General features: G+C 31.7%; 1 protein-coding gene across 1 annotated transcript; it reads left to right on the top strand.

The window, feature by feature from the left end:
- Positions 1–22,677: 22,677 nt before the first annotated feature.
- LOC148275985 (synaptotagmin-6-like) lies at positions 22,678–64,007 on the top strand. The gene is made up of 4 exons (XM_088234933.1): positions 22,678–22,698; positions 27,903–28,023; positions 59,158–59,329; positions 63,806–64,007. The coding sequence occupies exons 1-4, from the start codon at positions 22,678–22,680 to the stop codon at positions 64,005–64,007; spliced, it is 516 nt and encodes a 171-aa protein (XP_088091059.1).
- Positions 64,008–72,089: the final 8,082 nt, after the last annotated feature.

Genomic DNA, 72,089 nt, shown 5'->3' with positions numbered 1-72,089 from the left:
AAATAAAATGAAGTATTTACGTATACATTGAGTACCTATCACCTCTTAATTAAGGTGTATTAATTCCAAAATATTCCTGGTATTTACGATCTAGTATTCTCATTGAATAAATTTGAATAGGTAGATAGAGATACCTTCGCTTTTTGGTTTACAAAATTGAATTAAAACACTCGCCTAACTCCAGACAGTAATTTCATTATTAATTATTCTCTCAACTTCTTTAAATTTCAAATATCTCCTAATGGGGGATGATAACTTCTTAATATTTATATATATTACTTTATCGGAATTTTAACTAGGCATTTAAGGGTTGAATGTTCAGTGTAATAGTTTAATTTATTCTTTTAAAAGGTCATTGACTTTAAGGTATCACTTATTTTTTTCTTTCTTCTTTGTTTTAAATATAAGTGTCATTTTTGGTTAAACTTACGCTCAGTATTTAAAATTACACGCACTTTGGTGGGCTTCTTGCTAAAAACAATATCTTCTAACTAGCCAAAAAACAGACTAGGGTTGTTGTGAAGTCTATTTCTTGCAGTTATGATAATCTTTATGTTTATAATTCTTCTGTACGTGTGATATCACTGAGCTCCTCCTAAGTGGCTCAACCGATTTACGTGCGGTTTTCATCGAAATGTAGATCTTTGCCCTACGCGTGCTTGTAGATATTCTAATGTTCATTTAAATCTGTCGAATAAGGGTAGAAGCATAAATATTTTTTTCATCGACCTGCCAGGGTTGCATTTGACGAGAATGCATGTACAAAAAAATTGGATGGATGTTGTTTTTTTGTGTTTAAAAAAGTTTGTTTTTGAATGTTTACAAACAACATTCGCTTTTATGGATCCCAATCAGATTACTTCCTTACATTCCTTATAATTTCTTCCCATTTACTCCATATTACTCCTTTTTACTGGATTTTCGGTGATACTAAAATATTATTAACTGACTTCATTAATAAAATGCACCCCTGTTGGTGAGAAGAGCGGAGTTTAATATTTTCGAAAAGAATTCTTTATTTAAGAAAGAATTATTTTATGTTTTGGAATTCAACCTTAAACAAGTACCTAGGTACTTAATTAATTTAATATTCGAATATTAATAATTTTTAGTTTTGGAATTTAATCATTTACAAGCACCTAGGTACCTACTTATCTATTTTTTTTTAATCCAAGCTAATATCAGGCAATCCAACGTTTAGGCAGGATAACGTCTGTCGAATCCACTAGTTGTATATAATTATTTTTTTACCAATATTTTGTTGCAAGGTGCCGTGTATAAAATAAAAGATTTCAACTTACTTAAATTGTATGGAGTTTTATTAACAACTTAATCGACATAAAATAAATAAAATACAACGAATGAATATCGAACAACACTGTTTGAACTTAACCGCGGTTATGGGAACAATTGATCAGTAAGAATGTCGCTTTTGAAGGCAATCGGAATCAATGGAGGTCAGAGAGTGTCTGGTTTGAGTTTCCGGTCGTTAGCGCCGTGTTGCGTCTTTGTGTTGACAGGCTTGTCACTTGGAATTTGATGTGCCTAGTGTTGCAAGTACCCATATAGTAATTGAACATGCTTTAGTAATTGGACACTAAATCTAATGGTCAAAAATAAGTAAACGTATAACATATCTCCACTCTAAAATACAAACTTGTGTTTTATTTTAAAATGAGCGCATAACATTAACTTTTTTTACCGTTGGTTTAAGAATGCCCAATAATTGAACGTAGTTATACAGAAAGCAGCCAGCCATAGAAAAGTGAAACTGAGATAATTGCCATTTTGTGAAAAGAGTGAATTATAAAATCTACACAATAGTTGGAATGTTTTTGGCTTTAACAAACGATAAACAATGAATACATAAGTTTTTTTTTAATATTACAAACAAAATTTTATTATGTATTTAAACAATTTAAAAGATTTTTAAAGTACCACAAGATTTTTCTAGTTTTGTGTGTGTTTTCTGCGAATTGAGAAATATCGTTTTTGTGATCGACAACTTTTTCCGAATGGGATTAATACAGTTTTTTGTATGAAAGCGGTCTGGCTGTTTTTAGCAGAACATAGAATCGACCTTACTGCACCCAATAACATCAATATCTCATTTTTCTAAAATTGTGGACTGGCTGCTTTCTGCATAACTACGTTCAATTGTACATGTCCAATTACTATAACACCCCCCCCCCCCCCACCCTAGTTACAAGGAAAATTGGTCAAAACTAGTGGGTATTCGTTTTTTTGCTTAAAAAAAAAGGCTATTAATATTGTTGATTTTTTAAATTTTTTATTAATAAATTTCATAAAAAGTAAATGTTTTTTTTAAATTCTATACATATTTACTTTTATACATCTAGTAAATTTTATCACTGTAACCCTCAAAAAAAAAAACTCTTGTGCTTGGAGGGTGACTTACACTGTTGTTATTGTTTATTATAAGAGTTTATATAATTTTAAATACGAGTACATGAGAAAAAAAAACATAGGATATATAAAGCAAAAACATAAAACAATAATACATTCATACTAATTGAAATTTAATGAAGTTTTTACACGTGTTCATAAAAATTATTTACTTTAAATTTATTTATTGGTATTTTATTTTAATAGTTTTTAGTTCATTGGGAAGATTATTATAATTTTTTACACCTTTGAAGATAAAGCAATTTTGACCATGACTTGTGTGGAATTTAGAAATTTTAATATTATGTTGGTATCTGAGTGACTTATTCATCTCAAATTCTTTTATTTTTTCTTTTTTATATATTTGTATAATATAAGTTATTTTATAAAGAGTGTCTACTGTATGAACCTTGATTAGATCAACTTGTCTAAGAAGAAGCACAAAAACTCAAAAATATTAATTTTTTTTTAAATATTTTACAGTGCTCATTTACTGCACAAAAATCAAAAAATTAATGAGTTTAGGAAATATGGATGTTCAAATACATGCCTAGTAATGAATGTTTCATATGATCGCTTAAACCAGTCAATGACAGGTTAAGAGCCTAGACTTCCGTATCTTCTCAAGAATGTTTTTCCTCTGAAAAGTAGGGAATAACTTATAAAATCCAAAAAACGAAACTGTTGTAACCGTGTACCACGCAAGACTAACAAAAGGATCTTTTTTATTACATTTTAAAATAAACATAGTGATTGAAAAGTATTTTAAAACTATTTTAATGATCCAACAATATGTAATAAGAGACCTAGAAATATATATGAATATTCTGTACAAAACGGTGGTCTCCGTGGTGTAGTGCTTAAGACACTTGACTAATGCATGATAGATTTCTGGTTTGATTTCCAGTAAGAACACAGAAATGAAATGTGGTTTTTCTCAAGCATGAATGTTAGGTGCTGTAATTGGGTCTTCTGGCCTGTTATGATGCAAAAGAAAAACAAAAATCATCTAAAAAGAAATAACAAAACAACAAAACAACAAAAAAAAAATTGGTTCAGAAAGAAAAATATGTTATTCTGAGTGTATTTTTTTTCCTGAATTACAATATAATATCGGTTTTTCCTTAAAACACAAGATTTACAAGAAACAGGCATTTATAATTTCTATAATTGTATTACTTTTTGCATTCTTAACTGCTTGATATTCAAACATTCTGACTTACCTAGAAACCGTGAGAAACATTTTCTAATGCTTGCCAAGCTGTATTCTCCAGCGGGTTCAATAGTTTCTCAAACTTTTCATCATGCAGTAGTGATAGTATTTGTGGACCCAAAAATATTCCCTCTTTATTTTTTTTATTACTAATTTTAGGAAACTTCTTGTTGAGGTACATAAAACCAGGAGTATATTTCATGACTTTGACGAAATGTTGTTGATAATGGAGAAATCGCGAATACAGATTTGAAAACAGGATAAAAAACTGCATTAAGTGCACCTATTTGGTACTAGTGAGACGAAAATCGTGTTAACCAGTGTTATTATTTCCTAATTTTGCTAAATAAGCTCGAATGTAAATTTTAATGGAAAAACTAAATTATTATTATTTTGTATTAGTAAACATGGCATCTGTATCATGTTAAATCTCAAGGTTTTTCTGATATTAAGAAATATCTTATGTTTTTGATTAATGACCTTTTACTTTTCTTCCAATGAACTAAATTAATTTGCTCTACGGAAGAAAATATTTAGCGAAAATAATGTGAATTCTATGTAAACTTTTCATTTTTACGCGTTCCTCGATTAAATATGCTAAGCGTGATTGAATTATTTAAAAGCTTCAAAGTATTCACATCTTTTTTAATTTCGGTATTAGATTAAAGTCTTTATGGTAAAACTTTGGAATATTTTTAATAAATTTTCCTACCATTTTCCTTGTGATTTATGTTCATATACTAAATATACTGTGACTACGTTATACTGTTGTTTCCATTTTCGTTGGTTTGTTTTTGTCATAAAACACTGAGTTCTGAATAATTTTAAATATTAAATCTTATGTTACTTTTTTGTGTAGAGTTCTTATCAAAAAATAGTATAGTGTGAATTTTTCCCTCTTTATAGTATAGTGTGATGTATTCCCTCTCTTCATAGTATAGTGTGAATATTTCCCTCTCTCCATAGTATAGTGTGAATTTTCCCCTCTCTTCATGGTATAGTGCGATTTTTTTTTTAGTTAATTTTAGATAAAATTTTAAGATTCAGTATGTAACTTATGGTATTATGTCAAAACATGCTAACTGAAATTTTGTCGATTTTATGTTAATTTGAATTTTTACCTATTTTATTCCGAATATATTTATTTGAAAAATATTTTTTTTCATAGCAACAAAGTTTTGATCAAAGCCTGTTAACTTTGTTGTATGAAAAAAAATATTTTTCAAATAAATATATTGGAATAAAATAGGTAAAATTCACACATAACATGAAATCGCCAAAATTACAGTTGACATCTTTTGACCTAATACCATCGACTTGTTTATGCAGCAATCCATGGGGGTTTATTTAATAACCTGCAGATTGGTTTTAAAAAAAATGATTGTTTTTAATGTAGCCAAGGGTAATGTCGGCTAGCAACCAGCAGCCAACCATGCTCCAGAGATAGCCAAGAGAAAATATACGCCACTTTTAACATACATAAAAACAGTGCTGCACTGATCCAACCTCAGTCTAATTAAAAAATGGCAATTTTGACTTAACAAATGTGTTTTTTATTTTGGGTTCTTAATGTTGCCTACGCTTGCACTTACATTGTAAAATTGAACCTTTTTTTTTTTTTTTTATTTTTTTTTTTTATAGTCTTTATTCAATAAAATATACATATTATTACAATATTAATACATTATAAAGAAAACAAAGTATTAAGATATATTTTGTCCCGATAAACTATTCAATAATAGTTTGTCATCGGGTGCTCAGACATTAGTTTTAATTAATAATCAAATAAGAAGAGTACAGACATAATACTGTAAACGTATAAAATAATAAACATAAAAATAGTTTAAAGATATTTTTTTAAAGTAAGAAAATAGAGTAAAATAATACAATTAAAATTAAAGAATAGTAATTTACTTAAATATATTTTAAATATAAGAAAAAAAATAAAATAATAGACACATATATAAATAGTGTGTGCTCATAAATGTAATCAAAACAAGATAAAAAAATAAATTAAACAAAGTAAAGTAAATCGAGAATTTCAATTCATATCTACAGAAAAAAAAAATAGTAAGAAAATTAAAAGTACATATTAAGATTAAGATCTAAAAAATGTAAATGAAATATGAAAGTAAGAAAGTAATAAAAGAAAAGAAAAGGTTAACCCAAGAAAATAACAAAAATGTATTCAATGAGGGATAAAAAAATAAAAATAATAAAATTTAAAAAATATATATATATAAATGTAAAAAAATAATAATAAATAAAAAAATATAAGAAATGTATTCCATAAATATTACATAAATAATAAATCAATAAAGGAACGTTTTATCTACTAACCACTTGCGTAATAGAAACTTAATTTTATTTTTACAATGACATGTTTTCATGTCAAGTGGCAACAAATTAAATTTTCATTATTATACAATATTATATAATATGATTTTGTCATCGTTATATTGTTTTAATAAGTAAGTAACGCGTTCTCTACCTCCTATAGAGAGTTTGAAATCGTACTGCTGGTCACGAAATTTCAATGCTAGTATGTTGAGAGTCTCGATATTTAAAATTCGTCGAGACGCAAAATTTCTAGTCTGGAGTCACGAATAATTGCCCTAACTGGCACCTAAATTAACATAATACACAAAAACACCATGAATATGTGTACCAATAATTTTATAAAGGTAAAAAACAATCATTTGAAAACAAATTTAATTAAAAAATATTAATAGAAACATGAATCCGAATGAACCATGTATTTAATTTATAAAAGCAGCCAAGAAGACACGGTAAAACAATATTCGTCTCTCCTGTAAAGATTGATAAAGATATATTTGACATAAAACTTATACCAATTACAACGACGTTATTTTCTGTTCCAAACTTTTAGATATTCTATACAATTACATAAATAACAAGTTCTCTTCTTTATATTTTTATTTGCTTTGTGATAGATTTAAGGGTCCTTAAAAATGTTCGTATTTTAAAAATGAATTTGCGAAACTGGAGTTGCATAAGGTTTATTAATATCATTCCCCGTTAGCTTATTTGGAAAATCGCATTAATCGCTGGAGGCAAAATGGAGTTTCCGTATATTTTACCTCATTTTGATAAAATAGAGAAAATAAACATTTAGATGGGAGTATAATTTTAATGGTATTGGTTTATCAAACATTGGATCAGCAATTTAAAAAAATACATTGTTTTTAATAACTTTATTTACCCTATTATTCAAATATTTATTCCTAATGGATACTGATTTCAAATTAAATCACTTCGTTTGGTTGCATAATCGTTCTGATTAAATTTAATTAAAAAAAGCATTAGAATTTACTAAAATTTGTTTTTAACAAAAGTATGCGCGGTATGAATTTTCTTCACGCAAACTTTTTTTCGTATTTTCCCCCTGGATTATGGCACTAGAGCGATGATTTTTTACACACTTTAGATATTCACCATTAGCGTGTCCCTATCGTCTGTTTATTTTTTTATGAATTAATTTTTATAGTAGCTGGCCATCCAAAAACCCTTAAATGCGCCTAGTTTTATCTGCCGTCTTCGGACGTACGGTTTACAAATATGGTAACCTTTTTGTAAAAAATAAAACTGCCAACACATAAAATTTGTTTCTGATACTCTTTTAAAGAAATCTATATCGCTTCTGTTATAGGTGCGAAAAACGGGAATACGAAACCTCGATTTTGTCCATATTGGTGTGGCATAATCAGTCCCACGTGCTGTTTTTTTTTTGTCTTTTTCACACAGTATTTGGGAAGGCATTTGCGAAAGAGTGGCATAAAAACTACTCTAATAACCTACCTTTTCATCAAACTGCTCTTCGCAGCATATCCTCTTAATATTGTATCTTAGGGGATCAATTTGTTAAGGGCTGTAGTCCTGTGTACTCTCGTACGAGATTGGCCCCCTGCGCTGCCACAACTTGATTATTTTTTGGATTATTTTTTATTTGAAAATTTATTTATTAATTTTTCTGATACTAAATTATTCAATCGTTTTTTAAGAGTTGCTAGTACTTAAAAATAAACAATACGTCTTTACAGTGTTAAAAAATACCCAGGCAATATACTGTTTTAATGTTTATATTTTTTGGGTAAAGAATCTAAAAAAAAAATTTTAGGCAGAAAAGTTTTTATTTCGGGTATTTTCTTTCAAAATAACTTAATAAATTCATTAGTTATACTCTAAATTGAAATAATAATGTAAATATCATTATGACTTTGATGGATTACTAAAATGTTTTCAAACAGTCCCGAAATTGAGAAAACTTAATTACGCAATTTCTTTGCATTGGATTTTATAATAAAAATTTACGAAATTCAAAAAATCTTTTCTGTGTTCGCAAAATACTCGTAATAGTTAAAATATATTTACAAATATATTTCGTCGTGATCGTAGGACAGCGACTGATCTGCGAAAAATGGGGCGTTGAATATCTTATTTGATCTAGAAAAGATTTAAGGTGATTTTGAACGAAAATATGAAACTAATTATTTATAGATGACTCTTTTATCATTTTATATTAAAAAATGACAGTTGTACGTTTATTTTCAATAAAAATTTTACAGAACTTGGTTTGCGAAAACTTTACACTATATTAACTGTAACAAATCCGCAAACCAAGTTTTGTAGAATTTCCATTGAAAATAAACGTAAAAATGGCATTTTTCAATAAAAAATTATAAAAGCGCCATGTATGAATAATTAATTACATATTTTTGTTTAGAATCACTTTAAATACTGTATATTTCAGGTTTATAAATAATGTATAATACATAACTAACCCAAGTATCAAATGATATACTTTTGTACTTATCTAGTTGAGATATAAAGTGTCAAAAAAATAATTTAACCGCTACCATGGTTGAAGAAAATCACATGTGTCGTTGTTTTACGATCATGAAGATTTGTTTTCAAATTAGTAAGGCATCCAAAATAAAACACTTTAATTGGATTTAATTCTGTTTTATTTTTTTTTCAAAGTTTTTATGATAATGTCCTAACTAGACGAAACGCGTCACATATATTTTTAAAATGTAAAAGTTGAATTAAATCCAATAAAAGTGTTTTATTTTGGATCCCTTACCAAATTTTAATATGGAATTCTACCAACTATCCGCATACACAATAAATAAATAAAAACCAATAAATAAATAAATACAAACATTCTTTTTTTTGCACCATTGTAGGCCAAGAAAACCAATAACGGTAGTGAATTAGAACAAAGAATACCCAGCCTAGAGAAAATCTAGTTTTGCCATTACACTAAAGGAGCCAGCAGCCTAATATTATACATTACATAATTTATTTATTTATTTGACTTTTTATATACATATACAATAAATATACATATACATATAAGGGCGGGCATATTGCCTTAAGGCAATTTCTTCCTACCTACCCAAACCGTTCAGTTTGAGAAAATTATAAATACATGGACATATTGAATCTTACAATTTTATACAAAAATTTTTAAAAAGATTAACAAAATAAAAAATATATATTTAAAAAAAAATAACACTCTACTACGAAGAGGGGAGAGGGGATGGGAAGGAAAGAAGAAGGATAAAGGAACAATTCAAATATTTAGATAGTGGCATTTCAATGTATATTAATAAATATATTAAATGCATTTCTTACTTTAAAAAAGATGTAAAACAAAAATCGGTAATTTACATATTTACAAAAACAACAAAAATAATGGTTTTAACGTATTTAATAAATCGTATTTATCATAATTTTATACTATACACCCGCCAATATATGTTTAAAAACTGTACATGTATATAAAGTGTTTAAATAAATAATTAATGATACTATCACGACCGGGACGACCACTACCAGGTTTTTATTTTTCGATATCAGCAAACATAAGAAAATAATTCGTTTTTCAAAAAAATATTCTTAATTAACATTTTTCATGTTTACCTGTAGTTCGGCTCTGATTATCATTTTGAAGACTCACGAATCTCCCTCAGGGCTTAGTACAGAGACAGACAACTGAATACATACCTTTTATTACAATTTGCAAAGATCCAAGACACAGAATCGAAAAAATCTGAACTGTATTAAAATTCACTGCAAGGTTCGAAATCCGATACCACGCCATTATATTGATTTACTTTTAAAATAAATAAATAAAAAAATTCACATCTGTCCTCTATCCATTTAAATAAGGTATCTGTCACGCCAATAGTTAATATTTTTTCATTCAGTGTTCGGAATGAAGAATACAGTTTGCTACATAAAATATAACGAAAAAGCTGGACGATTGTTTGACGCTGGGATCCTCAGTAAAGTTGAACAAGGAGAAACGAAGGAATGTCTCGAAAAAACAGACACCTATTAAATTATAAATATCCTACATATATGTAGAATGAACCAATAAGAGTGCACGATTTTATTTGTTTAAAAAAACGCAAGTCTTTTTGAGCGAGTGATGATATTTTTAGTGCATTGTAAAGAAGACACGTTCCGATTACGTATGGAATAAAATATTCAGCATATGCCCCATGTGGCTCTGAACACAGGCCCTTGCTCTTTACATGAAATTTTCGATGACATTTTGACAAAGATGTGGCTCTATCTCACTGATGACGCGTTGAATCTCGGCCTTGAGTTCAGGAATTGTTTGTGGTTTATTCACATAGACCTTAGATTTCAAAAAACCCCAAAGAAAGAAATCGCACGGCGTCAAATCGCAAGATCTTGGCGGCCAATTGACATTAGAATTTTGGGAGATGATTCGGTCTAGAAATCGTTGCTTTAATAAATCTATGGCATTTACAGGGCTTATGACCTCTCATTCCAGTATTTTGTCTACAAATATTTGGACAAACTCAAATATTGTAATAAAACCAACTTGTCCAAGAAGAAGTTCTAAAATTGTAAAATTGTTTTTTGTTTTCAAATTGTTTTTTTTTTTTTTTTTTTTTATGTGAAATAATTTAGTCATATGAATCTCTTCCCAACGATTAAGGTTTCAGCTCTTTAATTTCACTAAAATTAACAAAAGGAAGAATTGACGAAATATGGATGTTCGAACATAGGCAAAATGGTGAATGTTACACAATGTGTAAAGTGGCCACTTAAACGAGCCAATGACAGGTCATAAGACCTTTAAATGCCTAGATTTCTATATTCCCTTCTTTTAGGTATTTTCTATCCCTGTTGTAATTTGTTAATCGTGTTTAATTTATTTTTAAAACTGTATATGAAATTCATGGGATTAGCTAAAACCCAAATGACCGAATTTTACTAATTTATGAATTGCTCAAATTAATTACATCGCTTGTAAAAACTAAATTCCAATAACATTTTATATTATATAGTAGAATACATTTTTTTCTTAAACCAATCAAACTATTATAAAAACTTATAACAGAGATGAAGAACATTTAAGAGAAGGTCATATAGAAGTCTAGGCATCTACAGGGCTTATGACCTGTCAATGGCTGGTTTAAGTGGCCACTTTACACGCTGTATAACATTCACCATTCTGCCCCTTTTTGAACATCTATATTCCTTCAATTCTTTCATCGGTTGATATTTGTGAAGTTAAAGAGCTGAAACCTTAATTTATGCGGGTGAGATTCATCTAATTGATTTATTTCACCTACATACTAGGCAACGCCTGAAAATGTTATTTTTTCAACTTCTATACTTCTTCATGGACCAGGTAATTTATCAACAATATTTTGAGTTTGTCCAAGTTTTTGAACTGGATTCAACTCCCTGGGGAGCGGTTTATATTAACATATTACAACAGGGATGAAGAACATTTAAGATAAGGTAATATAGAAGTCTAGGCATCTACAGGGCTTATGACCTGTCAATGGCTGGTTTAAGTGGCCACTTTACACACTGTATAACATTCACCATTCTGCCCCTTTTTGAACATCTATATTCTTTCAATTCTTTTATCTGGTGATGTTTGTGAAGTTAAAGAGCTGAAACCTTTATTTATGCGGATGAAGAACATTTAAAAGAAGGTAATATGGACCTACAGTGCTTATGACCTGTCAATAAGCCCTGTAGATGCCTAGACTTCTATATTACCTTCTCTTAAATGTTTTTCATCTCTGTTGTAATATGTTAATATAAACATCTCCCCAGGGAGTTGAATCCAGTCTTTGTCTACAAAAATTTGGACAAACTCAAAATATTGTTTATTATAAAAACCTTTAATCGATAAATGAGTCTTATATATAATATTGTAGTATGGTGGGATATTAGGCTTTATACCTTACTAAGTCGTTAACCTTCTTCTTCCAAACCCCTGAGTTAACCCAGTTCATCAATCTCGCTTTATCCTTAATTTGAAACAGATGTATTCGTAGAATAAAGAACTGTAAACATTAGGGAAAATGTGAGTTCGCGCAACTGAGAGAATCCGTAGGTAGCACAGATCAAAAAGCATAATATTTCGTTTCTTTTTTTTAGTACATTGACTCAAATAATTGAGTTTTGATGAAATTGACTCGTTATAAAATTTTCTACAAGCTTTTTCGAATTATTATTTATTTATTTTTATTTATCAATTACATATACATACATTTGTTAAGGACAGAGACACAGTTTATAGCGACACAATCAGGAACGACCCATGTCTGTGAACTTGCTCCGACTCGCTAGAAAATCCGTATTGAGTCGGGGCACTTGTAATGCATTCATAACCATACATTCACACACATATATATTTGCTCATACATTTTTATATTATATTTTATACATACATATACATATATATTAAGTTTATACACATCATTGATACTTTATACATTATTACATTTTACATTTATAAATACATATTAGTCATTTACCAGTTAGTCCACATTTGATTGCAGAAATCCATTCCCGTTCGAGCAAACCAATTACTCAAACCAGATTTGAATTTCGAAAATGACTCAGATTCCTTTGTTACCTGATCTAGTAAATTAAAAATTCTTGGACCTACCACAGAGAAATGTCTCTTGGCCAAAGTTGTTTTACTTTTTGGTACGTAGTAATTTACTTTTGAGGAATATCTTGTTATTATTTCCTGTTGTGTTCTTTGTTTACTACTTGTGGTCCAAAAGTTGATCAGACATGACTTATAATAGATTTGTCTAATTGAAAGGACTTTGGCCTCTTTAAACAATAAATCCGATGAAAAGTAGGAGGATGTTTAAATATTATTTTTAGTATGGTATTTTTATTATGCGCAAAGTAAAAATAAAGTAGCGAATCGATTCGAAAAAAGATTTATTTAATTTTATTTGCCCAATGGGCATTTTAAGGACATATTTTTTCATGGAAAATGATTATAAAAAAAGTAGAATGACTAAATTGTATATAGTAGACTTTGTGGGAGTGGAAGCGAAAGAGAGGTGTTTATAATTGAATTTGATTCAGTGATCGTTTGAAAGAAGACAAATTGTTATCAAAGAAATCAAGACTAGTATGTTTGTTGGCAGACCTAAGAATTCTGGGCATTGGGGAATGAAAACCATAGTTACTTCTATGGTTATCGGTTTGAAAGAGTAAGTTTTGTCTGAGGTTTCTACATTTATTTATTTTATTTATTATCATTATATTACATACACAAAATTATAATTTATGTAAAGTTGCTTTGACTGTCTAACTAGGGCTATTTACCTCGTTCTAAAACAGTCAAAAAAATATAAAAAACAGTAATCAATTTATAGAAACAGTTATAAAGATACAGGACAAAGTGAAAAACAAAGTAAAAAATGGAGTAAAAACATGGTAAAAAATGTAGTAAAAACATAGTAAAATTGTAGTAAAAACATAGTAAAATTGTAGTAAAAACATAGTAAAAATGTAGTAAAAACATAGTAAAAAATGTAGTAAAAAAAACGTAGCAAAAAAGTAGTTGTTCTAGTTGGAATATTTAATTTTATTGAGCTCAGTAGTTCAGGCGCATTAAAATGTGAGTTGAGAATTTTAAGTAGGACTAAAAGGTTAGATTTATTTCGACAGTCTTGAAGAGAAGATATATTTAAGGTAGTTTCTAACTCATTGTGCGTATATTGGTCTCTGGATAAGCCCAACCTCCAGCCTATCTTTCTCAAAAATCAATGTTGAACTGCTTCAATATTCGTGATGTGAACATCATAATATGCAGTCCAGATAACAGAGAAATTCTGTAGGTGCGGGCGAACTAGGGAACAGAAGAGAGTTTTAAAGGTATTGATATTTTTTAAGTCAGTTGTGCTTCTGTGAATAAACTCAGGGAGTTTTAAGGATTTATAACAAGTTATTGCAATAAGTGATAATTTTTCAGCAATTTCTTCAAAGTTTTTAAATATTATCTTCTATACTACCTTCTCTTAAATGTTCTTTATCTCTGTTGTGATATGTTTAAATAAACTAAGAGTTTTTAGACTTAAGTGCGATAAAAAGTAAGGACATCATACAGTTTTGACATTTTAAAAAGCCTTTTTCCAAAACTGCGTCATCAAAAATATAAAGTCTATTCACAATATACAAAACCAATCATAATGTTTATTAATGTTTTTATTTTTTAATCGCGTGATTTTAAAGGCCGGGGTCTTAAAATCAGACTACAGCCTTAACGATACAAATTGTGTGTATTCTTGCAAAAAATATCATTTATGTTTAAGTAAACGTCGGCGTCGCCTGTAACTAGACTTTCTTCGTGATATTCTTAGTGGGCGTATTGATTACCCGACTCTAGTCTAAGGTATTGCCCTAGCCCTTTGAAACCTGAATTAAATCTAGCAGTTGTAAAATATATTTGATGTTTAATAACAAATAAGAAAATTATTTGAATTTTTTTAATTTTTCTTTTTTAATTTTTATTCCTAATACTTTATAAGTTGTTGCAATGTTCGTTTGAACATACATTAGGTCTCAAAGGGTATTTTTTTATTAGTATGGAAAATGAATAACAATTTCAAATACATACTCAAATCCATTTTATTAATAAAAAAACAGTTATTATGAAAACATGCATGAATTTAAAAAGATAAACAATGTTTTGATGTCCAAATGCTTGTCGACAGGCTGGATTTCCTCTCTGGGGAGGTATTTAAATATGCATTTGTTGCTGTCTCTGTTAGAGAGGGAAAACATTTTCCAGAAGGGAACATAGATGTCTAGGTATTTACAGGGCTTGTGACTCCAGATATCCAGTATTTCATATATTTTGTCTTCCTCCTCCAGCTCAATGTCTGAAATATCGCCTTCTAATAGTAGAGCGATTTCGGTTTGTATTAATATGTAAATTTTCAATACTTAACGCGTCATTGTTTAAACCATGTACGAATAAAATAAATAAAACATTTACTATGATTTCTGCAAAAATTAAAATGTTTCCAACGAAAATAAAACATGAACAATCGGTCATACTATCAAAAAAGTTACCTTCCACTAACGCCCATTGTATTTCACTGTAAAATTCTAGTAAATAACTTTTAAAAATTTATGTACTTGCTTGTGGTATCGTAAGAATACGCCTTTAGGCAACAAAATAAATATAAATTGCATGAAAAGAATCAATGACTTACCTTAAATAGTACAAATAACAACGGAAGAAATTAGGTGCTTTAACAAATGTCGGTCTGTCAAAATTTTAATGATGTTTTAAGTGAGATTATGGATTCCTAATGGTAAAAATAGATGCAATGGAGAAGATTTTCGGCAATTAGAAAACAAAAACCTGGCATTATTATTTTATTTACTACGGGATAAATAAAACCGCAAAGTTACTGTCCGTTTGAACATACATACGGTCTTAAAGGGTTAAATACAATACAACCGCGATTATAAAAGCTATCTTCATCAGTACATACCAAAACAGTACTTAACTTCTGTACTAGCTCTATCTACTTCAGTATGTTCTATCGACTTGTCATCTTGACGTCATATGATCGAATCTTACTAATGAATGCCGCTAAAAATTTATTCCGCGTTCCTTACTCATATAAAATTTAAAATATTTCTCATTTACATTTTAAATAGGCTTCTGTGATAAAAAGTGGCCACTGCAAAGCGATTTCAAATTCCAATAAATCCCAATTCAAGCAAAAAATGCTTGCTTTAACATGCTTTTTATATGACAATTACCAAGACGGTATGCTTAATTTTCGTCTGTATTTATCAACTGAGGTATTACAATACTAGCTCTTTTGACATTTCGATTCGTACACATTTTTTTTAATTGTGGCAAGGTTTTTACGGCTAGATGCTCTTATATGTAAATAAGGCAGCATTTAGCCAGTCTAGCCACTGCATCTAGCCCTTCGAATTCAAAACTGACAGGTATGTCAGAATTTCATTCGACATCAAAATGTAATTTTTTATCTCTTAAATTTTAAATCCTCATCACCATTCCCTTTCCGTGCCTAATGGTGCTTAGAGGGTTGAATTGGTGCACTAATCGAAGCTTATCATGATCATTTTTATTACATGAAAGTAAGATGATCAGTCTTACGCTTTAGGTGCCAGTCCAGGTACTATGAAATATTCTAGTGTGAAAACACCGTTTTAAATAAATATTTCATATTATCAACCATGTCTAAAATCGAACGCGAGACCTCTTGCATGGTAGGCAAACGCACTGTCTAATACACGACGTGGCTAACTTTTATATTCATATTTTAAATAGGTTTTTTTTTTAATAATTCAATCAAATTATTGTAGTGTTTTTTATTTTAATTAACCCTTTGTACATTGCTAAATAGCTATTTCTTCCAACCAATCAATGATTTTTATAATTCAAGTTACAAAACATATTCAATAGTAAATAAAAAGTGATCCTAAAGCGTAAGATTGATCACACCTTACCTTTCAAACATAATAAATAAAACATATTTAGATAATGAACTTACGCCTAACTCGAGTATTTGATAAGGGTTGAAGGGCAGTATTGATATCGAAGGGAATGGATTAAGGTTCAAAACAAGCTTTTATTCTTAATAGAAAAAGCTTTACTCAAGATCCATTTTCACAGCGGACAAAATAATGATTTGAAGGGGTCTCTTGATATTTTCCTACTAGTTTCTATCGATTTTTTACCTGGAACACATTTCCTTAATGTTTAAAACATATTTTTGTCGTAACAACCAACAAACTACCATTCTGTTTCCCGTAAGGATAGGCAGCGAATGTCACACCTTTCTTTCTTTATGTAGAGAGACGGAGAAGAGCCATTAATGTTTATGCTAGCAAGACGCTTCTTTCAGTGCAGTAACAAATTGAAGAAAATCGTATTTGAAGTCCACGTATTCAGCGAACTACGAAACTATTATACTCAAGCATAAATTAAGGATCACTTATATCACTCACAATGCATATAGGCAATTATTTAGACTGCCTATGAACTCCAGTGCTTCCGAAATATTTACAGCTGACTGATAAACTCCTTCGCTCCCCTACTTCGCCTAAGAGCCTGGAGGCTATAGGAACACCTAAAAAGCTCCAACAACACGATTTTCAAAGCCACTTCAGAGTGAGTCCATTCACCCCTTATTCGATCGATGGCTATGGCTGCAATTGCTGAGACTACCATAAAGACATAATTTAAGAAAATATATTTTATTTTATCTCATTTCTGCAAAAAATCATTTAATTATTTTTGTCTTTCTTTCCTTACAAGTTGATTTTTTTTTTTCATTTTTGTTTGGTATTTTTGTCAAAAATCTCTTTTTTTATTATTTATTCATATATTATACATATTATGTAAGTTATCTCTACATTGTTGCATGAAAATTAATTGTGTTCAAGGTAAAATTAGCTTTGCTCTATTTAGCTATTTTAATAGAATGAAAATGATCATATGAAATATAGACCTCGGTTCCTCTGCATTTATACATCTTTTTATGCGCGCACGCCAATTATTCCGAATTACGACATGTCCATCTTTAAGTATTTGTTGGATTGAGTCATGCCATGTCTTTCTGTCTGTCGTTTTTTGCATTCGTCAACATTCGCACCATTAATCTTTTCGATAATTTTTCTGCTCTCTATTATCTTAAACTTAGCTCTCTTTCTTAATTTTGTCGATAATGCTTATCCGAGCTTTGCATACTCGGTATAAACAGTAATTAATATTAATATAATGTTTTTTTCGAAAATCGGTCCATATTTAGATTTATAATGGACACAAATATATTTAAACTATTATTTTATAAAATCGCATTTGGTGGGTTACGATATTATACGTTGGAGGTGTATATATGTCATATTCTTCCACCTTCATCTCGTTTTCCTAACACGGCTACCCGCGATAATACAAAATGGCTGTGTATACCTCAGAACAGGAACCTAGACTTTCATCTTAGGAGTTCTACAGCAGCGACGGGTTTCCTTACTATTATACTAATTAATCTGTACCACCTTCGACCAGGGATTATATAGCAACAAGTTCTTTCGACAAGTCCGCAAACTCGTCAGCAAATAGTTGCGCCCACTGACGTAAAATAAATAAGACACGTTTTTCCCACATACACTAAATATCATATTTATCAAATATTGCGTTCTCTTCGACAAAGAGAAAATTCAGTGTTTTTATCATTTTTTATTTATTTATTAATCTTTATTTACATAATTCCTCTGTACGTGTGATGTCACTAAATTCCCCCTAAACGGCTTAACCGATTTGCGTGCGGTTTTCAGAGAAAAATAGATTTTTGCGCTGTGCGTGTTCGTAGATATTTATATCTTCAATCCAATATTATAAAAAGAAGTAAGGGTCATTAATGTTTTATTTATCGATCTACCAGGGTTGCATTCAAGAAGAATGCATCTACAAAAAAATGGAAAAATGTTTTTTTGTGTATAAAAAAAGTTTGTTTTTGAATGTTTACAAACAGCATTGGTTTTTCGTGGATCTCAATCAGATTCTTTTCTCAAATTTCTTAAAATTTCTACCCATTTATTTCTTTTTTTTTGATTTTTGGAAACACTCAAATAATATTAAATTCAAAACATTTTAAAAAATCGTATTCCTACATAAGTACACCGCATTGTTGGTGAGACGACCGGATTATGACGTTTGCAAAAAGAATGCCATATTTGAAAAAATATTTATTTTATGTTTTGGAATTCAACCATAAAAAAATACGTAGGTACCTACTTGAATTCAATATAAACTATTTTTAGTTTTAGAATTCAATCACAAATAAGTACCTAGGTACCTACTTATCAATGAAAAGTATTTTGCCAACGTTCGGGCAGGAAAACGTCTGTCGGGTCCGCTAGTAGACTATTCAACTAAACCAATTTGAAAAAATATTTTTTTTTGGTATCATGGTTTCATCGCGGTGATTTTGAAGTTTTGTAATTTTTTAATTCGGCCAAATTTCGGTCAAATCTTGAGTCAGTGCCTGTCATGCAAGAGGTCTAGGGTTCGATTCCCGACATGGTTGATACGAAATATTAATTTAAAAGGGTGTTTGTACACTAGAATATTTCATGGCCCTAGATTGATACCTGAAACATAAGACTGATATCTTACCTTTTTGTAACAGAAATGATCGAGATACGCTGCGATTGTTGTACCAATGCAGTGCCTTATGCACCGTTAGGTGCGGAAAGGGAATAATGATGATTTTTTTCATTATTCCTCCCGTGATGTCACAAATTCTCATCGGCGAGTTCTGCTGATTGGTGAATTAGCTTCCCGGAAACCAGAAATCTATCATCACATTATCATTGGTTGAATCGGTAGGACCAAAACTGGCCAGGTAGCCTAATGAAGAAGTTCAGTCATTTTTTGTTTTTTATTTGTTAATAAACTATCAAACAATTTCAAAAAAAAAAAAAATCATGTATTATCATCGCTCTGATTTTTTAAAGTTTTGGAAAGAATTTTTTAAATAACTCCGCTCGTGTTGTCAATAGTTATCTTCGGTAAGATGTCCTGACTGTGGAGTTGACTTACCAATCACTGGAAATACATCCAACGCTGTTGGTTGATTAGTAAAAACTTGTGGCGTAGTTCAGAGTAGTTCATTTTCATTAAAATCTTTTTTTTTTTTTCATACACTTTCGAGAAACTTCTCTTAACAATAAAATGCTCCAATTTTTAACGCGAGTAAGAAAACATTTTTAATATCGAATTTCCCGTAGTACTGAACTTTCTCATTCGAAATAAAGTAATGCCAAATCACAATATACTTGCAAACATTATTCTAAGAAAGTTGTTCATATTTACTTTGATCTTATTTATTTATGTGTAACTCGTTTCCATCATTAGCCCCCTAGGGAGCTGTTCATATTTAAATTAATTTTAGAAAAGATTTTTGAGAAAGGAATATGGGAGTCTAAGAAGTATAAAAAAATGGAGAATGGTTTTTAGGCGTTGCCTAGTAGGTGAATTTCAGCTGGATGAATCTAACCCACGTGACAAAGATTTCACCTCTTTTACTTCACAAAAGTCAACAGATGGAAGAGTTGAGGAAATGTGGATGTACAAACATAGGCAGAATGATGAATGTTACACAGTGTGTAAAATGGCCACTTAAACCAGCCAGTGACAGGTCATAAGCCCTGTAAATGCCTAGACTCCCATATTCCCTTCCCATCACGGATTGCGAAGGTTAAAGATCTAGGCATCACTTTTGTGAGTTCCCTGACATTTCATGATCAGATCGAAACAGTTTGTAGTAGTTCATTGAAGATGTTAGGATTCGTCTTGCGTACTGCTAGGGTTTTTGGTAGTACACGAGTACTGAGAATTCTTTATAACTCGTTGGTGCGAAGTAGACTCGAGAGTGGCTCGATGATTTGGGGACCGTGTGAGTTGAAGTACTCTCTTATGGTGGAGAGGGTTCAGAAGAAATTTCTTCGGTTTCTCTACATGAGGGAGTGCGGATATTATCCATGGCTTTATCCCACTGAGTTTCTCCAGGGTATGCTTGGTTACAGCAGTTTGAAGACTAGAAGGAATGTGTATTTAACAACGCACTTCTTTCGATTGTTGCGCGGTATTATTGACAACCCTGAAATTATGCGGAGCATTAGCTTTTATGTTCCTGATAATTACCTTAGACAGCGTCAACATAGACTGTTTCACATTCCAATATACAGGACCAACCTGCCAATGGTTATGCCTGTTGGAAGGGCTATCTCTATGTTGAACAATATCACTTTGGACATTGACATTTTTCACGTCTCTGAGGGAGTTTTTCGTTACAAGATTCTCTTACTTTTTTAACATATTATTCTTTGGATATTATGTATACTAATGTGTTTTTTTTTACATATACCTAATTTTACCTAATTATTTATATATGTATGAATTAAGATATTGTATTTTGTAATGTACATATATATGAATAAATAAATGATAAATGATAAAAAAAAAAAAATGTTTTCCGTCTCTGTTGCAATAAATTAAAATATGAACAACTCCCTAGGGAGAAAATCCAGCCATTCTGCAAGCATTTAGACATACTCGAAACATTGTTGACAGTTAGATTAATTTACACATAAATATTAAGTTGACGTGTCTATTCATTTTACGTCACTGTATGACTCCATTAATCCAATCTTTTTCATTTGGTGCCACTTCGTGGAAAAGTCAATTAAAATTTTTTAGCCGCCCTAACGGCTTAATAAATAAATAAAAATAAAACTAAAACCGCATTTATTTGTATATCCTATGCAGTTTTTCTGGAAAATTTAATATACTCTTGTGCATACGCCTTTTGTTGTTGGCGAAAACAGTAAATAAATAAAATGTCTGTTTTCATTTATTTCTGTTAGTACATCTGTACAAGTATGTACACAAAAATAAGATATTTGATATTTTATGCTCTCACTATTCGTATCGAACCCTTTTACGAAACTCGAACGTATAGTAATCCTATAAAAAGGCCGCAAAAAGGTTTTTTCGTTTTTGCTATAAAAGTTTTACTTTTCGATGCTCTGTTCGGGTACAGTTGAAAAAATAATCCAGCCCTGAAAAACATACTCACGGGTTCTATGAAATATTTACGCACTTATTTATACGTGTAATTCATTTTATTTTGTGCACTTAGTTGAAAATATTACACCTCGTATCACATGAAATTTATTGTCATTTGTGACAGTATATTTATTCCGATATTATTCGCAATTCCGTTTTATCGAAATTCGATCCCTTAGTCCAGTGGTCGGCAACCCCATTAGTCAAAAGAGCCAAATATCAACAGTACAATAAATAAGATTTATTTTAAGAGCCAATTTAATTTTCTTTCCAAACGTTTCCTCTTTAAAGCAACCGACTATGCAGTAGAAAATATGCGTATTCACCCTCCATTTAAACTGAAAAATTTCTAAATTGGTGATGTTAAAAACTTCAGCTACAATAGGGAAATATCATTTTTTTTACATTTTTAAAGTAATAAACGTCTATGAAATATTTGTCTAGTAAAAAAATATTTTTTTGCTTATTATTAGTAGCATAAAAAATACTTTAAAATTTGTCATTTAAATTCAAAAGAATTTCTGCAAAAACGGTCATTCCATTGACCACGCCCCTAATACGTCACGATTCATGTTTATTTGTTCCTACCATTGAAATTTGTGTAGAATAATTTCATGAATCTTGGCGTCAACAACCAAGCCAAACACGTCGCGTTTTCCTACTAACATATTTTTATTGAATTTCTTTTTTACATGTATGAATGAAAACATTTCTTTACGATATTGATTTTGAAAATATAACTTATTATTTTCAATCCATTTCATATATTTTTATCGGTAATCGTAGTATGTGATATTTCCCTATTGTGTTGACGATCTTGAGCACAAATTCCATAATATTGCATTTTTTTTCTGATAAAGCTTGCTCATAAATCGCTTCTTGATGAACGATGATCAATTAAGTAAACGTGATCAATTTTTGGTTTGGTTTATGCGATGATATTTCTTCACAGAATATCAAACATCTGTTATTTTAGTCCCCATTTTTCAGTTTACAACGCCATAATCTTGAAGCAGAATGCAGAAAAGATAAAATATATTTAACAGATATCCGCACTGTCGTTAAAAGTAGTTATCACGCGCCATTGTTCTTGGACTTTGCAATAATGGTGATTGTCCTCATAAAGGTAATAAACCAAAATCAGTGATCGAACATTCCATTTCCAAGACAAATAAAAACGATGTTTTCCGATTAGCTTAGCCTTGTACATGACACGTTAGTCTACTAAATACAGGGGTCCAAATATATAAAAATAAAATACTGTTGTTACAATTTTTCAAATAACTAGTGCATTACGGTACTTACCGCAATTTATGTTTTGATGTATAATTTTAAGCAACATTATTTTGGTACGTGTATTTGTACATACACAAATCTGGATTTCTCCCAAGGGGGAGTAGGTATATATTTTTATTTATATCCCTACAGAGATGAGGTAGAATTTTTTCAAATTAAGGATTATGGATATTCGAGCGTTTACAGGGCTTATGACCTGTCATTGGCTGGGTTAAGTGGCCACTTTAATTAAAATACTTAACTTCAATATCAATACATAGATGGCGCTCCAACTCGCTTGTGAATGGTTTCTCGTTTAGTAACATATATACCAAAATCAAAAATGTTATCTGTGTGGATATTCGCTAATTAGCGGAATGGGGAATGTTGTAGTACCTACTTAAAGTGGCCATAAGTGGCTAGGTTAAGACCCAGCCAATGACAGGTCATAAGCCCTGTAAACGCTCGAATATCCATAATCCTGAATTTGAAAAAATTCTACCTCATCTTTGTAGGGATATAAATAAAAAAAATAATTTTAAGCTTTATTTGTGTGTTTTTCTTAATAAACGCCGTTTCTTAACTGAAAACATGAGTCGAAGTGGGGTTTTCAGCTCACTTTTATGTTTATTTTGATATTTTAACACCCTGGAGCATGATTTGTGACTCATATTTGTGTCTTGGTGTAGAGATTTCGAAACATCAACAAATGATATGTATTTTTTTTATATATCCAGAGAGGGTTTTATAGCTCTACGACTCAAGTGTAAGGGGAAAATTACGTTATTAATCAAAGTGTTATCTTAAAACTCTACGGCGTTTATTTACTCTTTTTAAACCTCAGGTAATGTCCACCTATTTATGCATTTATTTTTTTCGCATAATATTATAACTAGGAATAAATTTAAAATTGTTATCAATTTAGTTTGCATACTCGTTTACATATTGTTCTTTTTAAAAGCAAAAAAAAACTAAAACTACACAATTCATTTTCGTCTATCTTAGGCTATTAACATAATTTTTTAATTAATTATCTTACTTTATTTTAGTGTTTTATTTAGTAAATAGGACATGTAGAGCGAATGGACAGCGAAAGAACGACTAAAAGGATCTACGATGCAAATGTTGATGGATGCAGAAAACGAGGAAGACCGAGAAAGACATGGCACGATCAAGTCCATCAAATACTTGAAGATGGACATGTCAAAAGTAGGAATAATCGGCGTGCGTGCATAAGAAGATGTATGAATGTAGAGGAAGCGAGGTCTGTATGCCAAGATAGAGTGTTATGGCGTTCTATCCTCTCTGCCTACCCCTACGGAGAAACGGCGTGATGGTTTGTTGTTGTAAATATAATTGAAGCCATCAGTATCGAAGATGGCCAAACATAGTGAAAGTATTGAAAGCGGCCAACTGCATATTTAATACTGAGTAAAAATAGCGTTTTTTGTTTTGTTAACCTTTCGATTAATTGTTCAAAGTGGTGATAGCACCAAATATTATCAAATAAAAAGTTTTTTATCAAATAATACGTTTTTGAAATTTTCTCGAAAATAGGCATGAGGTCGTTTGGCCATCTTTGATACTAAGGAGCTCAATTATTAGTACAACAAAGTCTCGTCAAAAAAATAAACCATTTCTTTAAAATGTTTACCCTGTAGTCCTTTGAATAGGCATTTGTTGTGATAGTCCTTCGAACAGGCATTGGGGGAATATAGAAGTCTAGGCATCCACGGAGCTTATGACCTGTCATTGATGTACATTATACGTATATTATATAATAGCACTGAAAAATCCCACAAAGGCTTAGCTGTTCGTAAGTACACCATAAAAAAAAACTACAAAAATTACACATGTTATACTAAAATATCAGAAAATGTAAAATTTGTATTGCACAAATTTATCAATAATATTTTACAAGAACTGTTTCTTCCCTGTACACTTTTTTATTTCTTTCGGAATATTATCAAAGGATTCAATTTTCCACAAGGAATATTTGTTCCGAATTAATTATGTTTTACAGATATAAACTCAACAAAAAAACAAAAACAATTAAATGGTGCCGGATAGGACGAAACATTCTGCCTATTCAGTAAATATAAAGTTTGTTGAAACCAAAGGATTGAAAACATCCTTGGTTGAAACACCCGGGGCATTTTGACGCATTTTCGCATTCAATTTTCTCCTTAATTTAAACTTTCTTGCTAGCTTTAATTTTCTCTGTGATATATGTTTTTATCAACCAAATTAAACACAAAATTAACAATATTTTGAATAATCATAATACTCTTTACCCATACCTGATGGTGCATATGACACCGCATTGGTAGCGTACCTCGAACTGAGACAAATTAAATGCATACGCAAAAATTTGCCGGTTGATGCCACCCGTCAATTAATAAATGCGTTTGTAGTGTCTAGAGTCGATTATTGTAATGGTATCTATGCAGGTCTACCAATGAACAAAATGACTCGCCTACAATCTGTATTGAATGCTGCAGCGAGACTTATTTTCGGAATCTCTAAGTTCAGTCATATCACTCCAATACATCGGGAACTACACTGGCTACGTTTTCCACAGAGGGTCGAATACAAACTCTGTTGGCTTATGTATAAGTCACTGCACAACTCTGCTCCGGAATATCTAATGGAACTATGCATTCCAGATGAACTAGCTGACAGGCGTCTCACGCTTAGATCAGCTACGTCTACGGCTAGAGGAAAAGTTATTATACCTCTACGCAAACAGCGCACTAAATTTAGTGAACGCGCATTTGCGGTCGCAGGCCCTATGGCGTGGAATGCTCTCCCAGCAGAGGTGCGAGGCTGTGGAAATGAAGTGATGTTTCGGAAAAAACTTTAAACCCACTTGTTGTCTAAATCATTTGAATAAATCCGTAGCACGCGACAACAAAATAAATTGTTTTACAACATTATTTTTGGTACGTGTACTTGTACAAATCTGGATTCTCAAATTGGATGGTTTCTCAAATTCATAACATAAATACAAAAATCAAAAATGTTACCGGTGTGGATATTCGCTAATAAGCGGAATGGGGAATGTTGTAGTACTTAAAGTGGCCACTTAACCCAGCCAATGACAGGTCATAAGCCCTGTAAACGCTCGAATATCCATAATCCTGAATTTGAAAAAAAATCTACCTCATCTCTGTAGGGATATAAATAGAAATAAATTGTTTTAATCAAATTACAAATTTAAAAGCTTCAATTAAATTAATTTAACAATGGAATCACTATGTAAAGCGCCCTTAAGGTATTTTATTACGAAAATGGCGCTATATAAGTTATCCATAACAATAGTAATAATAATCTGTCACATGAAGTCGTACGGTCTTGGCGTTTTAAGTAAAAAGTATCTTGTGGAAAATCTAATTAATTGAAAAAACATAAAAAGATTTCAATAACACGATATTCAAATATATACCACATAATTATAATAATTTCACAAGATCTTTGACACAAAGACATCCTTAACAAATACAAACTTACACCACTTTCGGTCAAAGGGACATTCAGTCCGTTGAAATATATAACCTTCCTCTACTCTCCAACATAACAATTCATCATCATCATTCCCTTTCCGTACCTAATGGTGCCTAGGACACTGCATTGGTACACCAATCGCAGCGTATCTCGATCATTTTTGTTACATTAAGGTAAGGTGATCAGTCTTACGCTTCAGGTACCAGTTCAGGGACTATTTATTTATTTTATTCTATTTTATTAGGGAAATCAACAGTTCTACATACATATTTTTAGTAAACAAACAGATATAGTGTATAAACTCAGAACTAATAACAGATTTCCACATAGTATACAAAGTTAGTAAAGAAAATATATTACATATCAAATAAATACATACAATATACACATGTAAAAATGTTATTTTCATGTACTCAATAATCAAAGATTTTTTAAATATTAATTTTAAGAACATTAAGTTACTGTAAATTGGGCGGGATAAGGACAAAAATGCTTGAAGAGAGGATAAGGAGGGGAAGGGAGATGTACATATTTATTATTATAATGTCTACTAAGTTACATAATACATTTTTAGTGTAAATTTTAAATCTAACAGAGTGATGTTTGTGTAATCTATATTTTTAAATTTTGTATTGTAAATTGAAAAAGTCCTACGAAAAAAAAGCATTTTTACGATATGACTATGAAATATTCTAGTGTATATTTCATATCAACCATGTCGGGAATCGAACCCGAGACCTCTTGCATGGTAGGCAAATGCGCTGACCATTACGCCACGAGGCCGACAATTATAAAAATTAGTAACGAGAAAATGTTTTCAACGGCTATAAAAAAATAGATAATGAACTTAGAGCATATACATCTAAGATAGTGAAGATAGGTCAAAGTTAGGATTGTGGCATTCGAACAATATTTAAATATTTGATTTATTCCAATACTGATGTAAATATAGTGTTTTTATTTTGAAAAAAAATTATACTGGTATACAAAGAAATATTAAATATATATTGAGTATATGTTTTATTTTTTTAAATTAAAAAATATATAAATACTTTACCTCGTTACGTTTTTATTAGTTACTCAAATATTTAAATTTTCAGACCATTTCCTAAAAGTCGTAAATAACTTGTGCCTAAAAAATTTTAATCGAGTTGTGGGTGGAGTGGGATTTGAATCTCGTACCTTTGGCCCGTGAGTCCACAATACTACCACAGGACCAAAACCCAGTTCATATAATATGTGTACAGTATTTTTAACTTTCGGTAAACTGTTGATATTTTGTAATTTTCTCTGTGCATATTATTTTTTTTATGTATATTCTCCTAAGCAGAAAATATGTAAAGTAAAATGTCCTCAGCACGAGTTACCTCAGTGATAACACATTATTTTTAAATTTAAATACTTTATATAATGCATATATTTTTATTTTTTTTAATTGCCTTTGTTAAATAATGCAGTAATAAAAAAAGATACTGAACGTCTTCATTGCTGCAACAATGTTTAGTCATTCATCCATAGACATTAACAACACAAAAAATGACTTCTTTTTAGGAAAAGGTGCATCTGGGTGAACTGATGCTCTCACTGTGTTACCTTCCGACTGCTGGACGGTTAACCCTGACCATCATCAAAGGAAGGAACCTTAAAGCTATGGACATTACGGGATCTTCTGGTAAGTACCAAAACAATTAAATATATTATTTTATCCCAATATAAGTGATGAAATATTTGAGGATCAGGGTTGTATAATGATTTATAGTAATTAAAATGATTCGTTTGGTACTTTTTACAACTGGGTTACTTCAAAATCGGCATTTTTGATTTAACAACTAAAAGGAGTATCCAATAATTCGTTTTTAGTGGTTAACTAAAAATGCTGGTTTTGATGTTACCTAGTTGTGGTTATGATGAAATTGATGCATGTTGTCTAAAACTCTAGTTTTTACTTGGTCAAAACGAAATGCAGATTATTCAACTCTTGTATAACGTCAGTAGGGGAAGGGTGTACAAAATGACATAGGCGGGTAAAATGACATGGTAATCATATCTCAGAAACCAAACTTTTGTTCATATTTGAACCTGCACAGGAATGAGCACTGGTACGACACATAAATACTCACCAATATTTAGGATGCTTATGGCGACCGCCCGAGGAGGACATGTTGTGGGTTACTTTGTGGAATAAAACAATACTTTTGTTGCGCAGACACCGAAAGTATTATAGTTATTTTATTTGTATTATTCTACAACACAAACTCAAAGGATATGTTGTGTCATTGTTAATCTTCATGAAAAACTATAATTTTGATAAAATTTTCTAAGTGAAATGTGATATTTTTTAAAGTTTTTAAAAACTCACGTAGTGGGGCAAAACGACATATGTACCGGTAGGGTAAATAGACATACCATGTCATTTTACCCCACTTATAACTTTTTTTTCTTTAGAATAATAATAATGCTTCGCAATTATGTGCGTAAAACATAACATTTGAATACAACTCCAAATATATCAGAGACTAAAGCCAAAGGTTCCAAAAAACATATCCTGGAAAAGTGTAAACAAGGTGTATGTAAAAAAAAATTATTGATTCAGACACTGAAGACCTTCTACTTACAAACGATGAAGATGACTGCTCATGCATTTATTGTAATGAGTTATATACGAGATCAAAGCCAGGTGAAACATGGTTAAAATGCATGAAGTGTGGAAACTGGGCTGATGCAGAATGTGCTGGTTTAAATTTAAAAAAACAAGATTTTTGTTTGTGAAATGTGCATTTAATATTTAAATTTTTTAATATTCATAAAAAAACTTATCAATTCTGTTTTTAAAAAGTGATGAATAATCATCCCATCTAAGTATATATCGCGTATGTAATTTTGTACACCCGGTGGGGCAAAATGGTTTTTTGCAGTATGTTTTTATTTTTGTATTTTTATTTGATAGATTTGTATTTTTTCCCAAAACAACAATGCTTACATGTTAAAAAATAGTGTACATTTTGAACCAAAGAGATTTTTTACTAAATATGTTACCAATTATTATTTTTTTCATTTTACAAAAAAATCTATGTCATTTTGTACACCCTTCCCCTACTCCCCTATATGGGTGCGAATTTTGGCACCTTACCAAAAATCCAAACGCCAAACTTCTGAGTTTTGAGAGTAAGTGCTTAGGGAGAATATTAGACATAAACGGAGATAAGATCAAATAAGTATTTTAAACAGGGGACAGAAACATAAGTTTTTACAGCTAGTTTGCTAAGCAGTTAATTTTTGGCAGTTTTTGGACCGAAATTGGGATCAAGCTTTTATTATTTAAAGGGTTGGAAAAGAACACATGGCGAAATACAACAGGGTGGGAAATACACATTTTAACAGATAAAGTTAGCCCAATGCTTGATTTTTGACAGGGAAGTTTACATACCTATAGATTTACATACCTATAGAACAATTCACCAGTCTTGAAGATGCCTACTTAGGTGAAAGCGCTCGTTGGTCAAAATAATAAAAAATAAAATTAAACCAAGAATTTTCATTGATAAGTTTATTTATAATTTTATCATAATCATTAACTATGGAGTTTTATCAAGAAATATCAACAAAAAACATCAATATTATTAGACATAAGGTGGTTCGATTTCGTAATTTACATTGAAGTCCTAGAACGGACGTAACAGCCCCCTATAACGAGCGTCTTAAGGATGCGAAGGAGTATCTGGCTCGGACACGTGCTTCGCATGCCTCAGAAGAACTTGAACCTAGGACCTAGAACCTAGTTGTTGACCCATCTTTACACCTGCGGGCTCCCGCCGCGCATTGTCCTAGAAGGCCGTCGAAGACGATCTTTCGGTTTTATTCGGTGGAACTAAATGACGCGGGATTGACGTGGGAGGAGGCGAGAGTTCTGGCTAACGATAGGGTCTCTTGGAGGCGTCTGACGATGTCCACCACTTAGGAGCGGATGTGAATAAGAAGAATTAAATTTGTAGTAACTACCCCACGAATAAATTGTTAATATTTATTGATATACTTACAAATAAAATATACAAGCTCATGGCAGGTGAAGTGAAAATATTGACAAAATAATAAAACTTTTGTTTGAAAATTCCAACTCTATAAGCTAATCGCCATTTCTTTTTAGTAAACTCTTTTGACTTTTTTAATTAGTGTAGTGAAGTAGTGACCCTCGCTTCTCACAAAATGTCGCTGTTATGCTAGCCATGTAACGTGGAACGGGCGGAGTCACGTGAAACGTGGCGATCAGCAGGAGACCGATAGTAAATCATTACGACGGCGACGTCACTCAGATTCAGCGATCCCTAGCTATGGGACTTATTTCGCCATAGTAAATTATATCTCTACGGGTCTGGTCGTGGTCCCGAGGTAGTATATTAGACTCACGGACCAAAGGTCCCTGGTTCAAATTCCTCTCTACCACAACTCGATTTCCATTTTTCCAGCTCAAGTTATTTTTGACTTTTAGAAAATGGTATGAAAATTTAATATTCGAGTAAATAATAAGAACTGTAATATTTCTCTTTTTCCAAAAAAATTAACAAACAAAAAAAACATCTTTTTTGGTCACTATCAAGTTATTACAATTGGCGATAAGAATGAGATGGAAGTGTCGTAAATAAAAAACCAGGTAAAAATGTAATTGGATTATTCTGGTCACAAAAATGTAATACGAATAAACAGTGAACTTTCTTGTCCTTTAAAATATCAGTTAGTTAACTTCAGCAGCAATGGACTCATATTAACTAACTAAAGAAAATCAATAAATAAAATGCAACTATTAATGTTTGTATATTAATTTATACTTCAATTGATGAAATTGCCGACGGTCCCAAATTTGATTTCACTATTTGCAGAGAGAAAATTTTACCTTCATTCAAAATGATCCTCCAAACATTTTCTTCGCACATATTTACATAAGACGATGGTTTGCTCAGGGCGATGAATACTTTGATGAATGATTCGAATGGAAAAAATCATTTCCACTCAAATCCGTGGAAACCCTTAAGATAGTCAAAGGAATATATAAGCTGAGTGTGAAATATTTTAAAAAGTAACTTCTGGCGATATTATTAAACCATAAAAATACACGTCTTCGGAATATTTCTGACGACTATAAAAACCAATCCTTTAGAATGGATCCCATAAAGACGACCGTTTTTTCTGAATATTCTCTGTGATTTTTGATCATTGGATTTAACAGCTTTGTTATTCAATTCAAACATCCTTTCGTATTTAAAATCATATGATAAATAAGTTAATTTATTACAAAAGTGATGGAAAACTTATTAGAGAAATGAATGTGGAAGTCCATAAATTTAGAGGGCCGATGACCTGACAACGGTTAGTTTGAATGGCAATTTTTTTTGTTGCACCACAACAGGCCATAAGGCCTAATAAGGAACTTGAGCCCTACGTGAAATTGGATGAAAAAAATCTTTTCTTGCGCGCGGTAAAATTTAGAGCATTAAATTGTATCACAAAGTTTCTTGAAAATGTATATAAAAAAATAAAAAATGACGTCACTGGTTCATATAATCCAACCAATGATAAGAGAACTGTGAAGGATATCCGGTTGGCTTACCGTAAGCGAACAAATCGGAAAAACTGACAGAGAAGAACCTCTGACGTCACACGCGGAATTACGAGTATTTCAGAATACAAAACATTAAAAAATAACAGAGTAGATAATATAAAAATAAAAATTGTCTCAGTTTAATAGTCTATTAACAAATAAATAAAAAAACACTGAACTTCTTCATTACAGTGGTGAATTACATCACAGGACATCCAGGCTTTAGAAAAATCATATTTAATTATCGCGTTCTCACCGAGAATCGAACCTGGAACCTTGCGTGCGTGAGTCATGTGTCATGGAGCCACTAAACCACGGAGTTCACACACATGCACCATTTTGTCTATATTTGAATATCCATCGATTCTTCCATCTGTTGATTTTTTAAATAAAAATAATAATCTAAATTTATGCTATTAATGAAACTAGAATACTTTATAGATATGTAAAAAAGCAGCTATTTACTCGCATATCTGTTTTATCCAAATGTATTTTAAAAATTCAATCGAAATAAGTTTAAATCGTCCATCTCTATCATATATTGTTATGGAATGCGTTGATTAGTTTTGGAGATATGAATATAGTAAAGGAGCTGAAACGTGTATTGATGCAAGTGAGGTTCATCTGACTGTTGACCTTGAGTTGACCTAACATTTTGACAAACTCAAAATATTTTTGATAGTCTTTATAAAATATTCATTGTTTCGCACACGTATCACTTTCATTAATTAATAGCATTTACCTGTAGATTAAATCCAAAATAATGTTTGGTATTTTGAAAAATACGCTTTATAAAAAAAATATTATATTATACACTACTGAAATTAAATCAGATAAATCTCACCCGCGAAACCTCAGACAAAACTTACTCTTTCATACCGATAACCATAGAACGAACTATGGTTTTTATTCCCCTATGCCCAAAATTTTTAGATCTGCCAACAAATATACCAATCTTGATTTCTTTGATAACAAGTTGTCTTCGTTCAAACGATCACTGAATCAAATTCAATTATAAACACCTCTCTCCCGCTTTCACTCCCACCAAGTCTACTATTTACCATTGTGTCTTTCTACTTTCCTTTAAAATAATTTTCCATATATAAATATGTCCTTAAAAATGCCCACTGGGCGTATGATAAATAAATACTGTGGCATTAGAGTTTTAGATAGCATTAACAGTAGGGAAAGGGTCAGCTAAAACATTTTATAATATACAGGACCAACCGGCCGATACTTATTCAGGTGGAAAAGCTACCCTTTTGATGCACAATATCGTTTGGTAATATTATGTATTAAATGTTTTCACGTCTGTTGGGAAGTTTTTGTGGCATTTTTAAAAGCTCTTTATTTTGACGAATAATGTTTTTGATGATTTACTGCATATAAGTTTGTATTCTGGTTCCCAAATCCATTTAAACATTCTAAATAAACTATCATGGTTAGGCCGATTGAAAATGTGTCACAGCGTAAATAAATTCCTATGCCTGTCTCCTTTTCTCTCGCCCACTTGAATCCTGTCCCTTTTGCACCTTTATAGTTCTAATAACTATTGAGTTGATGATTTTGCCACCTGGGGTCAGTGTCCGATTTGACCGCAATCGAAGTGCATGTTTCGGTTGAAAGTTTCGCCGCTCGCTCCGCCTTATCGCCGCCTCAGCTAAGTTTGGAGAAAACAAGAAAATCAACTAAAAAGGTCAGTCCATTCACTCCATTTCCTTGCATCCATTTGCGCTGTGACATTTGCAAAATTTTATATACCTACTGCCGAGAACCAGCTCACGCATCGCCATTTTTGGTCCGTTCGGCCGCATGTTCTAAATTTATTTATTACCCGCATTTTTCGGTTAGTAGGTAAAAACGCATTTATTATTTCTTTTTGTAAATCACATTATATATTAATTTCAAAATGAATAAGGAAAAGGACGATAGATTGTTTCAGCGACGAATGGATCGTCTTCAGAAAAAACTCGAAGTTTATTTTACACGCGCGCAAAATATATATGATTCCATGAATAATGTAGATCATGATGGCATTAAAAAATTCTTAGCTAACGCTTCGACCATCGACTTGATAAGAACTGCTTTTTTATCTGCTGTAGAAGAGCAAAACGAATTAATAACGTCAAACTCTGATGGGCCAGAACATAACTATAATGTAGTTTTATCATTTGAAGAATTATATGCAGAAATAAAATATACGTTTCAAAAATTAAGTTTATCGCAAAAACAAGCTGAGAAAAATAACGCAATCGAGGACGCTCCTCATAAAAATAATATTTTACTCCCGCGTTTAGAGTTATGTGCGTTTGACGGTGAACCCGGTAATTGGCCGATCTTTTATGAAAATTTTAGAACAATGATTCACGAAAATAATAATCTAACAGATGGGGAAAAAATACAATATTTGTACGGAAAATTAATTGGAAAGGCAAAAGGTATTTGTCAAGGAATCATGCCAAGCTCGCAAAATTATGAAGTTCTTTGGAATTCATTGGTTAATAAGTACAACGACCAACGTGTTCTTGCCGCTACTTATTTTGACCAGATTTTAAATATACCCGCGGTCAATAATTCCTCAATATTAAGTTTAGAAAATTTTATTGACACTTTTTCTTCCACAACGGCTGCGCTAAAACAATTAAAATTAGATAGTCTCGAGGAATTTATGTTTATTCATATAGCTTGCAAGAAATTAAGTATGGACACGGTTAAATCTTTCGAATTATCGATTAGAAACGAAATAGCACCTAGTTCATCAGAATTCATAGAATTTATTCGCGATCAATGTCGCATTATGCAACGGGCGCAGACAAGTGTAGGTACGTCCTTAATAGTTAATGCAAATACCCGTAAGTACGCAAGTACGTCAGGTGAATCGCAATTTAAACGCAGCAATAATAATTCGCAATCAAAACCAAACCCACAGTACAATAACAAAAATATTGTGAAAACATTTGTTAATAATATACCTATTAATAATAAATGTTTAATGTGCGGTGATATGAATCATATTCATTTATATCAGTGTGCAAAATTCACCGCCATAACGGCGCGTGAACGCTATAACTTTGTAAAACTCAAGAAATTATGTATTAATTGTTTAAGTCAGATGCACGTCATTTTGAACTGTAAATCAATGAGCAGGTGCAAGATTTGCTCTCGCGCTCATCATACAAGTCTGCATTTTGACACAAATAACGCTAACTCTTCCGCGGATTCGAACTGTGTGGTATCGCGAAATAGTTTTAACAATACGCAAATTAGTGAAAATGCCGGAACATCGCCGGACAATAACTCAAATGCATCAAGAGCGGTCGCACTGTGTGCCGTAGGCTCTCGAGGCATGAATGAATCAACCGTGTTATTAGGAACCGCATGTTGTGACGTCATTGACGCGTTCGGGAAAAAGCACACGATTAGGGCTTTATTCGATAGCGCTTCGCAGAGAGACATAATAACCACAGGTTGTTGTGAGTTACTAAAACTAAAAGTAAGTACTTCACAAAACAAATTCGTTTCCGGTATTGGTGACGTAGTCAATCCTATTGAAGGCATTACTTCGCTGATTATTCAGTCTCGAATAGACGAATCGGTGAAATTTAAAATTTCGCCTATTGTTGTCAAACAAATAACAGAAGAGATACCTTACACTAACGTAAATATCGCAGATTTCGAGTACTTAAAAAATATTCGCCTCGCAGATGAATATTTTGACAAACCTGCAAAAATCGACTTGATTATCGGTGCAGATTTATTTACACGGGTTTTATGCAATAAAACCATTTCGCGCGCTTTAGGTGAACCGGTAGCTTTAGAAACTTTATTCGGCTTTTTGATTATGGGACAGGCTCCCATACACACCGCAATAGATAACAATCGCGCATATTTTACGGTAACTGAATCATTCGAAAATCGCATGAATCGATTTTTCGAAGTAGAAGATGTTCCTAACGCGTCCACGCAAACAATTGACGAATTGGAATGCGAACAAATTTATAAGAATACAACTACCCGCGACGAAACCGGTCGGTACACAGTTGTATTACCCTTTAAATCCGAATCGAGTCTCCTTGGCGATTCGCTCAAGTTAGCCGAAAGGAGATTCTATTCTTTAGAACGCAAGCTTTTATCTAATCCATCTATAAAAATGGAATACGATAAAATCTTCGAAGAATATTTAAGGGAAGATTATTTAACACCTATAGAGCTAAATTTGAAAACGCGCTCTAGTATTCAATATGTAGCACCACATCACGCAGTGGTACGCGAAGATAAAACAACGACGAAGGTTCGCGCTGTAATGGACGCTAGCATGTGTACCACGTCCGGAAAATCATTAAATGATATTTTGCATACCGGAAAAAATTTACAGAATGATTTATTTCAAATCATTTTACACTTTCGTTTGTTTCCGATAGCTTTGAGCGCGGACATCCGTAAAATGTATTCGCAAATATTAGTCGACAAAAATCATCGATGTTACCAGAGAATATTATATCGCTTCGATGTAAATGCACCGCTTCAATTATACGAAATGACACGCGTCCCGTTTGGTCTAAGGTGCAGTCCATATCTCGCCATGCGCACTATTCGTCAGCTGGCTCGAGATGAGCGGGAACGCGCTCCTCTCGCAGCCCAAGTCGCGGAGAGAGATTTGTATATGGACGACTTAGCTACGAGCTGTCTAAATGAGAGCGAGGCTATCGAACTCTCAAACCAACTGATTAGGTTATTTCTTTTTGGGGGTTTCGAATTGGTGAAATTCTCCAGTAATTCGCCACAAGTGATGAAAAGCATACCTCAGGCTTATCGCATTTCTGAAACGGTGGAATTCAGCTCAGAAGACTATTGTAAAATTCTGGGGTTACAATGGCTACCCGCTAGTGATGTTTTCACCTTCAGCGTCAACAACAAAACTCGCAAATGCACAAAAAGAAATATTTTATCCACGATCGCTCGTTTTTGGGATTTGATGGGTTTTGTTGCGCCGGTGACTCTTATGTCTAAATTAATTATGAAATACCTTTGGGAAAACAGAGTTGACTGGGATGATAGTCCTCCTGAAAATATAATTTCCATATGGGAAAACTTTGAATCTGAACTTCCGCTCCTTCAAAATATTCAATTGTCACGACATGTAGGCGTTACACAGGACTCTATTATCTCCGTTGTAGGATTCGCAGACGCCAGTGAAAAGGCATACGGTGCTGTAGTTTACATTCACGCTTACAACCCCTCAGACAATCAGATCCGAATAAGTTTAGTTTGCGCAAAATCTAGAGTTGCTCCATGTCGTAATATATCGTTAGCGAGGCTGGAGTTATCAGGAATTTTAATTTTGTCAAAATTATTGCGTGTAGTTATCGATACATACGCACCCCGCTGCAAAATTAATCATGTTTATGCGTTTTCCGACAGTACCGTAGCTCTGTCCTGGGTCCACTCGCATCCGTCTCGTTGGCAGACATTTATTGCAAATCGGGTTACTATAATCCAAGATAATATAGCTCCATGTAAGTTTTACCATATATCTGGAAAAGACAATCCCGCAGATTGTTTATCTCGGGGCCTGACTCCTGCTCAATTAATTGACCATCCGCTTTGGTTCAAAGGTCCTAGCTTTGCACGCTTACCGGTAGAAGAATGGCCGGTAAATAAGTTCGATCCAAGTACAGTTGAAAATCCGCCCGAAATGAAAACTAAAGTGATGACGTTTTCCGCTAATCTACCTAAACAAACATTATTATGTTCGCTCGCTTCGCGCATTTCTTCATGGCCTAAATTACTTAGAATCGTAATTTATATATTTCGCTTTATTAAAAAATTACCCGCCGAATTTGAAATATCTCATATGCAATTCGCGGAAACTGCTATTATCAAAGATTTTCAATATTTGCATTTCTCGGACGAAATCAAAAAGGCACTCGGAAGTAGAAAATGGTCGCCCGCTTTCCGCAAATTAAATGCTTTTATCGATACGAATGGATTGATAAGAGTAGGTGGTAGGCTGGGAAAATCAGACTTGCCCTACGATAGCCGGCATCCGATTATTTTACCTAGTCGAGGTCACATTGTCGATCTTCTGATTGATTATTATCATCGTAAATACCTACACACAGGCCCGCAATTACTTATATCACTTTTACGACAAAATTATTGGATTTTATCAGCGCGTAACATAGTACGCAAACGTGTGCAATTATGTAATATTTGTTTTAAGTCAAATCCAAAATCGCAATTTCCGCTAATGGCAGACTTACCCGCCTGTCGAGTAAATGAGGCCAAAGCCTTTTCCCATTGCGGGGTAGACTACGCCGGTCCTTTAAGTATCGTACCTTGGAGGAAAAGAGGTGTACGCAGTGTAAAATCATACTTATGCTTGTTTGTATGTCTAATCACTAAGGCAGTTCATATTGAACTAGCCTCCGATCTAAGCACGGAATCGTTTATAAACGCATTCAAACGATTTTTATCGCGACGTGGACCAGTAAAGGTTATGTATTCTGACTGTGGAACCAATTTCATAGGAGCAAAGTCTCATCTCGATTCTGTCTACACTCTACTGGAGTCTCGGGACTTTAATAATAAATTCGCGACAGAATTACGAGAAAATCAGATAGATTGGAAATTCAATCCACCGTCCGCCCCTCATTTTGGAGGAATTTGGGAGAGTAACGTCCGATGTGTCAAACTCCATCTCAATAGGGTGGTCGGAAAACAACTACTTACATTTGAAGAAATGTCGACAGTACTTGCGCAAATTGAATCAATTTTAAATTCAAGACCGCTTTCTTGTTTAAGTTCCGATCCTTCGGAACCTTTGGCTTTAACCCCAGCGCACTTTCTTACGCTGACTCCTCTCAAGTCATTACCCACTGAAAACACTTATAAATCTCTTACATCGAAAACGATATGTCGATCATTTAGTTCAATCGTTTTGGAAAAGATGGAAAAAAGAGTATCTTAATACTCTTCAAGCGCGTCAAAAATGGAACACAGACACAGATTCCATTCGGAAAGGCACTGTAGTTCTACTTAAATCAGATAATAGTCCACCATTCATTTGGCCGCTTGGGATAATCGAAGACATTTTTCCCGGAAGTGACGGTGTAGTTAGAGTAGTAAATGTCCGAACAAAAACAGGCATATATAGGCGTCCTGTCGTAAAGGTTTGCCCTTTGCCTAATCAATAAAACATTAAAAATACAGTCCACTTACTTATAATTAATTAAGAAATTTAGTTAGTTTTCGCTCTTTATGTTAATTTAGCTTGTTGTCATTACAACATAGTTAGGATTATTTGAATGCGTCCTTTCGTCGCTCAAACGCTCTATCACCTGCCTAATCAGGTGTTAATCTAAAAATGGAAAAGATATTCCATGATATGTTTATATGTAATTTATAGTTTGTTTTTTTTCTTTCATTATCGCGTATATAAACATACAGTTTTTTTTGTTGTTGTTTTTTTTTAAAGGACTGCGTTCTGTCAAGCTGGGGGGCATGGTTAGGCCGATTGAAAATGTGTCACAGCGTAAATAAATTCCTATGCCTGTCTCCTTTTCTCTCGCCCACTTGAATCCTGTCCCTTTTGCACCTTTATAGTTCTAATAACTATTGAGTTGATGATTTTGCCACCTGGGGTCAGTGTCCGATTTGACCGCAATCGAAGTGCATGTTTCGGTTGAAAGTTTCGCCGCTCGCTCCGCCTTATCGCCGCCTCAGCTAAGTTTGGAGAAAACAAGAAAATCAACTAAAAAGGTCAGTCCATTCACTCCATTTCCTTGCATCCATTTGCGCTGTGACATTTGCAAAATTTTATATACCTACTGCCGAGAACCAGCTCACGCATCGCCATATCATTTGTTACAAACATTCTAAATTTTTAATTTAATCTATTCGAAATGGTAAATAAACTATTATTGGTTACAAGTATTCTAAATTATTAATTTTATCCATTAAAAAATGCTAAACAAACTATTATTGGTTAAAATATTCATAGTTGCTAAATTGACCGAAACCTGGCGTCAGTAAAAAATGTGGGGAAGCGTAGAAAACGAAAAAATTTCATCTTGAAAAAAATTACATCTTGGCTGGTCTTTGATGATCTTGAATATTTCATTTGAAGTCATGGGTTTGAAACTTGGATTTGAAATCACTTTAAAGCCATAACCACATCGCCAGAAAGTTCTCAAAAGACACCCACATTACAGTTTCTTGATTCATTAGATATTTGTCCGTATGTGCAATCCCTTTGTTAAAGTTATAAATATAAGGATTAAATTGTAATCTTGATTCCTGAACTATTTGAACTGAATCAATCTGACTACCAAAAAAACGTATCGCTGGCCGTGTGAATAAATATAAGTGGTTAAAATATGAGTAAAAGGGAACTCTGTAAATCTCAACCAAAGATTAATAGAATGTCTAAAGACACTAGATCTGCATGAATAAAAGTAATTTAAAGCACTACACTCGAGATAGCCCCTTTTTTGAAGATCGCTCATGCGATTGCACCCGCTCGGTTCACATTGTTTCATGCAAAAAAGCTTAGACAAGAACTGCATTGGGAGATGCGTTCGCCACAGACTAAATTACAAAGATTTGTTGCAATATTTGCTGTGACGATTAGCAAATATAAACCGTTAAAATATGCTATAAATCAATAAACAAATACTATCTGAATCTCATGATTTCACATTTAACATGTTTGTACTTGAAGCCTAAGTTAGTATTGATTCGTGATTATATAATACAATTTCCTTAGGACTGAATCCACGTCGGAAGTTGGAAGTTATACGATCATGATAATGTCAATTGTGGCATATCCTGTTAATTAATGTTCACTGATATTGTCATACGATTTGAACTTTTATGCTTCGACTAATACCACGTACCTACATGGGAACATCAAAGTAGATAAATCATATTTTAATGACTTTTCGTAGTAAAATGTTCGAACGATAAACTTGTATTTTTTTCTTGAATTATTCTCTGATACGGTGAATAAGTATGGAGCTTTATGATAAAATCAATATTAGCATAAAATGAATATGATACGCTACCTGGGGAAATTTTCCAACTAAATTTGTTTATTTATTTGTTACGAAATTGGTTAGAAGTGATAATTATTTTTGATTTTTTTAACAATGGATATGTTTTTTTTTTGCTAAATTTATAATCTTATTTCCTTTTGACTTTTAATTTTCTCTATTTGTTTTTTTTTGTTGTTTAAGGTATAAACTAAATATAAGATTTTCATAAAATTGTCATTTGACTATTGTGTGGTTATGATGTCACATGAGTCTACATTGAATACAAGAATTGATACTTTATTTATCTCTCTCGTTTTTTTTTCATATAATGAAATCATACTTTGCCAAAAACAGGCCTCGATCAAATTGTTATTATTTGAGAATTATGGAAATGTGTGCGGGTCAAAGTCTAGTGATCGATGACACACAGGTGTCAAACGATTTTACCTTAAATATAGAGCAGCGACCAAAGAAGCAACTCAGAATTTTACATTGTGTACAATACATTTTATTTTGGAAGAGCAACAGTATTGCACAATAATTCTACATAAGACATCCGTCCACATAACAAACGAACAACATGGATTTCGGCCTGGGCGTTCAACCAATACAAATTTGATGGTGTTTACGAATTTTGTCACTAAGTCACTCGACAAAGGTGCTCAAGTAGACTGTTCGTACAACGATTTTTCCAAAGCGTTTGATAAGGTAGATCACCAACTTTTGCTTCTGAAACTTCAGAGGATTGGCTTTAGCGACATTCTTCTGAAGCTATTCACAAATTATCTTACAGATCGTAAGCAATATGTGTCATATGGACTGTATCAATCTGAAACATTTAATACCTCTTCAGGGGTTCCTCAAGGATCTAATTTGGGACCATTGTTATTTTTAATCTTTATAAATGATATTGGTAAAGTCATAAAATTTTGTAATTTTCTCTTATTTGCTGACGACCTAAAAATTTTTTGTGAAATACTGACTTCTTCTGATTGTATTAAACTTCAGTGTGACATTCAAAATATAATTCAATGGAGCAAACAAAACAAATTGTTCTTCAATGTTTCCAAATGTTTTGTAATGGCATACACAAGAGCATCCAAAACAATATACTATCGTTATCTCATGGACGGAGTAAGACTTGAAAGGGTTTCAACGTCCAGAGATCTCGGGGTGTTGTTTGATGCTCAGTTATCTTTTAATCTTCATATAGTTAATCTATGTAATGACTCCCTTAAAATGCTTGGTTTTGTTCTTAGAAATGCCAAGATCTTTTCTTACACTCAGATTTTGAGGACATTGTATAATTCCTTGGTAAGAAGTCGTTTGGAGTTTAGTTCCATTATTTGGTCGCCACATGAGACTCGATACTCTTTGATGGTGGAGAGAGTGCAGAAAAAATTTCTGCGCTATCTGTACCTTAAAGAGTGTGGATATTATCCTTGGCTCTTCCCAACTGACTTTTTACTGGGAATGCTAGGCTATCAGTCATTATGGAGGAGGAGGGACGTTCATTTGGGTGTTCACTTTTTCCAGTTGATCGGTGGTCGCATACATAACTCAGAAATTCTGATGGATGTAGGTCTGTTCGTACCTGATAACTATCTTCGACAAAGACAGCATCGATTGTTTTACCTACCGCGATGCAGAACCAACCTGCCAATGGTTATGCCGGTTGGTAGGGCAATCTTGCTACTTAATCGCATCGCCTCGGATGTCGACATATTTCACGACAGTGGGCCTTCCCTTAGGAAAGCACTTTCTAACATTTAATTTTTCTTTTTACATTTTGTTATATTATTTTAATAACATAATTATCTACTGTAATTTGTGATTTATTATTGTATTTAGAATGAATTGGGTCTTTTTCTGTAATGTTCTAAATATCTGAATAAATAAATGAAATAAATGAAATGAAATGAAATAAGAGCTGTAGTACATTTACTTTATTCCCGCCACGGAGATATGAAAAACAAAGGAGCTTTTGTTTTTAAATACCTGTATTTCAAAATATCTCGTATTTTGGTTAATATAACCCGACGTTACAGCACCGTTTGCATAGTGATTTTTTAACAAAGTCTTAAGAGTTAATTCTTTATAATACGTTTTTTATTTATTTAATCTTTGGTTGAGATTTATAGAGTTCCTTTTTACTCATACTTTAATCCCGCCACGGAGATATGAAAAACAAAGGAGCTTTTGTTTTTTAATACCTGTATTTCAAAATATGATTTTTTAACACAGTCTTAAGAGTTAATTCTTTATAATACGTTTTTAATTTAACTGACAAAATTTTGGTTTTAGGCAGAACGTTCATTATAATTTAACATTGATTATTACATAAATTTTCACACTCTTTTTTTATGGTTATCTGTTTTTGGTTTCATTTTATGTTTTTTCGTTTGTACCATGTGTATTTGCTGTACTATTGTTGATATCCTAAATAAATCAAATTAATATAATAAAATTTATTAGTTTTCTCGTGAAGGTTTAAGAAAAAGAGATAATCATAAAGTATTTTTTTTTTGCACCACAACAGGCCAGGAGGCCCAATTACAGTGGTGAATTACACTACAAAACAACCAGGCTTGAGAAAAATCACATTTTTAATTTTTGTGTTCTCACCGGGAATCGAACCCGGAACCTTCTGTGCGTGAGTCAAGCGTCTTGACCACTACACCACGGAGGCCGCCTATTACAATTCAATAAGACCACATATGTTTTGTCACTATTTTTTACACAGTCGCCCTCTTAAAATGAATGATTAGAATATTGAGTTACTTTAAAAATTATGCCTTATGACCACGTTTTATGTATCTTTTTTATCGACATATTATAGTAATTATATATTTGTTTATATGTTTGGTTTTTTATGTGGAAAAATATGTAAATTAAATACAAAAAAATCTTTAAATTTTTAAAATTAATAATTTGTAAATCTGCGGTAAATTTCATCTTTTACGAGTATAAACACTAATATTTGAGCACCCATCAGTAAACTGTTTGTATAGCGGTTAATTAGGATGTAAATCTCTTTTTTACGTTTTTGATCAAATTTTTTTTCTGAAATAAATACTCGCTCTGTGATTTTGAACAATGTTACAAATATTAAGCGCTTTCTTGGAAAACGACTAACCAATGACGTATGAATTCAATCGACTATTTTTTATTTAATAACGAATTTACGCAATACGGAGATTATCTTTTTATTATTATTTAATTAATTATTTTTACTATCATAAGAATCGATTCAATAGTTATTAGATACAGATTTACTATGCATATAAAATATCAGGATTTTTCGGTCCAAAAATGCAAAAAAACGTTTGTGTCTGTGAATTATTTTATCAATATATTTTCATGCCTGAGCAAGAATTCACTGTTGTTAAATATCATTTTAAGTAAATTTGACTCGAAGCAAGTTCTCGTGGTTAAGCTTACATTTACTACTTAAGTGCTAACTACCTACATACATATAAATGGAATCGGGGAGGGTATTAACCAAAACACACGAAAGCGCTTTATTCTGAAAGTGTCCGGACTTGCCAGTCATTTAAATAATTTACACGACGTATTATAGATGTTACTTAACCCTTTCAGCTTCGAAGTTTTTAATTTTTTTACATTTATAGAATCATCTGCAAACGTCAATGGCGTCGCGGGTTCGATTCCCGCAAGTTGCACGAAAAAAATTCCATACAATCTTTTCCCTCAATCAAAGTTTTTTCTTCAATCAAAGCTTTTTCCTCGGTCAAAGTGTTGTGTATTTTTCATAACTTTCTTCCATATTCTCTCTTTTTTTTACTGCAGAGTCTTTAAAACATAAGCTTAGCGGGTTATTCCTTTTTTTAATGGAACAAGTACCGTTTCGACTAATATGATTAACGGCGACCCCGTGGCTAAGACGCTTTTCTCACGCACGGAAAATTCCGAAATCGATTCCTGGAAAGGTCACGAAAAGCTAATGTGATTTAATTACGCGATTGGGCTGTTGGACTGAAGCGGCGCAAAAATAAAATACACAAAACACATAATCAACAACGTATAATTATAAAACTTGACAACACACGTCTTTCATATTTTCCGTTTCTCACTTCACGTTTAAAAGCCGTTTATGTTTATACTCGGTATTTTAAGTCCCTAGTACAAATGGCAGCCATTTTTCAGTCTTGCGTTTTTAATTTAAGTTAATAACGCTCGGTAGTTGCGTCATGACTGGGCCGCATTCCATTTCATTCCCAGTTATTATATTATGATTAAGGCAAGCAAGCAACAGGCAACAGGCAACAGGAAAACTTCATCCCCTGGCAAAAAGAAAATTAACTTTGCAGATATTTCAATAAAGATGGAGTACTTTTTGTAACGGAAATCTAGGCATTTTAAGGACTCGGCCATATTTATTACTATTTTTTTATTTATCAACGTACCTACACAAATTGTTAAATTTGAGAAAATCATCATCATCATCATTCTCTCTCTGCACGTAATGGGGCATAGGGCACTGCATCAGTACACCACCCGCAGCGTATCTTAATAATTTTTATAACATGAAGGTAAGATGATCAGTCTTAGGCTTCGGGTACTATGAAAGGGACTATGAAATATTCCAGTGTAAAAACACCCATTCGAATAAATATTTTACATTAATCATGTCAGGAATCGAATCCGAGACCCCTTGTATGGCAGGCAAACGCGCTGACCATCAAACCAAGAGGCCGACTTAATTTAAGAAAATTCATGGTAAAATCAAAAAAAATATTTTATTTCAAAAATGCTTAATTATGATTTTTCAAAATACATAGATAAAACAATTGATCACCTGCGTGATTTAATGGCTAAAATGCTTGTTTAGCTAAGCCACAAAGTTCCGGGTTTAATTCCTTGTGAGAATACAAAAACTAAATGCGATTTTTCTCAAGCCTGGGTATTATTAGTTGTAATTCACCACTGTTGATTGTTGTGGATTTTAATTTTTTGCACACGACTACATTTTGCTTCATATATGGCCACCCTGAAGATTTAATATCAAATAAATACGAACAGGTTTAACCAAACATGATTTTTATTTAGAACATTATTGGGACCTTGAACATTACCCAAAACACTTCATTGTGTTTAATTGACCAAATCCTATTAGTTTTTTTTCCGTTTTTTAAACAGTTTTATACATCATTTTACGTTTAATAATCAGCGTGGCCATATATGAATCAAAATGTAGTCGCATGGAAAAAATAAAAATCCTGAAATTAACCACTCTCTAGGGCAGCCCTGGCCAACCCGCGGCCCGCGGTCATGTATGACGAAATAAGAAAATTAATAGTAGCCTTTAATTGTCGTTTTAAAGCACTAGTAAATTATGAGAAAGCATTTGAGTTGATATTTCCACTGTTTCAAAAACCTTACAAATGGAATAAATCAACCTACAGTGCAATATTGAACTAAAAAATATGTACGACGTGATTCCATAAATTTTAATTTATAGTTAGTACATAACCCAACAAAATGTTCTAATATAATATGTTTTATTCAAAAAAGTGCCTTTGAATTTACATACGTTTATGAAACTTTTTTCCAAAATAAAACATAATAAATATTAAAATAGGGGGTCAATAACAGACGTAAATCCGGAAAACCAGTTAAGGTGTGCAACTTCAACTATTGAAAAAGATTTAGAAAAATTAATTAAGCGAAAAGCATCTGAAATCTCGCACTGATAGAAGTGGTCATTTCATCACGGTTTCTCTACATGAGGAAGTACGGATATATCCATGACTTTATCCCACTGAGTTCCTCCAGGGTATGCTTGGTTACCGCAGTTCGAAGACCAGAAGGAATGTGTATTTAACTACGCACCTATTTCGATTGTTGCGCGGTATTATTGACAGTACTGAAATTATGCGGAGCATTAGCTTTTATGTTCCGGATAATTACCTTAGACAGCGCCAGCATAGACTGTTTAACATTCCAATATACAGGACCAACCTGCCAATGGTTACGCCTGTTGGAAGGGCTTTCTCTATGTTAAACAATATTACTTTGGACATTGATATTTTTCACGTCTCTGAGGGAGTTTTCTGGCTATTATGTGTTATTTTTATATTTACCTTATTTTACCATGTTGTTTGAATTATTTCTAAATGTATGAATAAAGATATTCCATTTTTTAATGTACATATATATTAATAAATAAAATTGAAATTGAAAAATTGAAATTTTTATTTTTATATAAAATGTTTTTTTAATATTGTTTGAGTTATGTGTTTAATTAGTAATTTTGACTACCAAAAATGTTTATTACTGTACAAATACATTTTTTTTTTGGTTTAATGTATGTTTTCTTTTCACATCTGGTTGTAGTATAGTTTTTTTTTTCACAAAATCCCTGATTGTACTTAGAGACTACCTCTTCATTCATTTTTTTTATAATACTTATAAAAAATCAATAAGTATGAAATTCGTTGTAATAAAAAAAATTAATAATTTTTGTATAATGTCTGTATGTGCGGCCTTTGGGGAAATTTTAGGTCGTCGATGCGGCCCAGGGTGCAATTTGGGTTGGCCAGCTCTAGGGGGTAGAGAAGATTCTGTTATGATGCAAAAAAATACGTAAGAATTAAAATTAAAAAAAATAGCAATTAAATTAAGTAAAGAATAAAATTCTACACTATTATAGAATAGTGTAGAATTTTATTGCTCATGGGAGCACAGGGGGGAGTAAAGGTGGTGAAAGGGTAAAAGTCTACATTTACAGACCTATTTCTAACCTTTAAATTCCCTTCTCATAAGTGTTTTTATATTTATTCAAATATCTATAAACCTTTTTTTTAAACTTTATTAATCGAGTCTTTAATTTTTTTATTTGCGAGATTTTTGCATTTCCTTCTTTAAAAATTTCTTCGTCTTTATTGAGATATCTTTCCTCGCTTTTATTTTTCCGACTGTTTCTTAGGGGTGCGATTTAAGCCATTGTCTATTTACTATGAATACAGGGTGAACGGCGAGGTGACAACAGGTGGCATGGTATACAGCCTGATGATTTATAGCCACCCCATACCACCCCCGCCCCCACAAAACATCCCCTAAACCAGACCCAGATAAGGTATTTGTACGGCCTTGGGAATATTCCACGTATTATTGTGGACTCCGCAGGCTTACATCACCACGCCTTGTGTCACTTGGGGATTGATATCTTTATATTTGGTAACGCGTTCATAAAACATAGCCAGACGTCAAATCAATTTCTTGCGTATTTGGTTTTCACTTTTTCATGTTTTATTTATTAATTTTTCGCTAAATAAGTATAACAAAACTGGGCTTATTCATAAAACAAAATTTGTTTAAATTATTGTCACATATATGCAGATTCCACTAGTGACAGACCGAAACAAGATTTTTAGCAGGAACTGAAACTAAATTTGGGCTTCCGCTCTAGTTTCGGCAGAAACCGAAACATAGTTAAATACTCAATGTTATTAAATATTTGTATATAACCACTTACTGACTTTTCTACGTCTACCGGTTCCGTGACGTACTCGTTTCTTCGTCAGGACCAATTGAACGTAGTTGTGCAGAAGGCAGCCAGCCATAGAAAACTGAAACTGAAATAATAGCACCTTATATTAATTTATATATGTAAAACATTTAAGTTTGTTAGTGAAAATTCTTGATGGAAGTTCATTGTAATTTATTATATAAATAAAAGACGAATCAAAGAAAGTTTTCTAAATTTGTCGATTAAAGTATCACTCGTCTTTTATTTATTTAATTAATTTATATATATATTATTTTTTTACATTTTATTTTGATGGATTACATTTCTGGTTTTGTTTCGATGCATATTTTGTTAATTGTTTTTATTAGTATTTTATGAATTGTTTTTATTAGTTTTACATTATTGAATGTTTTTTTTAATATTTTATTTTAATAATTTTTATTATTAATTGTAATTAAATACGCATTTTATTCATGTTTGTTTTATTATTAATTCGTACAATTTTTGCATTTTTTTTCAATTTTTACAATAATTTACACTTATTTAATCATTTATTTTGCTCATTTTATATAAATATGTATTTAGTTAGTGTTTACATGTAATTAATGAAAAATAAGTAGTGTCCATTTTTTTTTTATTGTTTCAATATTTATGTGTATTATGTATTATTTTTCATTGTTTGTAAACCAACTAAATAAACCTTTGTAAAAAAGGTGAATAATCAAACCTTCACAACAGTTGGAATGTTTTTGGCTTAAACAAATGATAAACAATGAATACATTTGTTTTTTATATTACAAACAAGAATCTATTTATGTATTTGACCAGATTTTTAAAGTACCCTTAAAATTTTCCTAGTGCTGAGGGCATTTTCTGCAAATTGACAAATGCCGTTTTTGTGATCGACACCATTTTCAGAAGGTGATTAATACAGTTAGCAGAACATCGAATTGACCTTACTACACCTGAAAACATTAATATCTCTTATTTTTTTTAATTGTGGACTGTCTGTTTTCTGCACATTCAATTAAACCAACAGTGTGTTGGTTTTTGTAATATAAAACAGCTAAAACTTAGTTTTATCTTTTATTTAATCTTCGTAGCCAAGATTCAGACTTAAAACTGAAAAATATTCACTGTTAAATCGTCAATAAAAATACAAAGAAACCACTTACGTGATTAATTGTCTATATTTTTTTTTTTTTTTATTTTATTGAAATAAACGGCACTTAGTGCCTTTTACATATTAGTTACAAATACAATTAAATATACATACATGTAAGCATAAGTAATACAGAGCATTTAAAACAATATTATTAATTAACAAATTAAGAAAGTCTAAGAAATATAAACTATATAAAATAATAAAATATTACCAACTGGTAATAGAATTATCAATAAAAAAAGGATAATTTGGTATTAGAAATACTTTGAACCAGTTGAAAAAAAAACTAAGAAAACAATTGTGAATAACATAAAAAAAAAAAAATGTTTTATTATTAAAAACTAATATTTAGGTAAATAGTATATGTTTATGTTTAAAAATATATAATGATGTAAAAAAAATGAAAAAGAGAAATATTTTTTACTTATAAATTAATTCAAGAAAAGAAACGAAAAAAGAAAAAAAAAACACTAATAAAGAAGTTTAAAACAAATTTTTAACAATAGTAACAAATAGTTACCTAGAACTATTACCAATGAAATAAATAACACGGTTATAAAATAATAAGTGTAGATATGTATCAGATATTCATGAAGCTTGGTTCATATTTACTGAGATTTTAATATTAAAACAAAAGCTGTAAAACTTTATGCCTTTCTTTAGGAGAATTTTTTAAAGGAAAATTACATGTCATTTTCTTTCAAAGGTTGTTTTACACATCGACATCACCGAGTTCAACGTACTTTCTGTTGTCAATTATAATTCCTAACAGAAATAAAGAACCACCTAAGGAATGTAATAAAAAGTCTACGCATCTACAAAAAGTACGTCATTATATACAGTAGCGAGCACTGAAATGTTTCCAGACTGAAAATATCAGTTCTTTTAAATCATATTTTTTTGTTGTGATTTCTTGATAGCTTTTCAGTCCAAATTATACCACTTTACCCTCCCTGGCGGGTGAAGTGAACTACCTGGTATTTTAATGGTGAAGTGAACTTTTTGCTTATATACATTTCTATAATCAGTATAATCCAAAAACCCTTTTTTATCTTTTTTTATATACAAAACAGTCGTATTTATAAACATATTAAAACAGCTTGAAAAAAACAAAGGCATAAAACCCTAGACATAGACGGCCTGAAAAACTAGAAACACTTAAACTTACCCATAATCTAACACAAGGTTACATAAGACGATGACATCTCGCTGTCAAAAGTAATTGATATACCTACATGATCACAACACTACCACACTTGTCCAATGTTAATCACTTACTAACCGAACTTTTTGTATAGATATTTAATATGTCTGTAATTTTTATGCGGGTTGGGAAGCATTTTTCTGCAGACAATTTATTATTTATCACATTTAGATTGGTCTGAACAAAAAAAACATTTGAACCCCAGGGGGTATTTCAAGGTCCTCGAGATCCTCACCAACCGAGGCCCGAGGCCGATCAACTGAGGCCCGAGGGGCCGAATTCTCTAGCATGGAACAGTCGGCGATAACCGACTATTGCCTGCTAGTGAGATATAAAAACTTTTGCGTTATTTATCTACATGAACTTACATTACCCGATTTTCCAATTCATTACTCTCATACTAAAGTAAAACAGCTCAAAGAAATTGAGTTTTAAAGGTCAAAGCTGCGAGTAATTTTTAATACAGAGTTGAGCAATGTTCATTAGTTACCTACCATAATATAAGGTATATACTTATTATTTTTATTATGTATCATGACATGGACACGATACGAGAATATCAGAACAATATCATGTACAACCTTCTAAAACGAGACAAGGACAGTTGAGACTAGTAAACCGGAGACTGAAATTATACAATAAACTATCAGACAAAACTAAACAAAAGACTCAGACAACCTTTACAAAAGATGTTAAAAATATTATCATTAAGAATAGAATATGAATTTAAAAAAGCACAAATATTTTGTAAGTATACTCGTATGTAATCCGTAAGGGTTTATAAATGAAAAAAAATAAATCAAAAAATACATTTTTCGAAAAATTTTCTATTCAATCCGACGTGCGTCCAGCTCAAAATATTTCACCGAACTTATAAGTAAATTAATATTTTTTAGAATTATAACGCCGCGGCGCGGTCTGGCGTATGTCAAAAATGTATGTGATGACAGGCGACTCTGGCGTTTCAAATGTGACTGAATTACAGTGAAATTTTTTGCATGTAGAGTATTCAGAGTATTCAACTTATTTTATTTGGGGTTGTAAAATGTTTTTTTAATAAAATGTCAGTAACCGGCGCACGGGGCATAACAGAACATGCATTTTCGTGAGCGTTTACTTAAGTTACTTCATGTATACCTCATGGGATTTAAAAAAATGTTCTTTGAGATTTCAATCAATTTAAACAGACATATCAAAAGTCGGAATAATTTGCGTGCGTGCGTGATAAAATGTATTAATGTAGAACAGTGATCGCCACACGGTAGCTCGTCAGCTACCGGTAGCTCACAGAGGCTTTGTTGGTGGCTCGCGTAGGATATTAAATTTGCCTAGTAAATTTTATTATTTAACTCCGAAATGTGCTAAATTTCAATGAAATGCATAAAAATTTCCCACTGTAATATAACGATTTGTGCGTACAGACGAAGTAAAATACGGAAGCGGTCAGCTATGTATTACGATTGATGCGAACTGCGTCATACACTTTGCCTCTCTCTCGCTCATTTGTATCACCGCTTCGGTTTTTAATTAGGGAGTGCACCGTACGTCCTTATTGTTTCGCAATGTTTGTTATGAAAATTTTCAAGAAGATGGCCCTTCATCAGAAATGGAATTGATAGAATTTCAATTTGATTTGTCGCTTAAGAGTGTTGCCTCAACTATAGAATCTGTATGGCCTTTCGTCCCAAAAGAAAAGTATCCAATTTTAGTTGGAAATGCGCACAAAACGAAGGCATTGTTTTGTCCTACCTACTTATGTGAATTAACGATTTCTACTATGAAGTTTGTTAAGAGTAAATATAGAAACAGACTCACAGATTTACATCTTGATTCGGATGGAAGTGATAAGGTACTCACCGAGAATTGAAAAAATTGTGGAGGAAAGTGAATGCCATTCTTTTCACCAATTATTTTTTCACATCTATTTTCAATTATTATTTGTTTATAAATAAATATTTTATGTTTATTGTTAATCTAATGTTCTTATTTATTTAAACTATTTAATATAAAAATATTATGTATGGTAAGATGAGGGCCGATGATAAAAAACTATAAAGGATGAAATTTGTATGGGTAGCTCACCAGACAAGTTCAGTTTCTAAAAGTAGCTCACATCCTTATTGAGTTTTGAGACAAAAAAAGGCAAAAAAAGAGTGATATGGTGTTCTATCTTCTCTGCCTACTTCTTTAAGTACCTTAAATATTTACCTAACTATTCGTTTAGAATTAACAATTCAATCATCAATAATGTTGCTTCTTTTGGAACGATGTGAGGTGATTTTTTTAATATCTGACGCTAAATATATTTTTTTTCATCGTTTAATTTTGTTTCAATATTAAAATTCAACGTGTGTATTTAATTATACGTCATCAATATAAATAATTGTGGTGCGAGTGACACAGTTTTAAATAGTGTATTTGTTGCACAAAAATCCGTAATTGAAATAATACTCGAGAGTCCCGATACAGATATCTACTGAAGAAATATTCCACAAATCACAACTTATGACACCAAAACAATTATACGCTAAAACAATACTAACTTATAGATTCAAAAACTACTCTTACTCAAATGAAAGACATAACCCCCACAATACATCACATACAAATAATATAATCACTAGATCCTCAACACATAGACAACTTAAACAAATACAAACTAAAACCACTTTCGGACAAAGGGATTTTGAGTATTATTCAATTAAAATCTATAATCTACTTCCACTATCTATTAAAACAATTAGTAACACGGAAATGTTTAAAAAGGCTTTTAAAAATGGATAGTGGAGCTAGGTAGAAGTAAAATGGATTGTCTCATTCGCCCATACCAATATTGAATCAACTGCTCCACAAGTGTATAGCTTATGTTAGGTTTTTGTTATTTTCATTGTGTGTTTTGTAATATAAATAATATTGATGGATATAAATACCTTGTTTTTAAAACTGTATGAATATTTGTTAATTATCTTCGTTTTTTAAGGTTAGTCTTCTTTGTTTATTCTCAAAATAATTTTAAAAAGGTGTTTTGTTAAGTGTCCTCGGCACGGGAAACCCCAGTGAGGTCACATTATTTTTATTATTAATTATAGTTTGTGAGCAAAAATATGAATAAATACATAAATATATTCTAAATATTAAAATTGCTTTTTATTGCCAATCAACATGTCATTCGAGTATGTTTCATGATAGACGTGTGCTAAGCGCGCCTTTGTGAAGGCGAATGTTCTCGTTAGGAAGATGACTGTGTAAAATTCTTCCGTTTTCACCTTTTCTCATTCCGATTTTCGCATTGCCTACATATTGCGCGGGAAACATTTTGACAGTTATAAATGCGGGTCTTTTTGTCGGAATCTCGATTGTTACGGTTATTATTCACGGCGATACGGTGGCGTACGGGGGAATGTGAAGCAGCATTATGAGGGCGGAATAAAGAGAACTCTCAAAGGCCGGATGGAGTTTTGGAAGAGAAGCGACAGGATTCAATCATCACACTTATACATACTAATGTATACCTCACTAGTGATGTGATGTTCGAATAACACCTCACTAATAATGCTCGAATAGTTCGATTACTTGTCTTATCAAATAATGAAGCTAAGTAATTAGATACCATTTTGTGTCCGGGCGGCATATTCTTAATTACCCGACTCGTTATCCGTTCGGGATATTTCGAAATCCACTCGAACTGGCTTCGTAAATAGCAAACGTGTTATATGGAGATATCCGACGCGTTATCCACTACCCCAGTAATAACCGAAACAACCCAAATTCTTTTATAGAACATTTACGGCGTAGCCGAGATACTACTCTCTCTCTCTTTCCGATGGCGCTATAGCCCATATCGAGATTTGGCCTCCTGCAACTTTCGCCTCCAACTCTGTCTGTCCTCAGTCGCCGTCTTCCAATTTGCCACCTGGAGAAACTGCGCTGCATCCTTTCCGCCGAGATACTACAGTGAAAACGAAAACGTTTATGTTGAGTGACGTCAGCAGGCGTTTCATAGGACCGAATTTGTGTCCTTGCGAAATTGAACCGTGCTAACTAATGACGAGCGTCTGAGCAATTCCGAAACATCCCGAACGAGAGATGTATTTCCTAGTAATTCCCAAGCATCCCGAATAGACAAAACTTTGGATATTTATGAATATGTGTCGGGGCGGATAAATAATACTTATTGTTTTGGTTTTAAAAACAGAACCTTGAACGAGCGTTATCAACTCGAGGGCTGCTCTTAGGTAAAAAAACCTTAAAAAGAAATCGAGTGAAGATAAATCAGCCTCATAGTGCAGTGGTTTGTATGTTCGCCTACCACGCTTAATATGATGTCCAGTTCTTGTATACAAACATTTGGACCAACTCAAAATATTGTAGTTAAGAATGTTCGTTCTTCTGCCAGCTTTGTCGTGGTTATAATCCGTTGATATAATTTAAACAATATATAATATAATGTGATCCATGATTACTGATGATTCTAAAAAAAAAAAATGTTCAGTTTCAATATTATATTACAAAAATTACCGCCACTTGTTTATTTAAAAAGTTGTTAAGAATACCAAATAAAAATCTTTTTTATAACCAGTTATCATTGTAAGTTCAGAATTATTGTTAATTTATTTTATGAATAAATTCGGTATTCGCATGTTTAGACATGTAGATACTATTATGGCTAGCAAAACACCCGTAGCAAATATATGTATTACGTATATGGTGAAATCTGTAGGTCTGTTACCACTGTATCTGTGTCTAAATACTTTTTTTATGAAAAACAGTTCTAATATCGGGAATACCCCCCCCCCCTCCCCCACACACCCGTTTTCTAGGCGATTCTTGTGTTCCTCGCAAGATACTACTATAAGATAAGACTTGTACTATATAATCTGTGGATAAGATACATGACTGGCGTGTTTTGGAGTCCATGAAAATCTCAAAGGATGCGTGTAAACGACTTCACGTTTGTGTTTCTTAGATTTATAGGCATAATAATGACAGATCACTTTGTTTATCTAACGTAAACTTGAATAGATTTAAACGTTAAACGTCCTCTTTAGTATAAATGGAAAGCAAACGACAAATAAAGGATTTTATTCCATTTCATTTGAATGGCCCATTTAACGTGTATCGTCCCAATCCACCCGCCCGATAAAATCAGGACGGGTGGATACTTATTTATTATTTTATTTTTTCGTTTTATTTCTTTGGTGGAAATCAGGTGGAGGTTAGTCGGCCTCGTGGTGTACTGGTGTGATATTTTAAACCTTCTCCACGCCCTAGAAAGTGGTTAATTTGGGGATTTTTATTTTTTGAATGCGAATACATTTTGCTTCGTATAATGGCTACACTGATGATTAACCGTCAAATGATCTAGAAAACTGTTTAAAAAACGGAAAAAACCTAATACGTTTTGGTCAATTCAACCTAATTAAGCGTTTTGGATAATGCTTAAGGTCACAATAATATTTTAAATGATAATTATCATGTTTAATTTCACGTGTTCATATTTATTTGATGTTTAATCACCAGTGTGGCCAGATATGAAGCAAAGTGTAAACGCGGGCAAAAAATTAAAATCTACAAATTAATCATTCTGTAGGGGAAAAGGAAGATTCAATTAATAAATAAAATCATTTTAAAAAGTCAATCCATCTTATGTTATTTTATTCAATTTTATTTATTCATATATATGTACATTACAAAATGGAATATCTTAATTCATACATATACATAGAAATGATTACAATAATAAGATAAAATTAGGTATATATAAAAATAATACATAAATATACATATTGTCCAGAGAATAATATGTTAAAAAAGTAAAAGAATCTTGAAACGAAAAACTCCCTCAGAGACGGGCCGGGAGGATTTTTGCTGTGGTGTGAAAACGGCCATAGGACCGGACCATAGTGGAACTATAATGCAAAATACACGATGTATATAAATTCTAGATTATTTCTTTTACAGTGACGCATAAACGAAAGTGAAATAAAAATAAATTACTCCAGTATTTTATATTTAAGTAATGGAGGAGATCTAAAGAGACTCCAAATAATACAAAACAAGGCGATGAGGATAAGATTAAGATGTGGGAGACGAACAAAAGTTAAGAAAATGATTCAACTTCTAGATATCACGACAATTGATCAAAGAATCAAATTCAATGTTTCCAATGAAATAAACAAAATTATTAAAGGAATAGTTCCGAGATATTTTCAAAATAAACTAAAAAATAATGAGTTCTTTCATAACTATGCAACAAGAGGATCTAAAAATATAAGACTGGAAAAGAAATCAAAAGCAATGTCCCAGAACTGCCTATGTACAAGGGAATACAACTATTTGAGGAAATGACAGAAAGCATAAAAAATGAAATTAATGTAAATATATTTAAAATTAAACGTAAAAAGTATATATGTGAAAAATATTAGGTGATGTTTAGTGTAAATAGTGAATATAATTAATGAAAATGTACATATGAAACAGTAAATATTATAAATTAGGATATTAAGTGTATAATAGTGATAAATAATGTTAGAATAACTATAGATGTAAATATGGTGTTGTAAATATGTATTAGACTATGTTAATCATAGAACTAAATCAAATAAATAAAAAAATAAAAAAACTATGAAAAGAAAATCCTAGATGGTTAATAAATAAAAATGACTTTTGTTTTTTTTTGTTTTATTTTATTTGACACCTGCGTAAATTAGCTAATCAGTAAAAAGGGTCAACATATCTTTCGAACTTTTCTGCACAACTTTGGAACTTTTGGCCTTCGTTAATTTATATTACTCACTCTAAACATACTGACGTATTTATATTTCAAAGTACGGAGAAAGTAATAATCCTAGAATTGGCAAATTCAAATTCATACCAAAATATCAAACTAATAAACTTCAATCTGTTTTCAATGCAGCAGCAAGGCTTACTACGGGAGTAAAAAAATATTCTCACATCTTCGAGATTTGCACTGGTTAAAAAGCTCCAGAGAGAATAAAATACAAGCTTTGCTGGGCAGTATTCAAATCCCTTCATGAAATGGCTCCAAAATACCTATCGGACCTTTGTATTAGGGAAAATACATGTCAAAGAAAATCTACTCTTAGGTCAGCATTTGATTCAGGAAGAGGAAAACTTATCGAAATCCGGCGCTCCCCAAACACTAGATTTGGAAATCGTGCTTTTGCCGCTGCCGGCCCCTCTGCCTAAAACCAATTGCCTTCAAACTTACGAATCATCGACAGTTCCAGTCAGTTCAGATCCCAACTAAAATCCCACTTCTTTAGACTATCATACCCTCAATTTAAAATCTGGAAATATAATATATCACTTTAGTTTAGTTAGAATGTAAGTTTAGGTATACAATTGTAAAGCGCCCTTGAGGTGATTTTTTACAAAAATGGCGCTATATAAATCAGCCAAATATTGTTATTATTATTATTATAAAAAATACACATTTTGAATATATGTTAGCATTTCTTATATGTATAACAGGGCCTCCGGTGAATACGTTATTTATAATTAAAGTTATTTTTTAAGTTATTCAAAACATGTCATAAATATAGTGAAATGGAATAAATTGATGGTAGAATTCATGGCAAGTGATAATACATAACAGGGAGACACTTTTTTGCCAAAATAAAACTTTGATCGATGTTTAAAAATATGATTTTACGGGGGTTGCGACGCTAAAAAAAATAATAACGATGGTGTAGAGATTTTGGGTACTTACGTTTAACCAATTCAGCAAGCATAGCTATACGAACTTTTAGATATACTCGTATCTAAAGAGTCCTAATCGTATCATTTCATTGATAATATCTTATTACGGGATAAAACACGGTAGTCCGCTTTTTGCTGTTTTGAAGTTAAAAATGCAGAAATTATCGCAATAAGCTATTTTCTACGTGAATAAAACACAAAAGTCTACTTTCGTCATAAAAATGCTTTTTTAGGTTGAAATAAAAATCTGAATTCCACTTTACTTCAATGTAAAAAACATAATTTGTCACAGATATGCTATTTTAATATAACAGAAGTATTATTATCAAATTTATAATTAATAAACGTTAAAAGTTTTTTCTAGATTGAAATTATTTCATTTGGTTCAAAAGTTATGATGGATATCGCAAAGTTTCAGAATTTCAAAATAATGAGCTCAACTACGAATTACGGTTGGAAAAAATTGTATTTTCTTACATAATCTAACCTTACATAAACCAATCTTTACCTACGACACAGGATGAGTTTTCGTCTGACGCGACACCTACCCGGTAGCACATACGAAAAATTTGACTATTTTTATTATTATTTTCAGATCCCTATGTGAAGGTGTACCTTATTTGCCAAGGCAAAAGAATCAAGAAGAAGAAGACGACTGTCAAAAAGAACACGCTGTGCCCTGTTTACAACGAAGCGCTGGTATTTGATGTTCCCGCCGGAAATGTAGAAGAAGTTAGCCTGTTGGTCAAAGTTATCGACTATGACAGGTAACACACTTTTCATGAATAATTAATAAATACATTTCTTTTTAATTTCACCACCATAGAATTAAGAATAGTCCAGAAACCGCATACGAGCATCAAACAGAAGGCGACTAAACTACTCATAAATGAGTAGTTTTACGTTTTGACCCATTAGTTTCTTTATAGACGTCGCTCAGTACGCAACTCCTGATTTGAATCCAACTATGCCGTGTTGTGTCCTTTTAAAGTGTAGAAATGCTGCTAGGATCTTAAAGAAATAGGATGGGATCACATTTCATGTGTAATTAGCAACGGAATGTGTAAGTAGCAAATACATTACTTTTTTTTTTTTTTTTAATATTAGAAAAATAGCTGAGTTGCATACATACAACTCATCAGCAGGTTCTTATAAATTGCATCAAGTGATTATTTACACTTAACCTACATTAACAATAATTTTACTTGAAAAACATTACATATTACATTATCAAAAATTAAAAGCTATCACTAATACAAAAAACTTTTTGCCATTAACCATAACTTGAGCAAACGTCTCACTCCTGTATTTAATTCAGTATTTTTAATATTGTTTAGTAACATGTTAAATATTTTAGGTATACTGTATTGCAGTGTCCTTTTGCAATATCTAGGAACAGCTAGCCCTTCCATACTAGTAAACCTGGTGTAGTAATCATGTACCAACTTGTGTTTATACTCGGAGTGCGACGCATGCTGACAAATTAATGTGTACCAAAGTAGAGCCCTAACAGAAAATTTATTTACGGATTTATACATCAATGATATTGAAATATTGTGTCTCTGGCGGTATACATCTTTATGTAGTAGCAATTTGATCCTAGAATTTTTGCAAAGTTTAAATAAAATTAATATTAGTTTCACTGATAACCCCCTGGAAGTTATAGCGTATCGTATAATTGATTCATCTTAAAAGTTGAATTATTTTTCCATCTGTCAGATTGTCGAAGAAATCAAAATGGACATTTCTTTAGTGTTGCCAGGGTAGTAATTTTTTTTACCCTACTTTGCTCATCTAATGAGAGAGCTAATGAAAATTGAACCTAATATTAAACAACTTTGTGGTGGACATTTGACCGACATTATCTTTAAAACATCAAATATTATTCAACATGATATAAAAATATCCGTTTTATGTAAAATATTTTTTTTTAATATTTTAAGTTCAAAGTTCATTAATTCAATTACTCCTATTAAATGGCCCATTACTTTTCTACTCTGTTGTGTCAATCAATATTTCCGCGTGCACAATAAAATTTTAGAGAAATTAACAGATTGCTTTTTTTTACCTTACATTTGTGTTATGATTATATTTTTTCCCATCGTGCAACATTACGCGGTGACATCACGAATGCGACATCACGAATGCGACATCACGAATGCGCGCGGCAAAAGTGGGGCATGGTGGGGGAATTTTTGGACACCGTCTGATGTATTCAAATTTGATTCTACGCTCCTTCTGGACTATTCTTAATTCTATGTTTACCACACACATTTTTAGAATGATGATTATTTATACTGTTACTTGCTAGAAAATTCGGCTAATTTAATCGGCCCTACATACCTATCGTATAGACCTGCAGTCTGATTCTAAGTTCACGATAATTTAACACGAGCTCGTGTTAACAGGGGTGCTATTCTGAACCACTCTCGTGGCACGTATTTACATACACGAGATAATACGGCCACGAGAGCGTTTGGAATACCAGCCCAGAATACGGATTTGAATTTACGTTCGAAATAAAGCGCGGCCTTGTTAATTTCCGCGTTAACTTGCGATAGCACGGACTCAGAATCAGACCGCTGGGGTGGTATTCTGGATCTTCTCTGCCTAGGAAGTGATTAATTTGAAGATTTTTTTTAATGCGACGATATTTTGCTACATATAATGGCCATACTGATGATCAAACGTCAAATAGCGTTAAAAAAATGCTTCAAAAACGGAAATAAAACTAATACGGTTCGGTCAATTCAACTTAATTAAGTGTTTTGGGTATTGCTTAAACCCGCAATAATGTTTTAAATGAAAATCATCATAATAAAATAAATAAAACAACTTTATTTTTGACCACTAATTTTTATTTTCTACCGACCGGTTTCAAAGCAAACAAGCTTCTTCGTCAAGGTTTACGTAACTAATTAATTGATTCCTTTTTTTTTATCATGTTCACTAAATACTACACGTGGACCCAATAAATCAATAATAAGAAAACAATAATTAATAACCAAATAAACAACATTTCTTTTAGTCCTCTCCTGTCTTCGAAAATAATGATATCAAATTACCACCCGTGTAAGAAAAAAATTACTTGATTTATTGGGTCCACGTGTAGTTTTTTTACGTTTAATCATCAGTGTAGCCATTATATGAATAAAGGTGTCGTCGTATTGAAAAAAAACTTTAAACTAGAGGGTAGAAAAGATCCAGAAAACCACCCCTGGGATGATATTTTGAACGCAAGAGCGCGGGTAGAAAACGCATTTACCAAATACACGCTAACAGAGCGATCTATTCGCGCGCAATTCCGTTCAGAATACTAGCCCGCGGGTGGCCAATTGATTAGACCTGAGGTCTAATTTTCACTGTCGAGAGTCCGTGCGATCTACCAATCGTTAGTTTTATAGTAAACTTTGCCTTTGATTTAATTGCTTTTTTTATATGATGCATGCAATATGATTAGATAAGTGACACAAAATACGCATTTTTAAAAATTCCTTTACTGTATGAAAAAACACAGGACAAAATTGAAAATAATTCTGAGTAACAACTTGGTGTGAGCATCTTTTGCTAGAGTGGCAAAGTCAGGTTTTAAGTTGGATGTTGGATATTGGCAACCTTAAAGAATCCAACGTATGAGCGACTGTCATGCGAGAACGGTGCTTACTTTTAGTTTATTTTGATCCACATAAATATGCGGAACCAAAACGAGTGAAATTGTTCGGTAATTTTTAAAAAATAAGTGCATTCTTCATTGGAAACCAAAGACCCTGACCTTGCTTTCAAAAATATATTACAGCGCAGTGTAAGAATTTCATTTTTCAGTGAAATATGATCCATTCGTAAGCGCCTTAATATCATTATTAAACCTTTACTGATAAATTTGACAAACTGCCCAATTTCTTAGCCTTATCACGATCGACAGACTTAATAGCCGCGATCGACTGGTTGGCCACCGCTGGTATAGACTATAGACCACTTATTGTTCTTTACACATCCTTGAGATCTTTTTTTGTAATAGGGAAATATCACTTTTTTTAAACATTTTAAAAGTAATAAAGGTCTATGAAATACTGTCTAATAAAAAAAATATTTTTGTTACTTATTAGTAGCATAAAAATTACTTTTAAATTTGTAATTTTGAATTCTCGCAAAAACGGCCATTCCATTGGCCACGCCCCTAAAGCTAGGGTTTCCTAGGACAGCGGTGCCCGTATTTTAACGGCCGTAGTGAACGGTGATGCAGTGGACAGCCGTTGTAACGTCGACTAGAGAGTGGTTTCCTAGGGAAATGGTGTTGATAACACCGTTAAAATACGGGCACCGCTGTCCTAGGAAACCCTAGCTTAATACGCCACGATTCGTGTTTATTTGTTGCTGACCATTCAAATTTGTTTAAAACATTGTCATTAATCTTGACGTCACAACTATGAAGGCCGCCGTCACATGTCACGTTTTTTTTTGTGATTTTTAAAAAAAATATTTCTTTAATTTATGTATGAAAACATTTCTCTACAATATCCGTATTGATTTTGAAAATACAATTTATTATTTTAAATACATTTCATGTATTTTCATCAGTATGTGATATTTCCTTATTTTAGTCAATTTTGCACTTACTACTTTTGATAAACCGTTTACCAATTTTAAAGTATGTTTATAGGTATTTGATGGATTATTATTTTATGGTATCATTAGTTACAATATTTGGTGAATTAAAACCTTCTTGAGAATGCTGCGTTAAAACAATTAAAGGTCCGAATTATAAATTGTGTTTTGATAAACGTTTGATATTTTTTCATAACTTATTTTTGTATTATTTAATTTAGTGCTCACTGTTATTTGGCATATAATTTATCACTTTAATTTCTTACATGTTTTTGTATTATTTTCTATTGATTTCAATGATGCTATTATTTTGTATATTTAATTATGTATGTAACTAAACTTGTATAATTTATATTTTAATATTTAAATCTGTTTTTTTTTTTTAAGTTATCTTCTTTGGAATTTTATTATTTATACTTTGTTTTTCTGGATTGTTATTCTATTGCATCACATGTTATTGTAATTTAATTTATTTTACTATGTACTTTTAATTGTTAATTATTATGGTTTAACACGGGCACAGCCTAAAAAGCCTTAATAAGATAGTGAATATGTAAACAAGTGTAATTTTGAAAGAATAAATAAATAAACAATAAAATCTTTCTTGCCCGTCCACAAATGTTTGTCCACTGTTCTAGGATCGGCTCCAACGAGTTGATGGGCTGCACGGCCATTGGCTCCAGCTATATTGGAATAGGACGCGACCACTGGCTAGAGATGTTGGACAATCCGAGGAAGCCCGTCGCCCAGTGGTACCCCCTTGGAGAAAGTGTGCCAGGGAATCTCCCAGTTAATGGAAATGACCACCCCGTTAGCCTCAGCTGCCTGAACGGCAGGTAGGAGAAATTCATATTATGTATTTGTAACGGTCAGTGTCGGAGGACGAATAATTGAAATGTTTTCAAGATTGTTTTGAGTATGTCAAATATTTGGGCATTTTACCTACTTGGCAACGGCTGAAAACTGTTTTTCAATTTTATAGGCAGAATGATGAATGTTTAACAGTGCGTATAGTGGCCACTTAAACCAACCAATGACAGGACATAAGCCCTGTGAATGCCTAAACTTCCATATTCCCTTCTCAAAAATGTTTTCCCTCTGTAGCAACAAATTTTGAAATGTTTTGCATTTGGTGTACCACTGCAGAGTCTTATGCACCATCAGGTGTGGGTGGATAAGGATTCGATGATGATGATGATTTATTTGTTTTATTATTATTAAATCTGAACTGAACCTGAAAATTTCAAATTTTTTCTTTTTTGTCACTTTCACTAGACGAATTTGTATAAAAATACAAAAATTTACCATAATATGAGATGATTGATATACAGTGGAACCCCTAGATTCATCACTAATCTGTTTCTGGACTGGTATTTTCAACTACTCGCTGGCACGTAATTACGTCCTAGCAACGCTTTCTCTATCCCTGTGAGAGCATTCAAAATCACACTGCTAGGGGTAACGAATATAGAAACAATTTTTCCCATAAGAAAGAACTGACGTTTAATTAATATGTTTCTTACTCCTAAAAATGGCACAAAGATGTCATTTGAACTTTAAATTTATTGTACTGGGTACTTGGAAGGTTAACGTTAAGAACAAAACAGCCAATAGTAATTCCAATTCTGGTCATGGGATTCGTTTTGCCGATGATTTAGTGCACTTGATTTAACAAGGAACATGTCCAATGTTGACAGTGAAGATGAATACAGAAAACATTAAAGAATACTATGTAAAAATATAATCATCATAAACATAATCATAGTGTGATGACTATCAAATACTACAAACATGGGTTTTTTTTATTTTTATGGGTGTGTGAGAAATGTATGTATGTGACAATGTGTGGTGAATATAAGTGGACTTATTGAACAATGATTATCAAAAATAATCTTTTTTTTTTTAACCTCAATGAGGAACCTATCAACTACCTTATCAATTGATGTAAAATTGCCAAGAACGCTCCGGCCTAAAACCCGGATAAATTTTTACAAAACTACCTTTAGCTTCTTTTAGTACTGCCATACCGAGTCATTAAATACATCTAGATCTAATTGTTGCTCATTTTCAGTATAGTTAGTAATAACTCTGTTGATTGGTGAGTTCTTCGCAGCATTTGTTTAATATTTCTTAATTTGAAACAAAAGTGTATGCCTTGTACAGCGTAATGGTACATATAAATTTATTAGGGAATGTAAATCAAGACATTCAATTTTGTCGTTGATAATGTTGTACAGAAATATCAAATCTGATAAATCGCCTTTGCTGAAGCGTGGCCATAATCGAAACGTTACCATATTTGTTATAGAGTATTTTTAAGTTAATTTTTTACAATCGTTATGCTATTTTTGTATCGATTTTTTGGTTTGACAGTGTTAAGTACAGAAGATACCAATCTTACGTCAGACCATTGAATTTTACAATTAAGTAAATATATTTCTGTGCATGATGTTGGTGAAAATTCAATAACATATAATAGTTCTCAGGAGTTACAAAAACTAATTGAAAGTCGATAAGTATTTGATGATAATTTATGCAAAAAAAATGTACACAAAATTGATTACAGAGTAAATACTAAATTAATAACATGTTCTAAGAAGAAATGTACAATGAGCAATTCTTTCTTTACTCAATTGTTTTTCTTTGCTTTCAGGTGAAGAGATCAGAGCGTGCTCGTGGATCGTCTAATCATTCCGACTTAAACCTAAAACATTGATCTCAGGAAAGGAAACGTATTAGCGACTCTTGACATGTGTTAGAGCAATGTCATTGAAGCACGAGATAGGGATAATTCTATGATTATCCCAGAGATAATGCTACTGTTGAAATGCTCGGATGGTTATTATGCGACTGGCAATGAAAATGTATCACATATTTTTATATCAGTGATTAGATATAAGATTCTGACGAGATAATATAACACACCTCTTCTACTTAACTTTCAAGCTTACTGAGATTCAAGGCTATCTAAATGTTTTATAAAAAACTTAAATTTACAAATTATCTGAGATTAAAGCTCAAAGTTTAATCATTATTAATGTTTCTAATGTAAGAATATAGTTGTTTAATCAGTATTTACAAGAAATAACTTATATCTATTGTCCATTTCATATCAATGTTGGTTGTATGATAATAATCATTATGTATGCCAAAATTATATAAAACCAATTCTGTTTGGTATCATTACTTTTTTTACTCGTATGATAATAAATGTTGTCTTATATAAAATATATCTGAAATAAATTACATGCATCTTTATGAATATACATATTTGTATAAAAATAACTATATGTTGTAAATAAGAAATAGACAATTAGTTTTGTATACGTGGGAAAAGTGTATAAGATAAAGAATAAACATATTTATATAGCTTCTATATCTTCAGTACTTTGCTTTTTGTGAATGTTTTACCAAATATGAGTCTGTGATTGTATTCCTTCTTTTTTGATACTGAGTAATTTCAACTTGATTTGATTTTTATATTCTGAACTGTTATTACCTGATTTCGTGTCAGCTTAATTTCTATCAAAATTTGTAGGTAGTGAGAATATTTACAATTATTTCATTAGGTACTATCAGATTTTATTTTAGCTTTTATTATTATTAATACTTGATGCTTGTAAAAGCATGTGAATGTAGATAAGTGTTTTAGAGTACATGCAAATTCTGATTATTTTCTAACAGAAGTTCTTAGTGGCCGGACAATATGTAATTAAAATTAAGAATAGTAAGAAAACAGATTTTTGTAAAATACATGAAATATTTTTGAAATGGCATAGAGCAACGCATTCAATAGTGAATTAGTAATCAAGAATGCTATGAAAAGTAGAATATATATCCGCTGTAGTATGTTTATTATTTATAACAAGAATAACAGTATTTTGGCAAATAATGTTTGAATTCAGTTCAAACAGAATTTATTATGTTAATTTATGTACATGCATACTTATATTTGTTAATGATTAAAATGAATTTTTATTTTTCAAAATTAGTTGACATTGAGATAAGTCAAATTTCTGTAAAATTATTGTTTGGAATACAGACGTTTGTGACTTTCTGTGGTAAAATTAATTTCAACATTTTATTTAACCCTTGTTCATTGAACATTAGTCTCGCAGACTACAAACCTTCGACATTTTCGGTATTTAAATGGTTTCTTGGTGCACCTCCGCCCCTCCCCACCCAGTAGGCTTAAAAAGTGAGCAAATTAGTGTGATTTATGGAGGTGTTTAATATGGTGCAGCAACGACAAAAATATTTGAAACATATTTACAGAATATTTTTGAAAAAATTGACTGCCATGACCATGGCTGCTGAAAAATTTCAATACTGCAACTTTGTGGAGGGATATCAAAGTCAGTATTGAAGGTATCTTGAAAATTTTAATTCAGTCCATACCAAAAACACAAAATGACTCAGTCCTCGTGTCACTACTGCTGCAAGACCATTTGTGGTAAACATATTGTTTCAATTTGTAACGAGTGTGAAGGATTACTTTAAATAGCATAGAATAGTTATCAGGTAAATTTAACAAATTGTCTAATGTAAGACACTTTTTCACAATTGAATATAGAAATTTTGTTTCCTTAGTCTATAAGACTAACGTTTAGTGACACTGTCACTTGAGTATATGTTTTGTGATGTAGGGATAAAGCGCTTAATATTCTGAATGTATCCTTGTACTCAAACATTAAAATTTACACCAGTTCAATTATTTATGTCTTTCAACGACTATTATATTCATTTCGTGTTTATAGCTTTCAGATACAAAGCTTATAATGTTATTATGTAGTTTTTAGTGTTGAATATTAGTGATTAATGGCTCTTATTATTTTCATTCTTATGTTGTAGCTACCTACTTATTAAAATATTTCAACTAGAAGTGTAAGTAATCACTTATGTATAGTTTGTCAAAAAAGCGTTGGAATCAATAGAATGCGCTGGTTATCATTTATGTTTTTTCTTACAGTAGGTAATACTAAAAACAGCAGTTAGTAGTTAAAAATAATGTTGTGACCTTGCATGCCCAATAACAAAACAAGCCATTTATAGAATTATGGTGTTACCAGCATAAAAATCCATTGTAGTTATGATTTTTACTGTTTTCTACTATTTTTTGACAGACTGTACTACTTATCTTTGTATTATTTAAGTGTCAATTAAATATTGAATATAATGTAAGGTTGTAATATTTTACTTAAGAGAGAAAATGTCTAAAAAAATACCTGTTACACACAACAATTGCATACACTTTTAAATCTAATTTATTCTTTCTATGTTCAGGCGACTAAAAAATCAGCCAATTTCCTTCGTACTTGGGAGTGATTTCTCTTAAGGGAATCATCTTATCAATCAATGGTAAAACATATAAATAAAAATAAATAAATTAACTCAACAGAAGTTATAATTCCTTACCTTTTATAAAATTAAATCTCAAATGTGAACTGTCATTTCTGAAAAATTGATTTTATATTTTAAGAACTACATACATATCAACTTTCATGGATATATGGTGTTTAAAAACCATTTCTATGGATACATTTTAAAATTGAGATTATTTTGTAAATTACACAAAAATTTTGTTCACAAAAGCTTCATTCTATTTTTTTATATAAAAGTATGTTTTTATTAAATTATTTACACCCATAGGTTATATTTTTATGCTTACATAAAATGTTTTGAATATTTAACAAACACGTAATACTAAGAGTATATAAAAAATATTAACATGGGAGTAATTTAATGTTTTTTCTTGACTACTTGTTTACAAACATTTTTGCCATGACATTATACAATATTTCAATTAAAATTCAACTTCATAAAATATTCAAAAAATTCAAGTTATTTGTAATTTGAAAAATAACTGTATTTTTAAAATATTTTTGCATTATTGTACTTAACTAGTTTGCAAGATCCACAATAAGGCCAATAAATTGTTTCTGTGTCTAAAAATTAATGTACTGACTCAATTTAAATTTCTCATTTTTCTAAACCTAATTTATTGTAAACCTTTTTTTATTTCAATATTAACAAACCTACTTTGTGCCAAGAAACTAAAGAATATAAGTACATGATATAAATTATGTTTTTCAACATTGTGTATGGATATTCAAATTCAATATCGAGTGAGAAAAGCTGTTTTAAACATTTAAATTTTAAATAATAATATGAATCAAAAACTCTTGTAACTAGATTTCAAAATGACAATATTTTTAGGTTTGAGAATGAATTTGAAAAATTGTTTACATATTCTAGTATTTCTAAGAATATATTTGTGTAGAAATTATCATGGGTAGCAGCATTTTTGTACAATTTACCAGCAAGTAAAACACTTGTCGTTTTGAATGATCAGGCATTTTGAATCCGTAATAGATGTATTCCTAGATGCCATATTATAACTGATTGGATGTTCATTTAGACAATTTAGAAGTACATATTACATCAGTTGTAAGAAACAGCCAATGGTATGGAATCATTATGAAACTAAATTTATTAAGTTTTTAAAGCTCCCAGGGGTGGCATTCTGAACGCAAAAGTGGGCGTAGAAAACATATTTTTAATGCATATTTACATACAAAACACACACTAACAGAGCGATCTCTTCACGCGCAATTCTGTTCAGAATACCAGCCCAGAGAGATAATTGATAAATTTACTACATATTACTATAGATACACACATAAAATATCAAATTGTTTTTTTTAGGAAATCTCAGATTGGATTTACAACAGTATTAATTTAAACATATGAACTACGAACCTATTAAATATGTTTGAATTTATTTATCATAAATTTTAATTTACCCCTTTTTTGTAAAAACGTGCTAAGTGTGAGATCAAACAGCGCTTTTACTGCTTTTATAACCATTACTAAATATTACATTTCCTTATATAATGACGAGGAATGGCCACAAATATATTTGTTTTGATGATATTGGAAGTCTAGACATTAAACAGTTATTTCAAATTATTGATTCATTAAAATTTGAAGCCTTTCGAGTCGTGTCCTTGTTATCTTTCCATACCTAAAGTACATATTTAAAAACCCTCCAAATTCACTGACATTATAAATATTTTGAATACAAAGAGCATAATATTTTTATACATAATACAACATAATTGAATACTTTTTTGAGAGTTGTGGAATATTAGCGGAATAGGTAGGTACCTATTGAGCATTTTAAAAGCAAAACTTTTTTTTTTCTTCTTATATTAGGGCTTTTTCCCAAAAAATGATAACATCAGGTGAAAACAAGTTACAAAAATCTTAAAACATTATAAAATGTCTACAGTGTATAAAACTCTTTAAAATATTGTGAATCAATTATAAAATAGTCCAATCAACATAATAATATTATAACATTAAATGTTTTTTACGCAATTTAACAATTTTAATCGAATGGTGACTTGGTTGTCAAGATACCATTCTTTTCATTGTGTTTATTACATATTCTTTATGATATTCTAAGCTGATGACGCAACTATAATAGCTGAATCTGAGGATGACCTACAACGAATGCTGCATAAGTTCCACCTATTAATACCACAAAGGCTAAACATGTCAATATCCAGACAACAATAAGGTGTAAGCTGAATATTGACAACAAGCCAGTAGAACAGGTCATGAGTTTTAGATACCTGGGAGTAGAAATCTCCAGTTATAGCGATTTGTACATCAAAGTCCGAGAACAGGTTAACAAAGCAATCACTATGTCGGGGTGTCTAAGTTAATATGGAGTAATAAGCATATGCGTATTATTGATAGCAAGGTCAGAATTTACAGGACATGTGTGAAACCTATCATGACGTATGCTTTGAAAACGCGGGCTGATACTGTTTGTACTAAAAAACTACTCTGAACTGCTGAAATGAATGTCTTAAGGTCCAATGGAAAAATGCTATAAAACGCTGTAAATCAGCATATTAACAATCCATTTTGTTATTTTTCTGATGTATTTAAACAATTATTTACTGACCAATCTCTAAACTGAGATGGAAAACCTCTGAAAATAAGGGTATATGGTAGTAGTATAAACAGGGGTCATGGCCATTGTTTTAGTAATACATACACACTTTACACACTGGTAGTATTCATCACTCTGCTTATGTTTGAAGCGTAGAATTAAGAATTCTTAATTCTGTGGTTTGAAGTTTAAAAATCAATAATTTCTGAAGTTTTTCCATCTTTTGGTTTTGTAAAGCATAACATTACTAGTAGGTATCCCAGCGTGACAATGTGGATAAAAAATGAGTTAGAATTGTTTAAAACATTGATTTTCCTCATGTATTGTATGTTGTAAAAAAAAAGTTTTTAAACATTACACAGCACCATGAGTGTAAAACTAAAGTACAGTAGAACTTGTGTTTATCCGAACTCCAGTCATCCAGATTGCCAAATATCCAGATTGTTATCAGGAAATATAAAATAAGGGAGATGATTTTTATTTTTATTTAACTTCGCAATCAACTTTACTGGACATGTTTATTATGTAAGTTTATAATGTGATTCCAATTTGCTGTATTATTTCAAAAGCAATTAAATCTGGCACTCATTAATCCATATAATTGGAGTTTTACTGTGCGAATTTTTCATTTTTGAGTTTTAAATGCAACACAATCACATTTGTCAGAGGCTTTAAAGTGTAAAATGGAAGTGAGTTTAAATTTAAACATTAATGCATAAAAAAATATTTTACTAACCTAGTTTTTCAAGCAAGTGCAATCATCAAACTCCCGTGTCTCTAAACTACGCTATTTGCACTTACTACGATTTTACACTCGAGGTGCGATGATAATGGATTTTTAATTTATACTGTTATTGCTTAAAGTGTTATTTTATTTTATGATACAAATATCAAAAATAAATCATTTGAGATCTTGAAATGAAGCTCTACAAAAAAAACTGTTTTGTGTATGATGAAAT

Source organism: Micrasema longulum, unplaced genomic scaffold, assembly GCF_059751315.1.
Source record: "Micrasema longulum isolate JH-2025_06_02 unplaced genomic scaffold, ASM5975131v1 h1tg001303l, whole genome shotgun sequence".
NCBI classification, from domain to species: Eukaryota; Metazoa; Arthropoda; class Insecta; order Trichoptera; family Brachycentridae; genus Micrasema; species Micrasema longulum.
Note: the sequence above shows the minus strand (reverse complement) of the source record. Positions and strands in the feature narration are given on the sequence as shown.

What these genes read in the sequence shown, in the direction of transcription:
- LOC148275985 (XM_088234933.1), top strand. Translation starts at nt 22,678, where the DNA reads ATGGTGATTGTCCTCATAAAG. An exon ending in GGACATTACGGGATCTTCTG is followed by an intron (nt 28,024 to 59,157) that starts GTAAGTACCAAA and finishes TATTATTTTCAG; the next exon opens with ATCCCTATGTGAAGGTGTAC. An exon ending in AAAGTTATCGACTATGACAG is followed by an intron (nt 59,330 to 63,805) that starts GTAACACACTTT and finishes CCACTGTTCTAG; the next exon opens with GATCGGCTCCAACGAGTTGA.